General features: G+C 36.1%; 1 protein-coding gene across 1 annotated transcript; it reads right to left on the bottom strand.

Annotated features, from left to right (window-relative positions):
- Positions 1-19239: 19239 nt before the first annotated feature.
- Positions 19240-61197, bottom strand: vstm2a (V-set and transmembrane domain containing 2A). The gene is made up of 5 exons (XM_042714017.1): positions 60903-61197; positions 59661-59830; positions 24428-24478; positions 23619-23958; positions 19240-19596 (listed from the first exon to the last, which is right to left on the bottom strand). Exons 1-5 carry the CDS (start codon positions 60979-60981, stop codon positions 19520-19522), a joined length of 717 nt encoding a protein of 238 aa, XP_042569951.1. The 5' UTR covers positions 60982-61197; the 3' UTR covers positions 19240-19519.
- Positions 61198-72089: the final 10892 nt, after the last annotated feature.

Genomic DNA, 72089 nt, shown 5'->3' with positions numbered 1-72089 from the left:
GAGACAGTTCCTTTAAAAACCAGTGAGGTTAATCTGTGCATGCCAGACTTCCCGTTTCGATGCATCACCTCGCGCTAATGATCTTAAGCGTTTGGAGAGGATGTTTGCCATATGTATTGTCAAGAAGCAATTTTCGTACCTCTCTAAGGGAGATCATCTGTGCTGTAAACCAAGGTTCAATTGTATTAACTCCACTGGATAAAGGGCACAAACAACAATAGCTCAAGAAAAGGGGATTTCTGTGCCAGTTCAGAACCCCGTGAACCATGATGCTCCTGCCAGACGGATATGCTTTGTGCTTCAAGACTAAATCTAAAAGCAATATAGCTTAGCCTTGTGTTTTCTAAACTTCAAACTAATGTGCATCAGAACAGCACTTCACGAAGTTAACTGGGTGATGACATAACATTTGGTCAGGTGGTTATCGATTCAGTGACTGCAAATTGTGTTTAACTGGTGTCGTGTTTTCTCCTTTCCCCCCCAAATATCTGCAAGATGCAATCCCTTCCAGGTTCTCCATAATGCCACTAAGCTTGTATTTTATTAGCAAAATTCTGGCTCACTCATTCTAATGTAGCTATTGAAGTGAACAGCTTATTAAAACGGCATTCCAGGGCCATATTTATGGTGGGGATCCTCTCTGACTGCAACCAGAGAAAGGTTTGCTGCATTGCTACATAGAGTTGGGTATTGTTTGAATTTTAGCGATTCTGAATCCACTGATCGCTTCTGATTCTTAATGATTCCCAGTTTTGATTCCAGTAAGGTATAAAAAAATGTCAAGATATCAAACATATTTATTCAAAAAAAAAAAAAAAAAAATTCTCTTGTAGCTGAATAACAAAAAAAAAAAAAAAAAAAAAAAAAAAAACAACAAGACTAACTAATGTTTATCAAACATTACAACATGTTATACTGACAAAGGGCTTATTAATGCATTAATACATTTTTGCAATTTTATAATGCATTTTTTTCTTTGTTTAATGATTTGTTGTCAGCTTGTGTAATTCGAGGGAACATTTGTTGAAGTTACTTAAATGCCTCAATTATAGATCCCTGGTTATTGTAAACCCAAACAATTCACATAAATAGCACACCGAACATGTACAGAATACAAATGTTTCCTGATGTAAGGACTACAAAAAAAAAAAATAAAAAAGCAAAAAAAACAAAAATTTGCCAAAAATACCACAGCAAAAACAACAAGACTAACTAATGTTTATCAAACATTATTAAGGACTAGTAAACAGTCAGTAATACACCATGAAAAAGCAAAAAAAAAAAAAAAAAAAAAAAAAAAAAAACAACTGAACAAAGTTTTGTTACTGAAACTAAACTTAAATGTAATCAAATGAAAAACAACACTATAGTTTTCTTTTTACAAAAAAAAAAGAGTAGAGAATAATAAAGTTAGAAAAGTTTTTCATTCAAGATCAGTGAATGATTTTCCTATATGTTCATTGATAAACATTAATGGCACAGATGGAAGCAGGAATATCAGACTGCTGTCACTTTAAGACCTAATGCACAGATACAATGTACTGATACACATGCATTTTTATTCTCTGTTTATGTTCACTAAAGACTGACTCTGTTTACAAGGATATTTCAACATCATTTAGTGTGTTTTAATGAAAGGAAAAATCTTGACCAAGGGTGCATCGGGTACTCATTTGAGACATTTGAGAACTGTGGATACTGGTAGATCTGTTGTGCTTGTGCTCTTGGAATTAAGCACTGCATTTGACACAGTTGACCATACTGTCCTGTTGTCCCATTTAGAGAAATGCGCAGTCATCAAAGGGAACACTCTAAATTCATTTCAGTCCTGTCTTGAAAATAGAATTTTCTCAGTGAATATTGGGGGCTTTGTATCTAGCACAACTCCAGTGTTCAATTTTTAAGGAATATGACATTTCCTTTCACAGCTACACAGACAACAATGATTTATGATTTAAAAGCCTGGATGGCTGTAAATTTTCTCAGATTTATAAAAGCCTGGATGGCTGTAAATTTTCTACATTTCAATAAAAATAAGATTATAGTATTTAAAACCCAATAAAAAATCAAATAAAATACAAATAAAAAAAAAAAAAAAGTAATAGGGCACACTGAATCAAAAATCAAATAAAAGAATAAATAAATAAATAAATAATCAATCTTGGCCCTCTCTCTCCATATGTAATACCCTGTGTAAAAAACATGGGAGACTATTTGGATAGTGCTTTGAAGTTTGACATTCAGGTCAGCTCTGTGGTCAAATCTAGTTTCTTCCATCTAAGAGCACTGGCAAAGGTGAAGTCTTTTCTGTCTTTTAAGAACTTTGAGAGGGCTATTCATGCCCTCATTACTTCAAGGCTCGACTATTGTAATGCACTTTATACAGGGATAATTCAAGGCTCACTTTCTAGACTTCAAGTGGTTCGGGATGCAGTGGCCAGGCTCCTGACTGGGGTTAAAAAATATGAAGATATCACATAGCTGTTAATGTCATTACATTGGTTGCCGGTCCACTACAGAATTGATTTTAAAGCTCTTTTAATGCTTTATAAAGCTCTAAATGGCACCTTCTTACCTTACTGATCTTTTGTCGGAATATGACCCAGGGAAGTCCTTGAGATAATCAAATCAGGGAATATTAGTGGTTCCAAGAACAAAACTAAAACTCAGAGGTGATGGGGCATTCGCAGTAGCCGCGCCAAAATTGTGGAATAGCCTGCCGGCTAGTATTAGGACTGCCAGAACTGTAGGTAATTTTAAATCAAAACTTAAGTCTTATTTGTTTGAAATAGATTTTAACAAATGACATAGTGCCATGTTATGTTTATTTATTTATTTATTTTTTTAATTTTATTGTTTAATGTTTATGTACAGCACATTGGTCAACGGCTGTTATTTTAAATAGTGCTTTATAAATAAAGTGACATTGACACTCTTACCTGAGGGTTCCAATAAGCAAACATTGACATAATGACAGAGCCACCTGGAATGAAGAAAGTGATTAACATGATTCATGTTGAACAAGATAAACAAGCCCCGCCTTTTTTAGGGTTTCCACCTTTTTTTGTTTTTGTTTGTGTGTCTTCTGTTTTAAATTGTGATTGCCACTTTAGTTTACCTACCACTCAAAATGACTGAAACAACTCCTTTCAAATAATAAGGTTATGCAACAAATAATCCTTACATCTGCTCTCCCCCCTTTTTTTAATCTCCAAATCCTCATTCACATCTCTTTCTCCAGTTTATCACACTGTGCTTTAAAATGTAATTGTTTCCTTTTTCTAATCCCTATCATCAGTGTTTCATATTGGAATATTTCTAAAGCTGAGAAATGCAACATTTATCTGTTTAAACATGGGAATGCACTTTAAAATATCCAACAGTGTTCCAGTTAATGATGGAAAAGGTTTAATTAACACATCATACTGGTATGCTACATAATATAGACTTACATATTTCTACACAGTAATATTTAATGCTTTGATACTATTACTGCTGAAAGACTCCCAGCCCCCCCCCCCCCCTTCCCTTTACATTAGTGTCCATGTTGCAGTAGCATAATAATAAAACACAACAAGTGAGAAAGAATAAAATGAATTAACTACATGTACTTACTATAGGGTTAGTTGCATGTATTATGCATAATTTATTCTTATTACTATAGTAAGTATACGCAACATCTGTAAAGTGTTACCTAATGTAATATCACCAGGTTTGCATATGCATTCTTGGAGTGAAACTTTAAACAAGGTTATTGGCAATTGCAGACTGTTTACATTTTAATGGAAGTTACTTCCATAATTCTCAATGCTGGTTTCAGTTTCTCTTTTTGCATGACTAATACCTGCTGATATAGACAGTTATTTCCACTCACGGCAGTGCAGAACTTAATGTTTCTTTTACGTTTTACTTTTTTAGCCCACATGGTGATAACACTGCCAGCTTTTGTCATTGTTATATATTTGAGGTCAGTTGGTGTGCCACAGGCATCAAAGGGCAAGCAGACCCCTAATACGAAGTGCAGGAGGGACAGGACTTCACATTGGTCCCCATGCAGTTTCTGGCCTTTAGCCATCTTATAACCAATACCTAAAGTTTAGGCTGGGAGCGCCATAAAAAATCCCCAGGAAAAAAAGAAAAAGAAAGGAAACAAACATCAATCCAAATCCATTCATAACTATGCTTGGAAACCTTAAAATTGATGTAAACAACAACACATCCATTTCATACTTATTCAGAGAAATAAGCATTCTCAGTGACAGCAATTTGTAGTGCAACGTCTTATGCAGAATCAGCTCTTAACGGACAAATTAATGCATGCATGATGGCTATTCTGTGTTCAGAATATTGTCAAATGTTTCCTGATAGTTGTTTGGGAAGTGAATATAGCATAAAGTTATTAGATTTTTAGTTTTCGATTTATGCAAATGATTTCCACATGAGCCAATCACAGCACTGGAATGGAGAAGCGCCAAACTGCAATCTCTTCCTCGTCAGAAAAGGGATAAAAATACCCTTTCAACAAACACTCCTTGTTCTGAGTCTTCTAATACAGCTAGGTTATGAGTCTCAAGCCTGTAAGGTGACAAACATTACCGATACAACTAAGTTCTGAGTCTCCACCTAATGAGAAAAAGAACATGAACACTTCTGAGTCTCTGGTCCATCCAGTGAGACGGTAACAGTCAAACACATTGTTTTCTGAGCCTCCAGCTGTAAGGAAACAGACATTAACAGATATTATAAGTCCAGTGAGATATACACCATGTCACGAGTCTCCATCCCAGAGAGATGAAAGCAGATTGACCAAATTCCCAGAGATGCAGAAACACACCCAGACACATTTGCAACAAGGTTGAGCTTCTAGCGAGCAAACCTTCACTTCAAGGTGCCTTCTTCTATACGTTTCAGACTGTTGAGGACCTTCAGCCCCTACTTCAGTCCCTCATCTGCGTGTTACAGATATTAGGACTCTCTGTTGTGGATCCCACAGCTCTTTGAGTTCAAGGCTGTTGAAACAGATTCTGTTACCCAGTGGAAATAAGGAAACTCAGTTTTGCTTACACAAACCTTTTTATCAGTGTGCATTGTGTATTGTCAGTATTCAATTTTCTAATATGCATTAGATGCTGCACAGCTGATGTCTGTAAATAACAAATAATATTTTGGCTATTTATTTTCTGTGGAATAAGGTTTTACTAAACCTTTACTTACCTAACTTCAATAAAACTGCAATAAAAATCTAATTTCATTTCGTTATCATCAATGGCATTTAGTAGGATGGTTACTCTTGTTGATCTACAAATTAACAATATCTCACAAATGCATCAGATTGGTCACCTAACAAATTCCCTCCAATTTACATGTCTTTTTTTTTTCAACAATCCTTGATTGCTTCTTACCATTGAGGTGAAACTGCTTAGCTGGTCTCCCTGAAATAAAAGAAGGAAAGAGTCATCTGACACTCTCGCATTCATCTTAAGTGGCATGCAACCAAAGCCACGTGTGAGAACCATTACACTACATTCATACAATTAATGACACATGGCTTTCATTAGGCCTATATACTGGTTCAAATTGTATACTGTGCACACAGTACTGAGACATTATATTACACCATTTTGTATTTATTATATATAATTTGTAGGTATTTATTTATTTATTTTGATGATGACAGAAGTATCAGTATGCAGCAGATTCCCTTTGGACTTTCTTTACCTAATGAGTAACTTAAAGAGTAACTTTGCAGATTTTCAGCTAGCATTGCATTGTTAAAGTCTCTGTGGTAAATGTAAATGAACCATGTGTTCTCTTTCTCCCTGTTCCTGCACGAATATATCTCAGTTTATTTGTCAGCAAAACTTTTGACAGCTCCAGGGCTTTTGTGAAAACTGCAGATCGAACTTTCATGGCAATATTAAACTTAAATGGGGAAAAATTACCCGTTTAAGTTTCCCTACCTTTTTTGGAGATGCCACAGCTCTCTTTCTCTGTTTCTGTTTCTCTGTTTCTCTGTACTTTCTTCTTCTTCTTCTTCTTCTTCTTCTTCTTCTTCTTCTTCTTCTTCTTCTTCTTCTTCTTCTTCTTCTTCTTAATGTCATCTTACCAGTTTTATGAAAAGGTCATCATTCCAACAGTGAATCACCTCTTTAATCATCAAAGATTTATTGATTTGATTGATTGATATGATTAAAAAATAAATAAATAAATACAAATCTGAGGGCACATGTGCTTCTTTTCACTGAAATGACATCTCTCTCTTATGTAAGATCTGCTGGTACCTGTAAGGTCCTCACAGGGGGCCAGTCCTTCGTAATCAAGGGTCTGACTGTTCTCCAGTGTTTTTGTGTGGTTTTGTCTCTGCACTGAAAATAAAGCCCTTCATCAACAAAGAATTGTCTCAAATTAAATCAGGCTCCCAGACCAATATATTACAGTTTAAAGAGGTTTCCTGAAACAGGTTGGTCACTACTTACATGCATTTCTGAACCTCAACCAATGTACTCTACTTATTGAGTCCAGTTTACAAGATGAATACTATTTGTTCTTGTGTCAAACCATTGGAATAAACATTCTAATGGATGTTGTTTTACCCGTCCAATGAGAAGCATACAGGTGCTGCTTACACAGTTGGACATGTTTGAGTCTCATCATTGGATGATAAACCCCTGCTTAGAATTTGCATGTTTGATGTGTACTGACACAAATTATGAGAATGTTTATGCTAGAACAATGCAATTAATATACAGTTTCCAAACATGGACCGAAGAAGGAAATGGAAGAAAACAAACAAACAACCCCCCCTCCACTTTTTTTTTTAATCATGTGTAAACAAAAATGAATCATGTGTAAACAAAAAATATATATATATATTTTTTTTTTTTTTTTTTTCATCCCACTATTTCCTTTGAATGAAGTTTGGTCACTGTATCAGAAAGCTCTATGGCGTTTCATTGTCTGTGTGAGAGGCTGTTCAAACATTCATAGTCATTTGCATATGGCTTGAGAGGAAGAAAAGAAGTGGAGCAGTAAACCAAACAAACAGAAACTGGAATAATGCTAATAGGACACACAGTAGTATGTTTTTATTATTATTATTATTATTATTATTCGTTCCTCGCTTAATTTTTTTCACATCTATTTTTCAAATATATTATTATTTACACCCCCCCAACCAATATACAAATACATAATTTCCTATATAATTTCCAAAGATTTTAGGTATTATAGTATTTGTGTTAATATTTGGTGTGCACATGTGCTGTGCATGTGTGTAATACTGTGTCATAACAAAATACAGTACATTAAACAGGAAACACATTAACAACACGTTAAATGGGCACATTTAACAGGGAAATCAACCGTGTAACCAAACTCCAACTTTAGCAATGTGATTTTTAGATGATCAAATTTATATAAACTGAACATATCCTATTGCAAAGAGGCCGTGAATGTTATGGATTAGTTGAAGGTTCGATGCTGATATTAAATTCATGATTTGACGTCCCTGCACTTCTTAATGATCATGGACTGTGGAGCTGCTGAGGAACTGTTCTTCACATACTCAATCAATACTATGGACCTCCAGTGGGCAGTGAATATTTCCTTTATAGATTGATCTGCCATGTCCTCAAAACAAATAATTGCACAAACAACATCTATTTACAGCAAGGTCTTCTGAGGCGGCCTGGGGGAGTTTACCGTGTTCAGGTAACCAGAGAAGAATGATATTCTTCTCCTTGATAACAGCAGCATATATAAAGTATCCCGGAGGGTGAACGATTGCAACCTGATCTCATTAGCATTCGTAGCTGTTTGTACATGAAGTGTAGTTTTAGCACACATACATTTTCATGGAGAAACATTAATATGTACTACTATTAACACCCTCACAGCATCTAAAATTGAAGAGTTTGATATATATATATATATATATATATATATATAGTAACAAAGTGAAGTAATTTAATACATTTTAAGATTTGTTAAATGTTCAATGTTCACTCTATTTCTAAAGCACTTTTAAAACAACTTTAGTTTAAAACAACTTTAGCTGTTCTGATAGAAAATGGCAAATTGTTCCAAAGCTTGGGGCCAGCAGCAAAGGCTCTGTCACCCCTACATTTCAATCTAGATATGGGAACCAAGAGCAGATGCTTAGTCTGTGATCTGGATGGATTGTGTACAATAATCAACTCAGATAGATATGGAGGAGCGAGGTTGTTTAGAACTTTGTACACAAACAGCAGAATTTTGTATTTAAATGCGATGATAAATCGTTAGCCAGTGAAATGAGCATAAGGCGTGATGTGATTCCATCTGCGACTGCCTGTGAGCAAACGATCAGGCGCATTTTGGACCAGTTGCAGTCGATGAATAGATGAGACAGGCAGCCCATAATATAGCGAGTAACAATAGTCAAGTTGCAGAGAAATGAAAGCATGAATCACAATCTCAAAAGTCTTCCTGCTTTGGAAGGGTTTAAATTTTGCTATAGTCTTCACAGATGGTAGAAGCTGGTACTTACAGTAGAATTAATTTGTTTATTCAGCTTTAGGTTGCTGCCCAGTATAAAGCCCAGATCCTTGATCTCAGAAGATCAATATGGGGAAAGAGAGCCCAGATCAACAGTGCTCAGATTGGTTTTCTCATTTGGCCTGAACAGAACAATTTGTGTTTTATAATCACTGAAATGCAGAAAGTTACGTTAAGCCATGATTTCAATTCTTGGAGATAGACTGTTAGTTGGTTTAAAGCAGACTTGTAATTGTGCTTAAATGGTATGTAAAGCTGGGTATCATCGGCATAGCACTGATACGACACACCAAATCTCCTAAGATCGAACCAATGGGTAACACGTACAGCGAGAACAATGACGGAACCAAAGTTGATCCTTGAGGAACACCACATGAAGAATGCACTACAGAAGAGGAATATTTCCCAATACTGATTGATAATCTTCTGCTAGACAAAAAGGACTGAAACCAGTAAAGTACAGTGCCTCTAATACCAATGCAGTGCTCCAAGCGAGATAACAGAATACCATGGTCAACAAAATCAAACGCTGAACTGAGATCTAAAAGCACTAAGGCCATAATATTACCAGAGTCAGTAGTTGTTAAAATGTCATTGAAAACCTTTGGAAGGGCAGACTTTTGTAAACTTTTAAAATCAGACTGAAAATTTTTGGAGATACAGTTAGTACTCAAATAGTTTTGCAATTGCATAAGTACTATATATATTTTTTTAGAATTTTGGATAAAAACGGCAGTTTAGAAATCGGTCTAAAATTTGAGTAAACTCCAAGATCAAGCGAGGGCTTCTTACAAATCGGTGTTACAGAAGCTAATTTAAAACATTCTGGTACAGTCCCTGTCATAAGATATTTGTTAATAATAAACACTAGGTCTGAACTAATAGTATCAAAGTTTGTTTGACAAATCATGATGGAATAATATCAAAGGGGGAAAAGGTAGATTTTAATTTTAAGATGATTTCTCTAATTAAGTAAGTTCATGATATCTAATGCATTAACTACATTTATATATAATGACATTAAATGTATTTATATATTAAATGACATTGCAATTAACAGAGTTAGGAAATTTGACATTTATAATGATTTAATTTTATTTTGTGGATATTCTAAAACATTACACTCACTATTAATGCTTATTATTTTAATGTGTTTCAAAGTGCAAATAACTACTTTTATTACTTAAATCTAGATTTAATTTTAGTAATGTACCTGTAATAAAATGTATTATTGCTGTAGCCATCAATGTGAATTTATGCATCACAAAATTGGTAATGCACAATATGGAAAAATTGGTTGTTTTATTTGAATATTGAACATGTTTTGACTATTCCAGTTCCAAAGCATCATTGTAGCATTCCTCTCTAAGGTTATACATTAATGAAACTCTTCAAATTTCAGATGCTTTCAATGTGTCACTATTTTATTTTTTGGTGTCTGCTCTGACATAATACATGTAGAGTTTACATGCAAATACCTATGAATGCAAATGAGTAGTTTTAGTGTTAGAATGCAGGCGATTTTGGTTTGGTTTGAATCAGGCAATCACTATTCACTCACTGTAAGTGACTCACAATGACTCATTTGGTGCAAAGACAGATACATACAGAGGTTTTGCTGATGTTAGAAGAGGGGGTGCTATATTGGCCGGAAATGAAGAATAAAACTGACATATTCACACAATCATCTGCCAGATAAATTCATCACCCCTGCTGAGGGATACCCTTCAGATTGAAAAAGAAAATGGCTGAGAAACAAGTGTTAAATTGAGCTCTTGTGACATTTAGAGATTCATCCCTCACACTGCACTACTTCACTCAAATTCCTCTCTCACACTCTCTCTTTCACTGCACTTTCTAGGCCATGATGAGTAGGATGAACACATCTTTAATTAGCCAGTCTGAGTTGAGGCTCAGAGAATGGCCTTCAGTTAACAATATTTCCTATTAATTAAAATGTTAATTAGACAGAATCCCCGAAGCCAGAGTGTGAGTCAGAGTCCTTTTTATAGGTCATATGCGGCTTCTGCTTTGGACACTGTCAAGATTCAGACCCAAACTTTTACATCTCTGCATACAAATATATGTTGTGCCCTTAAAATGGTAAATTACTAGCCTTTCTTGCCCTCACCAGTCTGAGATTGTCAGGGTGATCTCATTCATATTCATAAATATTCATATAGACACACGAAACAACATGAAAATGTGAACAATTGTACAACGTTAGAGACATATGAATGTAAATCAGAGTCTCTAGATAGACTCTAATAGTGGAGATGGGAATAAGCCAAGCAGTTGAAGAGAGGCTGAATGAATGGGATTTCAGTAGACCGCTGTGATAAGTCCAAACTGGATTGGTGCACGTCAGGAACAGCTGATGCAAGCTTGACTGATGTGGCCTACCTGAACTAACGCAATGCTCAATATTTATTGATAAATGCAATCCAGATCCTGATTTCTACCACATTTACATTTTAGAAATACTGACTCATTTGATATGGGGCAAGTCACAAAACGCTAAGCAAGCAAGCACTGGTTATTTAACAGCAAAAACTGCTTTTGGTATGACAATTAAATGCTTAGCTCATCTAAAAGCAACACAAAACCCCCATCAAGTAGGTGTCAGTATTCTTTTTATTTGAGTTTTAGACACTGTGTACCTTTTTGCTTCATTCATCTTATCCTCAATGACCTCGTACCTCCTTCTTTTACAGAACTGACAACTATATTAATGCCACAGGTTTTAGGGGAAACATGCTGACATCAGCTTTGGTTCCTTCAAACTGCTTTTTAGAAAATTATAGGAGTGTGACTTACATAATGGATTGCTTGCTAAGTTTTGGATGTAAATTCAGTTTTCACTGGATTTCCGTTCTTGGTGACTTTAGAATTCTGCAGAAACTACTTCTTTTTTTTATGAAAGAAATCTGAATGGCTGACCCAATTATTGTACTATAAATGACTAGTTGCAGTTTTAACAGACTGATTGGCGCTGAGCAAAAGGTCAGACCTTATATTCATATGAAGTTGTTTCATCAGCTAACAGAGCTACTTTTGATGACTGTTAATGGAAAATATTTCTGTCAAAATTGTGTAGTTACAGAATCTACCTACAGAGGCTCTATATGACAGCGCTGGAGAAGAAGGGTTAAAAATAAATAAATAAATAATATAAATAAATAAATAAGTAATAAGTAAGTAAGTAAGTAAATAAATAAATAAATAAATGATCTCAGCTGAAAAAAGAAGGTTGTTTAAGAGTGGATCATATTATATTTTGCTGAAATATTTTTGAGGCCAGACATTTTTATTATTAGGAATAAGCAGTATTATTTTTTCATATTTCCTGTTTTTTTTTTCATATTTCCTGTTTTCTTTAGAATTTTGAAGTTTTTTTTCATATTTCCTGTTTTCTTTAGAATTTTGAAGTTTTAATAATTTGTTTTGTGTCTTTGTAATTTTTAGTAGTTTTTCATGTCTATATAGTTTTAAATTTACTAAAAATATAAAAAAATATAAAAAATAAATAAAACACTAAATAAACAAAAAAAAAAATAAAAATAAAATAAGGTTCATTAGTTAACATTAGTTAGTTAATTAGTTATTTAGCATGAACAATACTTTTACAGCATTTATTATTCCTGTAGTTAATGTTAACTTCCAGATTTATTAATGCATTATTAAAATCAAGTTTTGCCTGTTAACTTTAATGTGAATTCACATGAACTAACAATGAACAACTGCATTTTTCATTAACAAACATTAACAAAGATGCATAAATACTGTAATAAATGTATTGTCCATTGTTTGTTCATGTCAGACTCTGTTTCTGTCCTCTGTGTGTGTGTTTTGCTCCCCATGTGTGCTCCCCATGCCCATATTTGGTCCTTCCTGTTCCTGTCCCCATTGTTTTTGATTCCAGGTGTTCCTCACTTATTTCCATTGACCCCAGGTGTGTCTTGTCATCTCCTCACCCTGTCATGTGTTTAAATAGTATTCCCTGTCTTTAGTTCAGCGTACAGTATTGTAAATGCCATTCCTGATGTTCGGTATCCCCTTGTTCCTGAACATTCTCCAGCATCTCCTCATGCCTCGTTCCTTCCACCCCGTGAAGTGTGACAGAAGAATAATAATAATAATCATATATATATATTTGTATTATTATTAAAATACCTTTTTTTTTTTTTAGTTAACAGCTCCAATACTGCCACTTAAATCTACAATGACAGAATCCACTGTCAATTTATTAATCTAAAAATAAGTTTAATTAAATAATCACTTTATACTGAGATTTATATTTAACAATAAAATACCTTTATCTATTAATGCCAGTTTTTATTTATTATATATATATATATATATATATATATATATATATATATATATATATATATATATGAACTAAATAAACACATTTTAATGGCTATTTGTTTGTCAGTTTAGACTATGATGTATCTATTTAAGTTTGTTTGTTTGTTTGTTTGTTTGTTTGTTTGTTTGTTTGCTTGCTTTTTGTCTGTTTTCTGTGTTTGGGTTTATACATAGATCACTGACTACGGCACTCAAATTCCTCCATAGCAATAAGAGCAAGAACGTTTATTTCATCACGTGTCATTTTGATTTTAAGTTTACCAATGATAAGATGCAGGTTTTTTTTTCTTCTTCTTTAACAAAATGCCTCTGGAGACAGTCATAATGCCTGAGTTGGCAGTTTGTGCGGAGAAAACAAAGACAATTTCAGTGAATTTCCAGTGTTTACTCTCATTTTATATCTTAATTTAGTTATCAAAAATGGCTTTTGTACGCTATAGTTATTTGAATCTGTGAAATGCTGTTAGCAATGATTTGACGGCTCATAACTGGCACTTTAAGGAGTAGAGCTCATAAAATGTTATTCTGGTCTCATTTTTATTGTGCTGGCAGAGATGCTTCTCCCTAAATCCTCATGATGTTTTCATGACCTCTTTCTATTCTCTTCACAAGCACAAATATTCTCCCATTTTATCAAAACCACTTTATATCTCTGTTTCCCCCCTCGCAGAATCACACCCATTCATGACTCACAGTTCTTTACTTTCCCGGTGTTTCCAGCTTTGTGTCAGGAATGCAGAACAACAGGCTGTGCATCTGGCTTTAAGCCATGCAAAACCTACAGCAAGGCCGTTTCTGTCTCATGTAAAGTGTTTTAAACATTACATTGTTCTTTTGATGTGTTTAGCGGTGGATGCTTAGCCGACGGGGGAAGTTTGCTTTAGTTGATCCACATTGACGCAACTGTTCTTCCCCTTTCTGTGTTTTCTAGTTTCCGTGTCTGTGCACAGACGAGAGCGATCTCATCGTAGGGAGTAAAGCCACAGTTCATTAACATGAAGGATTTTTATAGGGTGCCATTAAAGCACCTTATATCAGCGTCAGCTCAAAATGATTGGCTTTAACAAGAACATATAAAAGATGCAAGTATCTCATTTGTAAGCAGGTGTAAGGAAAGAGGGTGTTTACAGCCAAATGTTTATTTATTGTGCTCATATTATTCATTCGGTGAGCATCAGTGCTGCTGATGCAGAGGTCACTGCTTCAAGTGACCCAAGGATCTGGACCGGTACTGAGATTACAATTCTGTCTCGTCATTATTACGTCCTTGCAGAAGGTCGTTAACCCCAGCTGCTCCAGGCAGACCGTCCCTTCAGTGTTTTGTGCTGCAGTACCTGCTCTCGTGGGCATAATGTGATTATGCATGTGTTTCTGCCGAAGGTGAAATGACCGCTAGACTAGCAGTGCTGAAAGTGCTGTGACTTTAATTTCCAGTGACACCAGAGCAGGTTATCAAGTACCTGTAGCTTAAATTTCCTGTTTTTTACATTTGCAATTATGCATTTAGCAGATGCAGATACAGCAATAAAGCTATTATTGTTCTTCCGCAGATGACTTGGAACATAATGCACGAGTTGTATGCTAAAGAGCAACCTGTGAGCGAGTAGATGACAGATTTTAATATTTTGCATGAACTTTCACAAAACAAATATTATTTGCATTATACAGTACAAACGTTGTTGTATATCTGAGTTTTTCTGTAGCTTTACTGATAAAGCGCTAAAAGTCCCAAGTGTGCCTTCGCTGTACTGTAAGTGCTTCAGATTTTGTAAGTGGCTTAAATGAAACCAATTTTGGTGTGGTCACTTTTTTCCCACACCTCCAAAACATCACTCATCTTTCATATTTCTCAAGTCAGACTAAACACTGAAATTAAAAATAGATAGATAGATAGATAGATAGATAGATAGATAGATAGATAGATAGATAGATAGATAGATAGATAGATAGATAGATAGATAATGCAAGTCAAAAGATTTTACTTATAGAGCTACCAATCTCTGGGAAAACAATACTTTATAATGATGCTGCAATCTTTCTGAAGTAAATCTTTTTTTTTTTTTTTTTTACTCTCAGGTGAAACTTGTGATTTTGACCCCCTCTACAAAAAAAGTGATTTATGTAGCAAATATACATCTGTGACATTTATGCATTTCTTTCACTAGGATGTTTTGGCTGAGGACCTTGAGTTGACATGAAACGTATTTGCATTATTCAATCTGCCTGTCATAAGCTCTCAGGATTTATGGCAGACTCAGATATATTTCAGGCAGGGCCTTTAGTGTACTTTCTCCACGCAGCTTCTCATCAGATACCTGACCAAATGAGTGTAATATAAAAGCTGAATTTTCAGGCTGGCTTTATAGAGGCATCCAAACAAACCACAGATATGAGTCTAATTTAAACTTTATTTAATTTTATATTTTCAGGTAGTGAGAGACATATTGACTTGCTTCCCTGGTCTATTTTTCTTTTCTGTATTTTGTATTTGTTTTTGAGGTGAATGAATAAAAATGAAGACATTTAAAGAAATGTAATTCTTTCATATTTCATAGTGTGGAAATGCCTTTGAGCGCTTTATACAGCAGCCTGTCGTATATCTTTTCTCTCATACTCAATCAATCATCTGTTATCTGATCAAACTCTTATTTAGCAGGATGTTCTTCAAGTGTCAGATCGTTTTAAGCACATCTGCAGATGATACACAAGTGGCCCCTTTCAGCAATAAAAAATAAATCGGCTACGTAAAATCGATGCACCACATTTTGTAAATCACGCTGCACGTCTCATAAAAAATCTGTCTCTTTACAGCCCGTGAAGATAGTTTATTAAAATTTGGCTCATTTTGCCTTATTTTACAAACTTCAACTTTGCTCAGTCATGACAGTTTTACATTTTTATCATGTCATGTATTAGAAAGAGTCCGGTAAACATTTAATTATGACTCCAACAAGATGGCAAAGAGGTGTTCCTTATATACACTGATCCTTTGTGTTGCCCGTGATGACGCATTTGAAGAAGATCTTACCCTGGATGACGACTTTCTGAACTACAGATCCCAGGAGTGGAAGGATTGCTCTCTGTATGCTTGTCCAGTGGATTCGTCACATGCAGAAATCAACACGTCTGACCGTAAGCATCCAAAACAATATCCAGAGATCCAAGAAGCGGCTCCATCTTCACTTATTGTTTTGAGTCTCCGTTTCATCAAACGTAATCTCTGTTCTGTCAGATTCAGCTGCTGCTGTTCAGCTTTCCAAAATCCAGCCAGTATCTCCAGAGGTTTGGCCAAAAACGACGTCTCAAAGGACGGAAAGTCTATCCCGTAGAGCTCTCCAAACAGATGGCAACACAAAAACACACATATAACACTTCTGTCCTTTCAGTTAATCTGTAAATCCGTGCACATATACAGTACAGTTTGTCCTCTCGGAGTAAAAAAAGGAAACAAACAAGAAATGGAAATAAACCATGCGGCTTGTTTTAGTTTACAGTGGCTTTTACACAGACTGTACAAGGCGTCAAATATATTCATCTGAATCCCATTCAAAATACTCATCTACATAAACTTTTGAATTAAATGAGTTTGTTTTCGAAGGATGATAACCCGACTGTATTTATACATTTAAAATGCAGCTGATGGATTTAGTTTAGGTGTTTTTTCTATTTACAGCACACACAAATGCAGATCTTCATCGGTGTTGTGTGCCTAATTTAAAGTGCCGTCTTAAAAACAAAGTTTAATGTAGATCAACCTACTTAAATCCACAAGCCTACGCCGTACATCACCACCGAAGGACTCTCGGATAGCAGCTGCTCTGAAAGTCACATGCCCATGAATCTACGGAGAATTTAGAGCCTCCAGCTGGTTTTATGATTACTCTTCCAATTATGAAGAGAACAGTTTGGCAAAAATCTTACTGAACAACCTTCTATTGCACGACCCGTCTCATTATTCAAAGAAATATCATGATGTATTATTTTTGTTTCGTTTAAGGATCAGGGAAACTACAGCCATCGAAGTACAAATAAACTTTGCTAAGTTTACATTACAGCATCCAGGCTGGAGTTACAAGCCAGAAACTTTCATAAGGAAACGTCAAAGTAACAATTTTTATCCTGCAACAGTACAGCGTAACAATTGTAACACATTGTAACATTTTGTCGCCCTTTACTCATTACTTGGGTTTTCTTCATTCTTCATCCTTTTTTTTTTTTGTCTGACAAAGTTGTTGTAGGGATTTTTATTTATTTAATTATTTTCCAGCTGTGGCTCAAAACTACCTTTCAATGTATAATAAAAGTAGCCTGTTCTATCCATGCATACGTTTTCAAATGATCTGAACCCATTTTAAAACTTATACTTATGCTGATAATCTGGCAGAACACTCTAATTTTACTCTCATTTTCACATGAGGTTAAAATTTTGAACTGTAATTTTAAACAAACGATTTTGCCTCAAGTGTCATAAATTTATAATGCAATTGGTTATTGTGTGTGCGACATGCCATGTATTTTTAAACATCTATATAAAAGTATAATGTGACTATACTAATATATGTATGATAAATAAAACATAATTAATCACACAACAGAGATAAAAATCGCTCCATAAACGTTTCCCTATAGGTGACAGCATTTTAACAGCATTTCATGCTGGTTTTGTGTTTGTTGTTGAGAGATTCTATTTATTATGTTTAAATCCAAACGTAATCCCAATACAACTGCCTTGAAAACAAAAAAATGAGGAGCAAACACTACACAACTCCACCATGAGTGAGAAAATGAGTCTTCGGAAAGCGAGCGCAGATTTGGTGTAAAACATGGGGCTCTTATGTAGTTTGTAAACAGTACTGCAACGTGCCCATCTCAGCAGTCTTTGGTTAAATGATATAAAAACACCTCAAGACATCAATACAAGAGCAGAATGTCAAGCAGAATGAATTCCATCAACCGCAGCTTGAGATTCCTTTCAAACCCTCGACATTCCTTAAAGGACGCTTTGTTCTTGTCTATAACACAGTGTTGGTTAAATGTCACCATCTTATTTTCAACCACTACCGTTGCTTTTAAAATACGGTGATAAGGGAATCATGGGGAATATGTAACTTTGATGCTTTTTTTTTTTTTCAAGCCATATCTTGGTTATTAATCTTAAAATGTTCAATCTGACCCTGATTAACCACAAGATCCGTCAGTTACTGTACTTCTTCATTTAGTCAGCAGTAGAGGATGTTTTAGTATCACATTGTGTTCAGTCACTAGTGATGTTAAATTATACGGGTCAGTTTAGGTTTGGATTAAGTGCCTTTTGCATCAAAATAAGCTAAATTGTTTTAAAACACTTCTTAAAGGTATCCTGCAATGCCGATTTGATATAAGGAAAATGTTATCCTCTTTAATAATTCATACTGCTTGAAATCTGCACTCAAAAATAAAAGGACAAATGTACTCTTACAAATATATATATAGTGTCTTTTAGTCAGAAAGCACTAAGCCATTCCACTTTTTAATTGACAAAACAAAACAAAAACAAACAAACAAAAAAAAAGACAGAAAACCAATTCACAACAACTATTGATTTTTTCAGCTTTAGTGGAAACCCATGATGCAGCATGATGTTGAAGATGGTAAACACACCGCGGAAATGACAGCGGCTTCAAGAGGTGAAAAGCAATCATCTTCAGCACTTAAATGTAGGTGAATCATACTTGAGATGTTTAGGAGGACACAATCACAGCACTCAATAGCGCTGAAGGTCATGTAACACATGAAGGTTGAAAGCTCAGGACATTTATTTCGATCGATTCGTCTGACCCTCCACTCTCCATAAAAGTAAACAAGAGCCAAACAAACAATATCTTTTCAACTACACTGAAACGATGCCCTGAAATGGAATGATTGTGTGTGAGATTCGTTTCCTGCCATAGACTGCTATGCTCACATGCTACATGCTAACTTAACGTGACTCTCACACGACGTGAGGATACAGCATTACAGGGGAGAAAAAGAACATACATTTATTATGCCACATAGTCAAGCTGAGCTCAGATATCTATCCATACAAAATACATACTAACAGAGTGGATGTTCAAGGCTGTTTTTGCATATGAATGGCATCTGTACAGAGTGGATGGAATTTGAAATCAGATACTATATATATATATATATATACATATATATATATATATATATATATATATATATATATATACTGTATATCTGTTCATATATTCATATGTTACACAAATATAGACTCTTCGGAACTTCAGAGCATGTATTAAATTCACAGCTGGAGATAAAAGGTAAACAAAAAAACAAACAAATATATATATATATATATATATATATATATGGGGTGAAAGACCCCATAAGAGTCTGTGTCCGTTCGTTCTGTCCCGAGTTTGATTTGGAGCGTGAAGCACGTGTCCATTGTGGCAGTTTCCTTCTCCTAGGCTTTAGAAACTAAGGTGCTTCTGGTGATGATCATTAGACTATGTTGGGTGCAGTGTTGAGGGACGACTGTGCTGTCCGCTCCGTCCAAATAGCAGGCAATTTTCTCTTGGCTCCGAAATAAAAGTGATTCTGGGAAAAAAGAGACATTGTCTTGAAACTATAGCCACGCTCCACTCATGAAGCCGGACGTGAGGAGCAGAATAGCGAGTCCATTACTCGTGGATATTCTCGTACCTGTGGGGAGAGATGAGAGGATATTGAATGGAAAGGAAAAACAGAAGCACTTCACTGAAAATATAAATGAAACGCACCGGTCTAGCCTTGATTATACAAGACTGAGCTAATAGCATAAGAATACTTCAAACCCACAGGCTTTTGCCGCTCATTTATGGTACATCCCTTTATATTGCAAAAGGAAGTACTTCAAAAAAAAAAAGAACGATTGATGCAGATTTCATATAGAAAATATATTGTAAAAAAAAAAAAATAAAAAAACCTTAATTACAAGCTGTTCCACTACATAATAAGTTATACATTGAAAAATGTAATTAAATAATTGCTGACTTTCCGTCTAACTGTTATCTACATTTTGTTTTCTCAGTATTCACACAAACGTTTGTGCATTTATGCATTAGTCAAATTATGTGTTGCACAAACGTTGACGTTTTTTGACCATTCAGTGTGGAAGAGGTGGAAACATTATTTATAGACAAACAAGGAGTTTCTTTGAAAGTTTTGAGCACAGCCAATTTCAGTCATGATTTACGTAAATGTGATGTACATTCGTAATACTTATTAACTGGCTTTCCATTCCCCTGTTTATATGCAAATTTTGAATTTGCATTTAAGAAATCCTGAATGTAAATGCTTTATACAGAATTCAGATTTGCATATTCCTCTATATTTGCATAAAAGAAAGTGCTAAGCTGACGTGGATTTTCTGAAGTTTTGCATGAGTCAAAAAGCACATTTGTTAGTTCTGTCAACACACCAAGCATAGACAAGGGTTATTATGGTTAAATAAAACTAAAACCAAACTAAAAAAATATATATATAAACTAAAATAAAGTAAGCATTAACTTGGAGAATGAATAAATCAATCAATCAATTAGTTTTGAACATAGTCATAATAATAATAATTCACATACATATAATGTTCTTTAGTTTTTAGTCTTTCTTTCCAGCTATTCTAATACAAATTTTGCATGCGTTTAAGAAACCCTTGATGTGAACACATGATACGTAAGTAAATTTGCATGATTTATGAATATTTGCATAAATGTTTAGTTGTTAAGCTAAAGTGGATTTTCTAGAGTCCACATTCATTTATTTTGCATAAACAATGTGTTTTGACCATTTTGGCAACACACTGAGTGTAGACCAACAAGGAGCATTATTACAGTACCATCGATGCAGGTTTGGAGCATGTTTCTAGGTACATGGATGATTTTGGGCCTCATTATGTGTGCTATTGTCTGCACAGCATTTAATAAGAGTGTGTATATTTGCTTATATCTCTCCCCAAGCAACGAGGTCATTCGGGCCCATGGAATACATATATGTGCAATATTACTAATTTATATATATATATATATATATATATATATATATATATATATATATATATATATATATATATATATTACGTAAGTGCAATCAGAACAACTCTAAACCACCCAGGTACCACAAAATAGTCCTGTTTTATTGGTCTGTGTAAATAAAGAAGACGCTATCTGCCTATTCACAGAGGCCTTGTGCTAAAACCTCCCCATATAAATCAAGTTGAAAACTGCCATTACACCATGAAAAGGGATTAATGTGGAGGCTCCTGCAGCCCAATCTGCCTTTCTAAAGGCTTTTCAAAGTATTTTTAAAACAACCTATGTGTGCTGACAGCTGTGTTATGGAGAAACACAACTACAGGTCTGTGCTGGATGCCAGTTTAGAAACAGATAAAACATAAATTTAATAAAAAAAGGTGTTTTTTTTTTTATTTTTATTTTTTTGTTTGTTTTGTTTTTTTGTTTTTTAGTGGTGCAGGGATGTATAGGAACGCTTTAATAAATGAGGAATCTCTTTCACTTTCTCCACAAAGTCAGTTTCTGGGTCCTATTGTTAGCAGATTTGATCGTGTTCTATTTTCTCTCTCAGTACAATAAATATGCCTGCTTTTTTTGAACTGCATTTCCTGATGTTTTTCTTCATATTTTTTCTAGACCTCCTTTGAACAATGAAATTAGGTGCGATACAAGGCCTGAAGACTTCAAAGCAAATGCGATCTGATTCTGCTCTGAACTTATTGCACACCTGCCTCGACTGCAGAAGAGAACAGGAGAAGCTCAAGGATGTATACTTGCCATAAAACCCGAAAACAAGGCAACAAAGAGGAAATGGGAAGTGAAATATTCAGTAAATCACGGTGACATTTACAGGGTTTTTCCGTCAGCCCGAGCGCAGCGATGGGAGGGGGTTCGGTGTCCGGGGAGCTTCGCTGGAGCTCTAAATCAGAGAGGAGAGGAGGAATCCTCCCATGACCCTCTGCTCCTCTCTGCCAGATCTCATTTGGCCCGAGGTAATCAAGCCGAACCGGAACCTTCCTGAAACAAGCAATCACATCGGCCCCGAGCTTTCCTCCCTTCTTCTACTTGCAGTAATTAATCATTCTTGCCGGCCTTTTTAACTCTGGGCCGAAATGCACTGTCGATTATGCGTTGCATCTATAGGTTCATTACCAGTCGCATCTGATTAGCTGTAAGGAAGAGTATGAGTCATGCCAGAATGTCAGCAGCTGTAATTACAGCTCCCTGATGCTGTAGTAGTGAAGGATCTCTAAGGCTAATAGAGCTCAGAGTAATTCTGTTCAAGTAAAATGACTGAGATGTAATTATAGTAAAGGTATACAGCATATACCTACAATATGACAGAATTAATCTGACCTCCGCTCATTTTACATGCTGCACAAATGATATGTTAGAAGAACCTCTGTGCAATCAAGTGTAAAAATCATCTTAATGGTTGATTTATTGATAGATCAGAGCCTTCTTTATTCTTGAGTTATGTTGTCCAGCATCTTTTCCATCTTTGTGTTTTTTTGTTCCATTTTTTTTTTTCTTTTCTCTTCAGCTCACGTGGTTTGTATGATCTCTGCTGGTTGTGGAGAGTTCAGAATGTAAGGATTGTCTCCCATTAAAATCAAAAGTTGAGAATTGAATTGAATTGAATTGGCCATGGTGTGCAGGATGTTGAATTAGAATGACAGGAAGGGGAGTTTATCGAATTGCAATTCAAAGATATTCAGCAAGGTTACTCAATCTCATTAATCCAGCATGCTTTAGGACACACCTTGAGTAATTAAATTATTAGTTTACACTAATTATGCATTAATTATTAGAGTTGGTAACCATGTAGAGTGTGTTAAATATCACCTGATTTTAAATATTTAAACCTAAAACCTGATTTCAGCGCAGACTATTAATACTTAACATGCAAATATTCAAGATCTGGTCCAAATATTCCCAGTGTTGTAACACACACACGCAATTATAATGACTCCATGCTCCATGCAAATGAAACTTATTACATATGTACAAATATGCTTTTTATATTTAAATTAGCAATATTAAGCTGTAACTAATTTAAAGAGCCATAATAACTGGTTGCATTGTTTTACCTCACGGTAAAATTCTCAAAGACATTTGATATAGCAATGAAAATGTACAAGTATTATAATTGCCATAAAAGTATGTACAGTAATTTGAAACTTTACAAAGAGGCTGCAAATTGAGTTTGAATTCCAACTGCATAAACACTGAAGTAATTAAATGTAGCTTATTATACTTGCGGGGATTGGCCATAAATATCTTACTCAAATATTCATTATTATGTACATATTTTAAATGCTAATTTAAATACTATTAAAAGTCGCTCAGTAGAAGGATGATGTTTATTTATTTATTTTTCCAGTAGTGCACAATATTTAATACAGTGGTCAGCACTAACCCTAAAAAAAATAAAAAAATAAAATAAAAAAAATATATATATTGTGAAAAAAACCACCAACAACTTTGATTTCAGTTTGAAAATTCCCTCAGCACTGCAATATCTATCATTCTATGCCATCACAGATGATTAATAATGAAATCTTGCAGATGCACATGAACCCATTTCTAATGGCAATCCGAAAGCATGTTGAAACACAATGACTGAACGCTAGTGACAGAAATCGATCCCTGAAGTGCGCGTAAAGCATCTCGTACCTGACCCTGTGCTGTGCTCCACTGTTTTGGAGTGTGACGTCTGCGAAGTAGAAGTGGACTGGGACTTCTGGTCTGAACTCATACCATTGGTGTCCTGCCCGATAGCCGAGCTGCTCTTGCGGGGTTTCTTATCGGTCAGGTGCAGCGGAGAGCTCTTCTTAATGGCCCTGTTGCGAGGGCGGATGGTGGCATTGACTTTCAGGTAGGCTTGAGCTTTGTACTCCTTCAGCTCTCCATAGTTAGCATCTGTGACACGACATTCGTACAGACCCTCGTCGTTCTTGCTCACCCGAGAGATCTGCAGATTGTGGGAGATGTCATTGCCTTGGACCTTGGCTGTCTGTGAAGGGAATGGAAGACAAATCCTTTCATGAACTTGCTGCTCTAGACCAACAGATAAAATCTTTATTTGTCAGTGTCTTTGCTTTAGAGGCCTTTCATAACAGCAGAGGTGCTGTCAAGTTATTTAAACCTATAAAACCTAACTGTATCATATTTGATGTGCAAAAGCCTCTAAACGACCAAACTTTGTTCTCACACACAATCTACTCCATGGAGATCCTGTTGTCTGATTGATAGTTTAGAGTTTTATATGCAGTCAAAGCTCTTTTAGTGTAATTGTACAATAGTGTAGCTTCACGTGTCTTTTTGCTGTCAAATCTTGACTGATTTAAACATCAGAATAACTGCAGTCATATTTCCAGAGCAACTGCATGTACCAGCTTTAATAAAGAGATTTGTTCTCCCGACAATCAAAGGTAGAAGTGCATTCTGAATACAGTATATAGCCATACAGGTCATGTACTCACACTTATTTTAGTCCCTTCTTCGTCAGGATCTGGATCTGGAATCAGCTCCATCTGCTCATAAACAACAAGAACAGGAGAGTTTAGGGGTTCTCATGTTTAAAATCAAATCTGCACTTTTTACACTGTATATGATAATGCTCTGATGACTAGTGCTGCCACATTAAACTGAAATTTGTACATTTGATACCCTGAAAAAATAGATAATTATTATCACGGGGAACAACTGGCACAAAATTAAGTGCACAAAACATGAACAATAATTAATTTACTTTTGACCATAATTAAAGTATTTCCATATCAGCTGAAACACTGTTATCTTATATCCCTGATGGGGGTGGTAATAATAATAATAATAATAATGACTATTAAAATAACTATTATTATTATTAGTATTATAAAAAAAAATAAAAAAAAATACTGTTACGTATGTAAACCTAATTCCTCAAAGGAACAAGATGCAGCATCGGAGACACTTTGGGAATGCCTCCAGCGTGACCAGCTCTGAATCATATGTGTAATCAGTCCAATGGAAGAGCATACGGCCACAGGCGGGTGATGTAACGACTGGGAAGCATAAAAGCGCATACGTTACGGCCAGCTTCAACTTCTAGGAATGAAGTAAAGCTCCGGAAGGGATGCAGGAAGTATGGCTTCACGACGCAGCTTCTCGTTCTTCGAGGAACTAGGGTTACATACGTTACATAGATGCGTTCCTCTTCAGAAACTCAAGCTGCGTCACAGACACTTTGGGAATGAGATGCCCATGCCGCCAGACTTACAAATCCCTGCCTAGTGTAGAAGAGCACAGCTATGGCAAGAGAACAGAAGAGCCTGGAGCGGCTTGAAGTTCTAGGTTGTAGATCCTGACAAACATGAGGGGCGTGGACCACCCAGCAGTGTTGCAGATGTCCTGCATAGGAACACCTGCCATAAAGGCCTTGGAGGCCGCCATACTACGTGTCAAGTGAGCCTTGACCCCCAAAGGTGAGGGGAGATCAGAGGACTCGTAAACAGTTGAGATGGCATCCACTATCCAACGATTTAAGGTCTGCTTAGTAGCAGGCAAATCTTTCTTAGGGGGTCCAAAACAAACAAATAGTTGGTCCACCCTTCTCCACTGGGCAGCTCTGTGAACATATGTGTCCAATACTTGCACTGGACACATGCAATTAAGCTTCCTCTGCTCTGGCTCCCTGAAGGGAGGAGGGCAAAAGGCTTGGAGGATGACGAGCCGTGGTGTAGAGGTGGGGACTTTAGGGACATACCCTGCTCTAGGGTAAAAAAAAGCTCTGGCCAGGCTGGGCACAAATACAAGAAGCCACCAAAAAAACCTCCAGAACACCCAAAACTCTCTATAGAAAATATATCCAAAAAAAAAGACTTAATAGTGAGATGGCGATTAGATATATCCTCAATGGGTTCGAAAGGGGGCCTGCAGAGAGCATCTAAAACCACAGCCTAGTCCCGAGACACAGCCTAGACACGAGTTCGTACCCGCGGCCTCAGCCTCAGCACAGTTAACCCAGTGGAGAATTGGGCCTGCAGAAACTCCAGCACTGTACCAATCGGGCAGTTAACCCTCTGGAGTCTAAGGGTATTTTTGGGGCCTGGAGAAGTTTTGTCATGCCCTGACATTTGTGCTTTTTTCAGTTTCTTATAAATATCTAAATGGCTAAAGTCTAATCTCACTGTAATCAGCACAAAAGGCTATAATAATATGTGACAGCATGTATGTACATGATTGTGTTTTTGAGAAAAAAAATGTTATGCGTGGTTAGTGAAAAAAGAAATCACTTGAAAAAAAGCAATAAAACACATACAGAAAATTGGTTCCCAGGAATTTTTGAGAACTGGAGCTTGTAGCTAGAATTTTTTTTTCTAAATGATGTGAAAATCATCTTGTTTACTCACTTACAGAAAACAATATATTGATTTAAATTTTCTAAGACACTTTTTGTTGGTAAAAGTCATATGCGAGTAGGCGTCAACTATCATGAATTCACACCTGAGAAGACAAAGGCCTGCATAATGAGCTGCATAATGAGCCATTCAGTCAGCTGTGTCACTGAGAGGGATGAGTTACAAGAAAGAATGTGAGGACAAAATAAATGTATATAATTTTATGTTTGTAGTTTATTTAGAATATATTTAATTATCCCACAACATAATTTAATATTCACTTGTGAGTGCAGTTAAACAGTTTATTAGGAACAATCAAAGCTGACTTTCAAACTGAATTTTTTGCATCATTACTCCAGTCACACTATCCTTCAGAAATCCTTTTAACAATCTTATTTTCTACAAAAAAAAAAAACATTTATTGTTATTATTATCATTATTATTATCACTATTATTATTATTATTATTATTAATGTTGAAAAGAGCTGAGAATATTTTTTTCAGTTTTTTTAGGGGGGATAAATTGAAAGAACAGCAATGATTGTTACAGTTGTTACAGTTACATTTATTGTTACATTTATATTATTTACATCAAGCTTTTGAATGTATAATAGTGTATATTGTTATTGAAACTTCATAATATTTCACTTGATTATACATTTAGTCAGGGATTGTAGTTTGAAAAAGTCTTTGGACAAAGTCTAACTAGTAAAATGTTTCCACGTTATGTGAAAACTATACAAAGTATATAAATAATAAAAAGAGACTTACTCATGTTTATGATCTCTGCTGAATAAAGTGCTTCATTCTTTTTTCTGAGGAAATCCAAATCTCAAATCCTCAACCACATCACATATTTTTGGGGTGAATTATCTCTTATTCCTCTCATCGCGAAAGCAAACAGTAAAAAAATAATAAAAACTTGAAGAACAGTCTCGCTGCGTTGTCTTCTGTTGTGTGGGCGTATTCAAAAGCCGCGCGCTTCAGAGAAACATTTGAATCTCAATAGCGCGTTCAGCGCGGGGGCGTGGTCGCATTAGAAGATAATGAAGGGAGACGTGAAAAACGGACATCGCGTTGTTTTCATATGGATTACTTTATCACAGAATATTTGTTTTCAGCAGCACTTGTTTAGACATGTCAGGCTTTCTATAGATATCTCTCTCATGTCTCTTCAAGAGTATTCACTGAGTTATAGTTCATTTTAATGACGCATTTGTAACTGAAGATCAGCGCAGACAAAGGCTGCAGACAGCACTCCTTGTTTGTTATCTTTATTTTATAAGTGCACAAAGTTTTGCTGTTATTATTCTGTATACAAAAAAAAGTAGACCCTTTACAAGATTCGATTGATGTATTGCTCTTATCTGTACGATGAAAAACTGAAAGTGTAATTTAAATTCTTTTCGGGGTTATCAGGAGAAAATACCCCAAAACGCGTATACGCGTTAATCGACTTCAGAGGGTTAACTGGGTCAAGCAGACGGTCTCTGCACCAAGAAGTGAAGAGCCTCCATTTCGAAGTGTATAGTTTTCATGTTGAGGGAGCTCTGGATTGGAGGATGTCTCAACAACCTCGGTTGAGAGACTGGAAACTATGAGCAGTGCCCCCTCAGGGGCCACAGCCACAGCCTCCACAGCTCTGGGCGGGGGTGAAGGATGGTGCCCCCTGCCTGCGAGAGGAGATCCCTCTTGATGGGAATCTCCCATAGAGAGCCATCGAGAAGAGATATTACATCTGAGAACCATACTCAACCTGGCCAGTATGGAGCTACTAACAGCAGACGAACCCCGTCCCGGCGTACTCTCGCCAGAACTCCCGGGAGCAGAGAGATCGGGGGAAATGCGTGCAGATGTCGCCTCGGCCACGTCTGTACCATAGTGTCCAGCCCCAGGGGAGCTGGATAAACTAAAGAGAACTAAAGGGGACATTGCATTGTCTCCTGAGTCGCAAAGAGGTTCACCTCGGCCTGACCAAACACTCTACATATCTGCTTCACCACCTCTGCCCCTGCCTCGACAGGATGTCTCCTCCCACACTGAGATGCCCAGGAATATATACTGCTTTCAGCGAAAGGAGTTTGCCCTGGGACCACACAAGGATCTGGCATGCCAGTTTGTATAAGGGGCATGACCGCAGACCTCCCTGGTGGTTGATATACGAGACCAACGATGTGTTATCGGTGGGCACCAGCACATGGTGATCTCTGAGGTCTGGGAGAAAAAAACTTCAGTGCTCAAAATACAGCCAGTTGGACGCGGCTGCCATCAGACCCAGCAGTTCCTGAAACTGTTTTACAGTGAGTGATCGGCCTTCTTTGACTCTCGCGACTGAGGTGAGGATCGACTCGATGCGAGCAGGTGACAGCATAATGGTCGAATCCCACACCATGCCCAGTGGTCCTCTGTAATGGAAAAAGTACACTTTTCTTTGCATTTAGTTTCAACTCCAACTGTTTCATATGGGCGAGGATGACAGCTAGAATCAGCCAATCGTCAATATAGTTTAGAATGCAGATTCCCTGGAGTCGAAGTGGAGCCAGCACAGCATCCACACACTTTGTAAACGTTCGGGGTGAGAGTGTTAGGCCAATGGGAGGAACCCGATATTGGTAACCTATGCCCCTGACAGCAAACCTCAGGAACTTCCTGTGAGTGGGAAGGATGGAGAGGTGGAAGTATGTGTATTTTAGATCTATCTTCACAAACCAGTTCCCGGACCTGATCTGAGACACGACTTGCTTAATGGTGAGCATCTTGAACTTCAGTCGCATGATTGAGCGGTTCAACAGATGTAGATCTAAAATAGGACACAGCCAAACTTAAAACGATAACCCTTCTCTACAGTCTGCAGGACCCAATGAGAAACATTTGGCAGTAGTTCCCACTCTGCTAAATAGTCTACTAAGGGAACCAGTCCCTCGAGACTGGCCTCTGGTGTTATTGGAGCTGCTAGTTTGGTGCCCTGAAGCGGAGGACTGGCAGGAGACAGCTAAACTAACTGCTCTTGAGGGCCCTGGAGAGAGACGGACATCATGTAATGCAGTGCTACCCGCTCTTCCCCAGCAGGGGACACCCTCAGCAGATCAAAACTGTCAGCTTTGTCACCGCTTTGTCGGGGGATTCTTCGAGTGAAGCACGACCCTTAGGTCGGGCCTCGTCTAAGAAGCCCCCGATTTAGACTCAGCATGCTTCACCCCAAAGCAAACCACGCACAGACTGTGTGTATCCCCACTCATGATGTAGTGTGGGCAGGGAGGAACACACAGCCTATAACATCATTCACTTTTAGTCTGATGCTTTGACTTTGCCTCAGCCTTAGACATATTGCTCTTTTTTGTTCTCTTAGTGTCTGAAATGAGTGCTTATGTGACTGGACGAACAACAGTAAATAAGACTCACAACACCGAGCATGAACTGACACACACACAGAGCTTCGCTGAAAAGCTGAAGCCGGCCGCAATGCATGCGCTTTCATGCTTCCCGGTTGATACGTCACCCGCCCGTGACTGTACGCTCTTCCATTGAACTGATTACACATATGATTCAGAGCCGGTCATGCTGGAGGCAATTCCGAAGTGTCTCTGACACAGCTTGAATTCCTGAAGAGGAACAATGTCATTTTTATATTGCTTCTAAGAAATATGTTACTATTGTAATATGACTGCACAAGCCTTAATTTGTTTACTTGAAAGAGTTCTGCCAGGATTCTGGACTGTTCTGTACCGTGTTTTGCCCCTGTTTCTGTTCCTGTGTTTCCTTATTTGGTCCTTCCTGTTTCCATTAGGTTTCCTGATTAGGTCATCATTTGTTTCCAGCTGTGTTTAGTTAATTATCCTCATTTCCCTGTGTACTTAAGTCCTAGTCTGTGCAGTCTGTCTCTGTTGAGTCTACTTATGTTCATGTGTTTCCTACTGCTCCCAGTGTTAGATGTACCATGGGATTTCTTGGATTAAAGACTGTTTCATTTATTCCTCATTTCCATCGTTCCTTGCCATCACAGATCTGTGACAAGTTCAAGCTTTTGATTTGGTGGGAACTGCAGGGAAGCCTTTTGAGTTGCTGTGACAACAGCTTTCCAAACATGTCTCATTATTAATCTTGTGAAATATTGCAATCATCTGTCCACAAAATTGTTGAAGATTATACAAGTGTGGAAATACATCATATCTGGTGCATGCTGTGGTCACAAATTCATGTTAAACTCACAACACATGCAGAGATGTTTGGTGCATTTACTGTAAACCAAGACATTTAAAGAGACACACACACTTGAAGTGAAGTGAAGTGACACAGCCAAGTATGGTGACCCATATTCAGAATTCGTTTTTGGATGCAATTAACCCACCCAAAGTGCACACACAGCAGTGAACACACACACACCGTGAAAACACACCCGGAGCAGTGGGCAGCCATTTATGCTGCGGTGCCCTGGGAGCAGTTGGGGGTTCGGTGCCTTGCTCAAGGGCACCTCAGTCATGATATTGCCGGCCCGGGACTCAAACCCACAACCTTAGGGTTAGGAGTCAAACTCTCTAACCACTAGGCCACGACTTCTTCACTTCATTCAAACACAAACAGTTTGCTCTCTCTCACTCTCTTTAGTCATCGGCAGTAAGTTGGCTTAAGGCTGGAATTCACAACACCAATTTTGCCCAGATTTTAGCCCCGATTTACAGTCTGGACAAGTCAGCGGTAGTTGCCGAAAGTCTGCAGATTTGAGAAATCACAGAAAATATTTCACAGAAAATCGTGCACTGTATGATGGGCACAGACTGCCATTTTTTTTTAGCTTCAGACTAATAAATCTAGTCAGTCAGAGGACCAAACGTGATTGATATTTTAAAATCTGAAGTGGCATTTAGATGTTTAATGCTCAGAAGTGGCATAAATGCATTTACACAGAAATCAGAAATCTTTATACGATACTTTGACTCTAAGGGTGGAGGTGGGTCTGAGCAGACATAATGTAGTCTGATTTTTAAGCAGCATTGCATCTTCACACTGAATTTTGAGCAGGCACAGAGCAGCCTTGACACAGCCTTGGTGTAGTGTATGATCCCCAGATTTTCCTCTGTTGGCAAGTGATGCCTAGTGTTTTTTTAAGTTGGTTCAGATTTTGAGAATTGAGTTGTACATTCCAGCCTTCACTGTTGAACAGAAGAGAGTGAGAAAGAGCAGATGGTACAGGTGCATCAATGCTATGGACAATAAATACTGAATGGTTTCAAATATTTAGAACCAATATTAATATATATATATATATATATATACTAGGGATGGGAAGATTTACAGATTCGCATCAGTGCATTAGCATAAAAGTTGATGCAATGCATTGATTTAAAAAAGTGTCCATCAGATACAAGTTGGCATTTGTATCGTGATGCATCATTTCTAACATGTTTGCATTGGTAAAAAATGATTTATTTATATATAATTACTAGTGGATGCGCTATACTTTTATTATTAAGAAAGTGACTAATATTTTATATGTAGATTGATTTCTCCTCTCAAAACTGTTTCTCAAGTGCGTTCTAGCTCTCATCACCGCTGCTGCTGTGTGAATTTGACAAATCACAACACTATGGAGACCCGAGGCCTGTTTCATAAAAGACGCTAATGCAAATGTCGATCATGGATCAAATCAATCCACCATGGCAAACAGCAAATAGATTTGTGCTGTTTAATGCATTTAAGACATTGTGTTTTCATCAGTGCATAACTGACACTCACAGGTATATTCTTCATCTGTTAATATTAGAAAGTCATGCAAATATATCCATTTTGCTGTCAGGAGTGGGCAAGGCTTATGCGAGTGAACGAGTGCTCTAAACAAACAGAGCGAAATCTCAATACATTAAAAGTGATCATATTTTTTCCATTGCATTGAATTGCATTGTGTTGGATCGAATCAAAATTGAAAATCGGATTGCACTGCACATCACATCAGTAGCTGCTTCATATGTATCTTTAATGTATCATATTGTATGCAACGAAACGAGAATCGCATCGCACCCACCACATAAATGAAAATCACAAACATAACACAAAACTGAATTCACTGCACTTTTTTTTTTTTTTTTTTTTTTTTTTTTGTTTTTTTTGTAAAGTGCATGTATGACCTAACTAACCTGTTTGCAAGTGCACACACAGCAAACTACAGTCAAAAAAATACGTAATTCTGTGTGAATGATCCATTTTTTTCATTCAGTCTGTGCATTATATATTTTAACGTTAGTCAAACATGTCAGACAGACATCTTTGGCTGTTTCTCCATGTCTCATTCTGCATTTATTAAACATCATGCTAAACATTTTTTAATTAATGACTCTTATTTTTTTGCATCAAGTGGATGGTTAATAATCAGCTAATTATCCTGCTGGTTAGAATAAAAAAGGTCAAATAATTGAGCATCAAAATGGTGAGCTGTTGATTATCGGTTATCATTATCGTCTCAGACATTCCACTTCTCTAATTTACATGGAGCGAAAAGAAACATTCAAGCTTGTGTTGCAGTGTCCTTGAATTGTTGTTCTGAAACAAATTATGGCATACAGAACTTGAGAACTTGAGAAGCGCATTTAATTGTTTGTTTAGGGATGGCACGCAGACGGTGAGAGGTGTTTCTGTCGCTAGAGCTAAACCGAACAATGATTCATTAGAAGCGGCGCAGGAACAGATGGCACGGCAGGCATCATTTTCTGCTCTTTAAGGAGTTTGAAATATTCAAAAAGCAGCACATCAAAAAACAATCAGCACAAAATCCATCAGGCTAAAGAGGAATGACACTTCCACCTGACGACACGCAGCTGAATAATGAACTTCATCTGCTTGAGGTCTGAGTCAATTGGTTTTAAATTAAGCAATAGGGAACAGATTAGATCCATGGTAAACATCTTCATCCTTAACGCCAATAATGTCTTGTTTGCTTGCGGCTCTCCGGAAGTATTATATGCTCAGGCTTCATCCCAGCTAACCTTTTGAGAGAACACCTGAAAATGCATTCAAATGAAGATACCTAATGTGCTGATGCCACACAGTTTGAACCCAGATTTAAAGGCACCTATGCTCTGTGCAATGATTTTTAGTATGCATCACTTATTTAGAAGTGAAAAAGTGCCAAATGGCATTTAAAAGAGGTAGACATCGCTGACAAGGTTCAGTGTAAGCGCAGAGGATCCTCATGCTGCCACATGATATCAACAACACCGAGATGAATGCTGCAACTTTCACTGCGTTTTTTTCTGAAGGGCAAACAAGGATAGAGAGACGCTTTCTGGAAATCACTGACAGATTGAACCGCAGAAGACACAAGCTGTAGAAGTTCATGATGAGACTTAGGAGTCTTATGAAAAAAAAGGTCACTTGAAGATAATATTAATGAAGGCAACTAAAGTGTGTTTAGAAACAGTCATGAACATAGTCTCTTATTAAGTACACTTTTAACAACTTTTTTTTTAAGATGAATAATAACAGCAGTATTATTTGACATGGCGCGGGTCGTATTATGGAAAGCATTATAATCACATGACCAACCAAATGCAACTCAATTTGTCTCAGTAATAACCTTTTATTGCACACTTTCACTTGTGGAATAACTTAATCATGTCTGAGGAGATGCCATAGAGAGAGAGAGGGGGAGAGAGAGAGATAGAGAGAGAAAACACCTTCAGAATCAACATTTTTATCTACAGGAAGTAACCTGTAGATAACCAAAACGTAGGTGACCAAACGTGCCATTTTCCCAGGACACGTCCTGGCCAGGATTTCTATATTGCCTAAAATATCCACGTTTTGGCTTTGTTTGGACTGCACAGACCAGTTGTTGTATGACAAAGTACTCTGAGAGCTCTAGAGAGCAGACGGATTCTTGTGCTTTTGAATCGCTCTCAAGGTACTTTGATGTCTTGCACCGATCGGTATTCTTAATGCTGCTTCAAGTCCAACACTAATATGTACACATATTTGCATCGCTTTGACCATTCTCTGTAGATCCCACCTTCTCACGCACTACGATTGATCGATTACGTACAATGTCTGCATGTTATTGGTCAAATGATCATTACCTTCATTAAGTATGAAAACTGGAAACCAAAGACAAAAAATATATAAATCATGCAAAGGACATGTCCTGGGAAAAACATTTCCTCAGAAAATGGCATGTTTGGTCACCCTAGGAAGCACTCTATTGTGTCCAACATGGCAAAGAACTGATGTGAATTTTCAGAGCAGGCCAAGCAGAAAATGAAAGTGGTTTACTCTTATCAAGCACATCAAACCCTCCAGCCTTAAGGCCAATTACTGTGCAAGTAAGTTTTTCTCAGAAGAACCTGGTGGGAGTCAGGATCCGACTTTACACAGTATGACATCTATTCTCTGTATTATCCATGAGTTTCATATAGTTTCATCCACTACTAAAGAAAAAGGAGATACAAAGAGGGGAAACTCTATCAAATCTTCTTTAAAAATACTTATATTATTGTTGTAACAGGACTCAAAGTTAGAGAAAATATCAATCAATCAATCAATCAATCAAACAATCAATTGTTGTTGTCTTGTGTTCCAGGAAGAATATTGAGAAAAGGTATTGTTTTTAGATAATATATATTTAATTTCTTGTCCCACTGGCATTCATTTATGTTTTAAGCATAAATCAAACTAAATTAAATTAAGTTTATGCTTAAAAAATACCAACTTGATTCAGTAACATTCTCTTTTACAATGCATTCTATATTCTCAGGATATACATCTTGTTACAGTATATTACACAAACTTCCTTCTGAAATAAATGCATCTAGTTTTAAGGACATTTAGACAGTTTTACTGGAAAACAAAAATAAAATTATGTTTTACTAAAGGGTTCGAATTAATTTCAGATGTCCTTCATAGTATCAAGTTGGTGAAAGCAAGCTTTTAGAGCAGTAGAAGGACTCATGCATCCAGATAACTCACTCAGAGCTGACGGTTGGTTAATACGGGCCGTTGATCTCCATTACGCTGAGATCTCGTATCTCTGCTATAACATACCGGCCATTCAGAGGCACCTCCAGTAGCCTCCCATTAAAATCAAATACAATTAAACTAAATGTGCTCTAATGAATTTCCAATTTCACTAGCAGTTTTGGGTGTTTAGCATTGACTTCTAAGTAGTATCTAGCCTGCACTGCAAATAGTGACTCTTTATTTCATGAACCCACTAATATGCTGATCCTGCTTCATAGTATAAGATATTATAAAAGCATTTAACGCTGCACCCTTTCCAGAGCTGTCCGTCATCTTCCACTGATGCAGTTTCTGATGAACATGATGCAGGACGACTGACTGAAAGGTGGAGTCTATTAGCATGCAGGTATATGAGTCTAAAATTCAAGATATGAGTCAAAAAATCACCTCTTGTATTTATATCATATGATAGAGTTTAGTGATATCACACCAGCAATATCTGCATGACTGCAAATGAGATACTGATTTATACAACAGGGCCCGTATTCACAAAACATTTTATCTTACCACTAAGAGTTCTCCTAAACAGCAGTACAAGTTTTTAACTAAGAGTTTTCTCTTAAAACCTATTCACAGAGCTGCTGAGACAAACTTTCACTAAGGAATAGACAGAAGTCTTAAGCTAAGAGTAAGGGTGGGGTTGACCTTGTTGCTATGGATGATGTCAGCATACTTACTATGCACACAGTGATTGGCTGATAGTCTCTGTCAGAGATTTATTCATAGAAATATTGTAGAGTGTAATATTATGTTGCCATATTCAAATAAAGGTTTTAAAATGCAGGCTAAGTGTCACTAATTAAACAAGTATGCTATGTATTCAGCTAATTGTCAGCCTCTTATATGTATGCTTCCTGTAAACAATTAGTCAATATGCATTAGGATTTTTCTGGTCGACTAGTAGTCGTTCATTTTAAGCATTAGTCAACTATTAGTTGTACTTTTATTAATAAGCCATATAAATCATAATAATGAGCCTTTAATTGCCTACATAGCCTAATAAGCGCTCAAGCACACGCAAAAAAGGCTTGCCTCAGCGCACCGGCAAATATAATAATTATGAATGTGTTAGGGAAAAACAGCACGTACACTGCATTAACGTTTTAATAATTTATCGTCACACTAGTGCTTTCTGTTTTCGGTTTAAGAGATGAAGTCACTGACTCGTCATCTCCGCAGTATGCACCTGTATGCATGTTTCATATAGATTACATAATCTAAGAATATTTGTTTTCTATTTGAATTGGTTAATTTAAAAGCTTCACTCTCTATAGATATATTTTTCATGTCTGTAATAAGGCAAGCATACACGGAGTTTCGAAGTGACGCGCTCAAGTTCACAGAGTCCGAGACGGCAGAGTGCACATGAATGAATGTAGAGTCTTTACAGATACAACAGATGCATTACTCTTATCTGTATTTTAAGAGCAAATGATTGCACCGGCGCTTCCATCGGTCCTGCAGGAGCCCAAGCGTGCTACTGTTCAGCTCCACACTCCGCACAAACACGTGAACTGCACACATTTCTCTAGGCTAACATTAGATTGAGCTGCCATGTAAAGTTGCTACTACATATATATCTCAGATGATAAGCCATATTTGAGGTCGATGAATGTTAGGTGAGCATATGGATGTCCTGCCCGATGTACTATATAGCACATAGACCAGCCGTTAACGATTTGTCCATCACGGACTGCGTGATTTCGCCACTTCATGTGGATTTATTTTATTTGTTTACTTTTTAATAAAATGTTGGTAATATGCATATAAACAGCCTTTTAAAGAGCAGAGTAGAATAATCATGGCTGATAGTAAACCATGCAAACATTAAAAAAAAAATAAATAAATAACCTCCAAACCAAAGTGGTACCTTTTAAAAAGCTCATTATCATTAAATATTTATATTCCACGGTAGATTGATGGCAACAGCTATTTTAGGACATTTCAGATTTGGTCTTAGTGACTTAGGAGTCCTCTTCACTACTTCTAACATTTCACAGATTTAGGAGCTAATTTTAGCGCTAAAAAGCTTTGTGAAATACTCTTAGAACAAAAATTTAGGAGTCCTAAATTTAGGACTGACTCGCCCATTAATTTTAAGATTTTCTCTTAAATAGGCGAGTTATGAGCTACTTTTAGCCTTAAGATGTTTTGTGAATATGTGCCCAGTTCAAAAAACAAGAAGTTCATGTTGTGTTAATGTTGTGCTTTGCTCAGTTTTGCAAACAAAAATAGGTCCAATCAAATCCATAAGTTTCATGACTGAATGAATCCAGGTTTTTTTTTTTGTTTTGTTTTTTTTTTATCAGTGAGTGAATGATTCAATGTCTCATTCATGAAGACAGTGGGTCTGTTCCAATACCCAGTCTTTGCACTTGACCACTTTTCTACTTACAGTACATGACGTATATTCCCTGTGTTTGGCCCAAGTGTTGAAGACCACAAGTGTGTGTAGAACTTTTCATTACCTGATGCAACACACTTATAGTGTTGTAAAAATGCAAGTGTTTACAGAGCTTAATTTTGGTTTTCAATACATTTTAAAATAAACATCTAAAAGTCTGTTCAGTAGTCCCTATGTCACGATCACACACTGGAGTGCCCATGATCTCTGTAACTGTAAAGGTTACCTTGAATTTTATTAATGATTCAGATCTCGACAAAAATATCTCACAATTTATTTCCAGAGCATGATGCATAATGGGATACGCTCCGAAACGGTATTCGAGATATAGTTTAAGTGTGCGTTAAGGGCACTACACTTTTGCATTTTAAGCCCTGGGACAGTTTTGTGCACTTACTTCCTGCTGCATGCACATGCTCTCAAGTGGCCAAGACCACAAGTGTGTGTATTTGTCCTGTCATTTGCTTCGTTTCTAAATAAATCAGCGGTTTGAATTAATCAGCTGAATGAATGATTCAGTGAATCACTCATTAAGACGGTGACTTTATGCCACCAGCTGGCACTTTCAGTTCAGTTTTCTCTCTCGTGGTTTTTTTTTTTTTTTTTTTTTTTTTATCTTTTCATTTAAATAATTTCATATTTCAATGTTATTTCTTAATCAGTACCTATTTATTATTATTTATGCAATGTTACATCAAACTATTTCTTTCTATGGCTACTTTCTGTAATATTGTTTCAATGCTTTTTTCATCTAACAAAATAATGATTATTTTTTGCTGTCACATCAGCTGTCATGTTAATGCATGAACATTTACATAAAGAATTATAAGTTCACAAGATGAATAATTTGACAAACAAAACAACGTATATTTTGCTTAATTTCCACGTGTGGAATTGCTCCACCACCTGCTTCACTAATACCTCAGCTAGTTTTGACTCATCATTTGTGATTCTTACGCTCTTCATCACAGCTAACTGTCGTTCTTTTCGCCCGCTGGAATTGACTTCTTGTAAAATGTGCCCCTGCAATTATTTTGCATAATGCACGAGGCTCTGAGGTCCCCGACACTAAATTAATGTCAGGGAAGAAGGATGGCATCATCTATATTAAGATATAAACATATCTCACTTGAATGGCCACAGCCGTCAAGCGTATTTCACTGCGGAGATGGAGATGAAGCCCTCGGATCTCTGCGGCTGAACCTTGAGGATATCATTATTATGAATCTGTATCTCCCTCTTTATGAGGATATTGAACAGTGTGTTTTTGTTCTCAGGGCAAATAATATGATTAGATACACACTTCTGAAACTCTCTCTCTTACACACACACACACACACACACACACACACACACACACACACACACACACACACACACACACACACCATATCAGTTCAGCACACAGTTTCTTTAAGCTGGCTGGACTTCAACAAGTTATTATATTGCTCTTGTATGCTGTGTGAATGTGGCATAAAGCAGTGATGCATTATGATGGCCTTGCTTTATGGCCATCCGAGCAGATGAAATATGGCTGAGGCAGCACATGGAGTGTGTGGAACATGTTCAACTCTTCGCTTAAAGACATCTGGGCTCTGTGCAATGAAATAAATGTGTGTGCATCTGCAGATTTCCAAACACTACAGCAGATAATGCACAGGAACACAGGGGGCTTCGCTCCTGAGACCGCGCCGGTAATGATTAATCCAGTAACTGTATTTCACACATTGAAGGCTGTTTTCCAAATAAAAGCATCCAGATTACATTTAACGGCAGTCATTAGAGGTCTTTATAACTGCCACTGAGGTTTGAGAGCATTCAATTAATGTTGCCAATAATTGTCTTTGGAAAAGGCCTGGTGATGTAACGCAAAGCAATTTAATATTTAATAAATAAAGAAATATCCAAAATGCACTGCAATGTAGGCAAGTTTAATCTGACAGCTTTATATTAAATAATCTAGGTGTTATTATAATTTATACTGAAAATATTTTTTTAGGTAAGATTTTGTAAATGTTTTTGAAAGAAGGCTCTTCTGGTCACTGAGGCTGCATTGATTTGATCAAAAATACTGTAAAAAATGTGAAATATTATTCTAATTTAAAATAACTGTTTTCTGTGTGAATACAGAGTAAACTGTAATTTATTTCTGAGATCAAAGCTGTATTTTTCAGCATCATCACTGCAGTCTTCAGTGTCACATGATCTTCAGAAATCATTCTAATATGATGATTTGCTGCTCAAGAAACATTTCTGATTATTATCAATGTTGAAAACAGTTGTGCTGCCCAATATTGTTGTGGAAATAATCATACATTTTATGTTTCAGTATTCACAGATGAATAGAAAGTTCAAAAGAAAATAATTTATTTGAAACAGAAATCTTTTGTGGCATTATAAATTCATCTTTACAATTTTTATCAAATTAATGCATCCTTGCTCAGTTAAAGTATTAATAAAAAAAAGTCATTAAAATAAAATAATATAAAATAATAAAATAAAATATTTCCAAGAGCTGCCCAGTAGCATTCAGTCACCAGTTCTTTTTATCAGAACACTGCAAAGTGAAAGTGATCTAGTGATAATAATTTCCTCTGCACAGTGGAAGAGTTCATTAGTGGAGCGATGCATCCATAACTGTACATGCAAGAGACATCATTTACTTCTTAACATCTCCTGAACCCATTGAACCCATTTTGAACTGGTTTTCTGCACACAGATCCAATGGTACACAATCAATTTTGTGTGAGTACCAACTCTACACCACTTTACTGTTTCAATTGGCTCTCTGCATTGACAGATTGTTGAAACATGTCAAATGAGGTATAGCAACATACTTGTTATGCTGAGAGAGCTTGTTAATGCCCAGAGGGATGATATCATTTACTGCTGGGCACAGACACACTGTTGTGTGAGTCATGAATTATTCAGGCCTGAGAAGAGGCGAGAGGCCTGTGAAACAACGTGTGAATATATGTATATGAAGGAAATTATTGTATTTGACAACCGCTCTCTGTGTGACTCCAGACAGATGTTGCAGATGATTGATTTTGGCTCTTGTAATGTAGTTAACAAGTGTTCTTGTCACTTGTTGACAAACCTTGAGTAAACAATGCATCGGACTATTGCTAAAGCAGTTTGTAAGGAGGATAGAAAGGTGCACACGCCGGATTGGTTTGTTTTTAATTAATATTTGTGTTATTATTGCCCCGTAAGAAAACAAACATAATCCCAAGGCAATCTAGAACTTTTACATTTTGGTGATTTGTATGAGTTCATATCAAATCATTTCATTCATATGTTTTTGTACATTCTGTCTGCTTATTTTACTTTACTTCTAAAAATCATACTTTCAAATTTATATGAAATTGGCTCCTCGTAAAATAGTTTTCCTGTAAGACTGTTTTGAAAAAAATCTGTAGAAAAATGGATAATATCATGGCCGAAAATTACCAGTGTTTTCCATCGTTTATGGACATTTCCATCAACCCGCAAACAAAACATAATGCAATGCAAAATTCATACAAAAAAGTTCCTTCAAATTAACACGGAATGTTGTCGTATTATTACTGGCAATTTTTTTTTTTTTTTTTTTTTGCTAAAAATAAATACATACATACATACATAAACATATTTTTGGTATGGGGGCATAAATTACATACATAAAATTAATAGGTTGCAGCTCATGGTTCTTTCTGACTACTGGATCTTAATCAGAACACTTTAAAGTGTTTGTAATAACCTCCATTTGGGATATAATATGGATTTCAGTCACTTATATATTTATATAAACTTATATAAGAAGCTAATCACTGCACCTGCTTAGCATTTCTCATGTAAACATTCTTTATTGTTATGAAAATACTTCAAATCTCATGAAAATCACATACAAAGCATGTACTATCATAACGGTGTGTTTATTAGCATATGCTTCGTGAGTGGAGATGTTTCTCTGTTTATCATGGACAGAATATAACACGGAAGAGCAGGAGAAGTGCATCACAGGAAGAGACAGGGTTATGAATGGACCACTGGTGAAAATGAACGGGCAAAACACATAAAAAGTTTTCAGTTTTTAGCTGAAACAGTGTCGTTAAAGGCCCCTGAGTTTACATATCTCACAAAACTGACTTCTTCTCTCAAAGTTGTGAGAAACAAAGTCTGAATTGAGAGACATACAGTAAACTTAGAATCGCGCGGGGACAAAAGTCAGATTGTGAAAGAGAAGTTGTTTATTTTCTATTCCATGGTGGAAATGGGCTTCCATAGACACCAGCAGATCTACAGTCACATAAAGTGTTCATAAATACATTCAATAGATAATTCAAGATTTCTGAGGGCTGCGGGGTCTAAAGCAGTGCCTTCGCCCATCTCTCTGTGCTTTAATATTCCAAGGGATGAGTATATGTTGCATTATTAAAAGGCCTGTTTTCGTCTGCATTCAGTACATCCACTCACTCCGGTATTATTTGCTAATGGAAAAAAAAATAGTAATATGATCTGCTGCTGTTCTAATGGACGGAAATCTCTTGCAGTAGGTGAATGACAGAATAAGTACATTTAGTGCTGCTCCTGATGAGAAATGAAACCCGCGGCACTGATATAGTCTGTTATTCACCACGTTCAACTGATTCAGGCTTTTAGTGAAAATTAATGCAAATAAAATCATCCAGAATGCGCTATGATGCCTTCAAGTATGTGCTAGCTCAGAATTTAAAATTAAGATGTGTAGTCAAGTTATTTTTTGGGGAAAAAGTTATGGACAAACACATGAAGCTTTAGAAGGTGTGTCTGATGCTTTATGTATTTTTGCATTTCCGCACCGCCACAGAGAATGATGGGAATTTTGTCACTCAAGACTTTTAATTCATAAACGGCTTAAATGAGAAGTATTTGCTCAAGCTTTATAGCTGTTCATCAACACCAAATGTGTCAACTAAATCTTCCAGTCAACATTACAAAGAACTTACTGTCATCGGTACCAGTGTGCTTTCTCCATAAACATGGTGTCCCAAACAAAACCAAAGTAAAGAACATCACTGAATCCAAATATTTGCCACAGTACTCTGTAGTCTGGAAACCTGTCAATCAATCAATCAATCAATCAATCAATCAATCAATCAGAAAGACAGATAATACTATCTCTCTCTCCATGTGCTATTTTTCAGCAGTATTCAGTTATCAGATTTTACATTGATTTATATATTAAGTCTATTTCAAATAGATTGCAGATACAGACTTTTTTTTTTTTTTTTTTTTTTTACTGAATTCTGGGGCTTGTTAGACTAATCGGTTCTAAAATTTCTGTTAAAATGTTAATGAAATTAGGCCTAAACTCCACATAAACTGTGGTACATAAAATAAGTATTTATTTATATATTTGTTTGTTTTTAAGGAGGTCAGTGGTAACCAAAACAGTTTGGTTTTGGTAAAAGAATGAAAGTCATACAGGTTTGAAACAACGTGAGGAGGAGTAAATGATGATAGAATTTTTGGGTGAACTTTCCCTAATTTTTTTACATTGAAAAATGTATTTATTATTATTATTATTTATTTATTAATGAAATGATACAAATGATAAATAAGAAAGAAAAACTGTAAATGTCTTAATAAGTAATTTATTAATAAATTCATTAATTCAGACGGTTGATTCAAATGAAGTAAATTGAGTTGTTGGTACACCCGATTCATTCAAAACGCAGATTCATTCAGACATCGTGTGTTGCTCAGAGATGCACAACAGTTCTGCTGTGGCTTTAATAGGTAATATTTGTGTAAACTGAGCAAAAGCAGAAAAAAAAAAAAAATAAATAATTATAATAATAATAACAACACAAAATTAAGTTCTTATTTATTGAACTGTTGTATAAAATCAATATCACATTTGCAATTGTGCGAATATTGGGGAGAAACAGCACTGGTGTGATATTGCTTTACTATATCATATGATAATAAATATAACACATACTGTAAACTCATACAGGGCCATTTTTGCCCCAATTTCTTGAATTTTAGGGGCATATAACTGCATTCTATAGACACCATCACACAGTGAGTTGTTGCCCTGCATCATGTTTGTCATCAATCAACTGTAATGAAATTTAAAATGACCTGTATACATTGTAACACGTTCATTTTTCATAACTAATTAAGCTGACAGGTGAAATCGGCAGTCCTATATATAATATTATATTACTGTGGATTATTGCCCCTATAAAAATCGCTCACATAGTGAGATACTCCCCCCTACATAAAGTATCATAAAAATCCTCCTCCTCCACACTTTCTCTCTCAGCTCTACACACCGGAGGTGGTTTTTTTTACACTGAAATTCATTTGAACTCAAATACTGTTCAAGATACATTTTAAAGTTCAAATTTATGTATAAGGTCGATTTTTGCAGACCAACAAAGGAATATACTGTAAAGTTCATGAAGTTTTTATTTAGGATGCATTTTCTTAGAACTTATTCCATGCTAATATATATATAAATATATATATATATATATATATATATATATATATATATATATATATATAATATATGTATATATATATATATAATTTATTTATTTATTTTTTATTTTTTATTTTTTTATAAATATAGGCACATTAAGCACATTAAAAGAATATAAGCACATTAGTCATGCTTTATTCCTGCACTCCTTTTACTCTCACAGCACCTTGTTGAGATCTCAGCATCGCTTGCTTTGCTATCATAGCAGTGTTTTAACCCAGCCCGAGGTCATTTAGTATCCGCAGAAGTGGTTAGCAGTGCTGACAGCTGTGTTATTGATGGTTTAAGCCTTTAACCAGAAGTCCTGTTTCCCCTGTGAGTGACAGACTGAAAGCCATTCTTTCACTCACAAGAAATGGCGCTGGTCTTCCTGCATCCCTGAGCACGGCTGGCTTTGTTTCTTCACTCTCAGCTGCCTCTCTGTCTTCTCCAGTCGAGCTGATACAGATCCACCTCACTTTGAGATGAGCGTAACTTCACGCTTTGAAAGGTTCACATGGCACAATGAAACAACAGGCAGGCGTTTGCTTCCAAAAACGAGATTTCCACAAGGAAACAAGCAAGACGCGTCGTGTCAACACAGTCTCATAAGGAAACGTCACTCTCGCGACTTTTATCCTGTGCTACCGAACCCTCAGTCTCGCTCTGAATACAGTGCAAATGAGATTCAGACGTCGCTCTGGTGTCATTCAGATTGTTTGGAGGAGTCCATTTCCTTCATTACATTCCCAAATCCTGCATGATTTTCAGTCTTCATAAAACACAGATAGAGTTTTTTGTTTGTTTGTTTGCTTTTGCAGATTGTCCAAGTTATTGTTATGCATTCATTGAAAATGGACAATTTTGATTTGCAGCCTCCAATATTACAAAATAACTAAAAAAGTTCTCTATTCTGCTCTGATTCAGTAGCATATAAACAAATCCATATATCCAAATAATTAAAATAATGTGTTTTCATAATTTTTTACTACAAATAAACTAAATGAAAATAAGAAATGTTGATTATTATTATTATTTATTTATTTTTTTTCAGATTTTATTACAATTTTATTTCAGTTCTTTTATTTTATTTGAAGTAATGACTTTTTTTCGTTGCTCTGCCAACATACTTATACTGAAGAAGAAAAAAAAAAGACACTTGTGATATAATTTTTGATAGGGAAAACTGGTCTATAAATGGTTTGGCATTTTTGTTTGGGATATAGTATTATTATTATCAAGTTTTTATAACACTTTTATGTTCCAGGTTGTTGTTGTTGTTGTTGTTGTTGTTGTTGTTTTTTACCGATTTCCATGTTTTAGTTATTTTATTGTTTTACCCTTCACCCAGACCCAGACTTTCAATCTGAAACTATGAATATTTTCATAAAAATAATAATTATAATAGTATAAATACCACAGTCTAATCTCTTTATGAAGTTAGTGCACAGTAACCAAGGAGACGACACTGAAGTGCTTGAGACTGAGACATGATATGAGGAAAACAAGAAAATTCAAGGTTCATTTCACTTGTTGTGAGCAAATATATATATATATATATATATGCATGCTGTGAAATTAGCTTTAGAGTTTTATTTAAAATTAAAAATGTAATTAAATTAGCTTTAGAGTTTTATTTAAAATTAAAAATGTAATTAAATGCAATACATGACTGAAGAAAGAAAGAAAGAAAGAAAGAAAGAAAGAAAGAAAGAAAAAAAGAAAGAAAGAAAAAAAGAAAGTCTCTAGTTTTTATTATTCATTTCTAGGCTGATTCACAAGCCAGATCGACCTTCAGGGTCTATTTCTTTTTTCTCTTGCCAGAGTTGAGCTGTAATAATTACTCAACGTGCTTAAACTAAACTGCGGTGTTATGAATATCAAATAGCTTGGCATATCGGATGATTATCAGCAACACCAATGCATCTGAAATACACCAACAACCCAAAACATGATTTAACATGGCTTTCTAGTTCCCTGCAAGGTGTATTTTTATTATTTGAGGAGATCAGGTCTCGTCTGACCCACACCTTCAGTCTCATTCCATTGATTGCAGCACCTGACTTCCATTGGCCTTTGGAAAAGGCATTAGCCCAGGGCTTCACATACATTCTGCAGCCTGATTTGTGAATGTTTAAACAATGTTTTCAGCACTGACCAAAAGTTTAGTTCAGCTATTAAATTAAACAGTTTGTTGTTAACATGTCAAAGTTGAACAGAATTCATGTAAATACAAGTTTCCAAAATGCTTTTCTGTAGAATAAGTGAGAGTCTTCTTGATGAAGCTTTTAGCATGTGACACAGGCTGGTTGTTGATCCATCAGGCGTGTTTCACGAAATCACGAAAGACTAAGCCATTGTCATTCGTATGTATGTAACAGCTGCTCACACAGCCTTATTTTATTTTGTATTACAGACGATGCCAGACGTCCTTGAGTCAGAATGTATAGTTTTCTATCTGCACACACTGATATCTGTGGCACTGACCAGAATTAGAGTAAATCATCTTTCAAAACTAATTTCAGGCTGGCTGTTTTGATGCTCCAATGATTTATTCACAACGAACACAGATTGCTTTAGATGCTGCAGGGCACTCAGGCTTTTGCCATTTCACTGTCAGTCATTTTCATGTTTGTATAGACAATGAGTGGATGGGTTAGTTAGTGAGAAATGTCATAGCTCTGACAGACTCCCATAATGCATTGCATTGTAAACATCATCTTATTGATGATAAATCAGATAAGATATTTGGTGACTCTTTTACTATTCACCAAGAGTTTTCCTACAGTAAACTCCCAATTACTGCTTATTAATAGTTTAGATATTGGGTAGGAGTAAGGGAAGCAGAATATGGTCACAAGTACTAATAAACAGACCCCACTTCACTACGTAATTAAAGCTGTGACAGTTGAGTGCATGACGTGTTCAACATTCCACTCTTTGTCAGTTATTTAATTGCGTCATCCGTGTATTTAAAACGCACTTTTCTTTTTGGAAGTTTCAGTGTGAATGCACTACTCACACTATTTATACTAAAAACGTCATAGAATAGTGCATAAGTATGCAATTTGGGATGCACCTAGAATAAATATGTTTGACTTAATAATTATTTTTTAATGGATTTTATTTATTTATTTATTTATTTTACATTATTGGAACCAAAACTAGGAATCAATAAGAACCTGAATCAAAAAGCAGTATCAGAATCAATTAAATTCAAATGATATCCAAACTTCCTCTCACTCATGAGTACATTTCATTTAGAGGTTTGAAAATTGTAAAGGAGACCTGATGATGCCGCTTCAGACAAATATTAATTAAAAGGACTTATTAGATTATTCTGATCTGCCACTTTAATGTAAAGAAACTCATCTCCTTTATGGTCCTTCACAGACGTTCATGAGCCTCATCTCCTTTGGGTCACAATTGGCTTTAATTTCTCCTGGTTCACCTGAGAGCCAGAGCTTCTCATCTCTCAGCGGCTCTAGAAGAGACTCTCGTGAGCGAGAATGGAAATTGCGGCAGAGGAGAGCTCTGTCGTGAATAGGCTGGGGATTTGTAGGATTTGTAACGTTGTAGGAGTGATATTAGGGGTAAGTCAGCCCCATATGTTGAATAAATCATTCACTGATGTTTAATTAAAGTCCTGAGAGATAAATTAGGCTGACTTAGTTTAATAAAGTTTTGATGAATACCTGTGTTGAAAAAATTCACACCTCATGAAGTGCTCCATTTTAATATAAATCACCGTGAGGATGAGGAGGGAGAATTATCAAGACAAAGCACTTCATCACCACGTCAGACGGAGGCGGCTTTGAAAATCGCCTCCAGACTCAAAGTAAATAAGAAAGATTGAGAGAAAACTTTTCAGCATTTCTGGCCAACACAAAAAGACAACAGGATAAAGATAAAAGTGCTTGCAAGGAAGCAAATGTTTGCATTTCAGTTGATTAACCCTTGTAGTCATACTCAACATCAGCCTCGATGGGAGATTTCTCAGGAAAATCCCAAATTCAGGATCTCAGAAAATTAGAATATTGTGAAAAGGTTCAATATTGAAGACACCTGGTGCCACACTCTAATCAGCTAATTAAACTCAAAACACCTGAAAAGGCCTTTAAATGGTCTCTCAGTCTAGTTATGTAGGCTACACAATCACGGGGAAGACTGCTGAATTGACAGTTGTCCAAAGACGACGACCATTGACACCTTGCACAAGGAGGGCAAGACACAAAAGGTCATTGCAAAAGAGGCTGGCTGTTCACAGAGCTCTGTGTCCAAGCCATTAATAGAGAGGTGAAGGAAGGAAAAGATGTGGTAGAAAAAAGTGTACAAGCAATAGGGATAACCACCACCCTGGAGAGGATTGTGAAACAAAACCCATTCAAAAATGTGTGGGGAGATTCACAAAGAGTGGACTGCAGCTGGAGTCAGTGCTTCAAGAACCACTACGCACAGACGTATGCAAGACATGAGTTTCAGCTGTCGCATTCCTTGTGTCAAGCCACTCTTGAACAACAGACAGCGTCAGAAGCGTCTCGCTGGACTGCTGCTGAGTGGTCCAAAGTTATGTTCTCTGATGAAAGTAAATTTTGCATTTCCTTTGGATATCAGGGTCCCAGAGTCTGCAGGAAGAGAGGAGAGACACACAATCCACGTTGCTTGAGGTCCAGTGTAAAGTTTCCACAGTCAGTGATGGTTTGAGGTGCCATGTCATCTGCTGGTGTTGTTCCACTGTGTTTTCTGAGGTCCAAGGTCAACGCTGCCGTATACCAGGAATTTTTAGAGCACTTCCTGCTTTCTGCTGCTGACCAACTTTATGGAGATGCAGATTTCATTTTCCAACAGGACTTGGCCCCAGCACACAGTGCCAAAGCTACCAGTACCTGGTTTAAGGACCACGGTATCCCTGTTCTTAATTGGCCAGCAAACTCACCCTGACCTTAACCCCATAGATAATCTATGGGGTATTGTGAAGAGGAAGGATGCGATATGCCAGACCCAAGAATGCAGAAGAGCTGAAGGCCACTATCAGAGCAACCTGGGCTCTCATAACACCTGAGCAGTGCCCACAGACTGATCGACTCCATGCCACGCTGCATTGCTGCAGTAATTCAGGCAAAAGGAGCCCCAACTAAGTATTGAGTGCTGTACATGCTCATACTTTTCATGTTCATACTTTTCAGTTGGCCACGATTTCTAAAAATCCTTTCTTTGTATTGGTCTTAAAGGGATAGTTCACCCAAAAATCAAAATTATGTCATTAATGACTCACCCTCATGTCGTTCCAAACCCGTGAGACCTCCGTTCATCTTCGGAACACAGTATAAGATATTTTAGATTTAGCCCGAGAGCTTTCTGTCCCTCCATTGAGAATGTATGTACGGTATACTGTCCGCGTCCAGAAAGGTAATAAAAACATCTTCAAAGTAGTCCATGTGACATCAGAGGGTCCGTTAGAATTTTTTGAAGCATCGAAAATACATTTTCGTCCAAAAAATATCAAAAACTACGACTTTATTCAGCATTGACTTCTCTCCCCGGGTCTGTTATTAGCGCGTTCACAGCACATCCGGTTCGAGAACGAATCACTCGATGTAACCGGATCTTCTTGAACCAGTTCACCAAATCGAACTGAATCGTTTGAAACGGTTCGCTCCAATCAACAATAAACCTAATTAATCACAAATGACTTAAGCTGTTAACTTTTTTTTACATGGCTGACACTCCCTCTGAGTTCAAATAAACCAATATCCCGGAGTAATTCATTTACTCAAACAGTACACTGACTGAACCGAGCAAGATAACGAACGAAACATTGACTCGTTCTCGAGTCAAGAAACCGTTTCTGTCGGAACGCGTTCGATTCGAGAACCGAGGAGCTGATGATACTGCGCATGAGTGATTCAGCGTGAAGCAGACTGACACACAGCGCGTCTGAATTGAACTGGTTCTTTTGGTGATGATTCTGAAACTGATTCTGTGCTAATGTTATGAGCGCGGGTAAACCGAAGGCTTGAATCAAGGGCAATCATCGCCAATGAAGTCATTACGTCGAGCGCAAAAGAACTGGTGAACCGTTTTCGGCAAACCGGTTTATTGAATCAAACTGTCCCGAAAGAACCGGTTCGCGGAGAAGAACAGAACTTCCATCACTACCGGTGATCCGAAAACCGATGCAACCGGTTCTTGACTCGAGAACGAGTCAATGTTTCGTTCGTTATCTGGCTCGGTCATCAGTTCAGTCAGTGTACTGTTTGAGTAAATGAATTACTCCGGGATATTGATTTATTTGAACTCAGAGGGAGTGTCAGCCATGTTAAAAAAGTTAACAGCTTAAGTCATTTGTGGATTAATGCTTATTGTTGACGCGAACCGTTTCAAACGATTCAGTTCGATTTGGTGAACTGCTTCAAGAAGATCCGGTTACATCGAGTGATTCGTTCGCGAACCGGATGTGCTGTGAACTATCTAATAACCAAAACGGAGAGAAGTCAATGCTGAATAAAGTCGTAGTTTTTGATATTTTTGGACCAAAATGTATTTTCGATGCTTCAAAAAATTCTAACGGACCCTCTGATGTCACATGGACTACTTTGAAGATGTTTTTATTACCTTTCTGGACGTGGACAATATACCCGTACATACATTCTCAATGGAGGGACAGAAAGCTCTCGGACTAAATCTAAAATATCTTATACTGTGTTCCGAAGATGAACGGAGGTCTTACGGGTTTGGAACGACATGAGGGTGAGTCATTAATGACATAATTTTGATTTTTGGGTGAACTATCCCTTTAAGTAATATTCAAATTTTCTGAGATACTGAATTTGGGATTTTCCTTAGTTGTCAGTTATAATCATCAAAATTAAAAGAAATAAACATTTGAAATATATCAGTATGTGTGTAATGAATGAATATAATATACAAGTTTCACTTTTTGAATGAAATTAGTGAAATAAATCAACTTTTTGATGATATTCTAATTATATTACCAGCACCTGTAAGTCAGAACAGCCGGCATTGTAGTCTTCTCTCCCAGGATCAGGAAATGGTCCTCATCCTCCATAAAATGTGCTGCACACATCTGAATATTTGGGTTGAACTGTTCTGGAACAGTGTTGTAAATACAACTTAACCACTGATTTAGTTGTGTCCTCTTTTGGAAGGCCAAACAAAGTATTTTCGCTTTCACAACGAAACAGCGTCTCCACGACATGGCGCCAGCAGCAACAGCGAGAATCAAAGTTACACCTTGTTTCTTTGCGTGAACATTTGGGGGGCGTTATGCAAATCTTCCCACATCGTGATGTAGACATGTGGGGACATGTTAGAACAAGCTGTTTTAGGAGGGTGTGGACAAGTCTTAACTTTTATAAAGAATATCTCTTTGGATTTGAGACTCCAAAGAGAAAGGGAAACTTGCAATCGCATCATATGACCCCTTTAAAACCAAAAATATAACACACACAACTGGAATGAGGTTTGAATGGATTTTGTGTCTTCTGTGTGTGTTTCAAGCTGAATTAATTTAATACTTGGGGTTTGAGGTTTAGAACAAACTCTAAAGTGAACGTTTGAGGAATATCAATACAGCATGTCCTCGAAAGAGCTGTAAAAAGAAATGAAAGAAAGCTTTCTATACACAGAAGTTCAGGTGCCATTCAATACTTCCAATATACTGCCTTCATGTAATCCTGCAGTGAAATCAAACGCCGGCCGTCCTGAGATTTCAGTCAGAATCCATTAGTGATTTCCTGCTGAGGTGAGATTCTGGGAATCTGGGAATCGGATTCCAGTTCCACAACAAATGAGATAAGAGCAGCAAGAAAACAGACATGTTCTGCTCCAACTATTGGAAGAGCTGAACAAATCTTTTCAACAACCATCTCTACATATGCTGTAATTTCAACGGAAATAATGCAGCTTCAGATTTATGTACAGGATTGTTATTTATTGTGAAATGATTTTGCACATGAATTACCATGTACTTTTCATTGAAAATCTATATTTACACTAAAATATTGTACTGTTATTTTTTACACCTTGGGTATGCATTTTATTTACATAATTTAACAGACTGGAGAAAGAAAGAAAGAAAGAAAGAAAGAAAGAAAGAAAGAAAGAAAGAAAGAAAGAAAGAAAGAAAGAAAGAAAGAAAAGTAAAGTCAATGTTTAGGGTGAAAAAACTGTATGTTTTCTATTGGTTTAATTATATGTTATGTACACATGTTTTATGCTAGTATTTTATGCCATACAGTGAAAACTGTATGTTTTCTATTGGTTTAATTATATGTTATGTACACATGATTCAATACTATTATTTTAATCCAAATTGTACATCATTTAAGTCTTGATGGCATACATATATATATTACTGCTCATGATTCATTAAAAAGCTGACATTTCAAACATAAATTCATGTTTAAACTTCAAATCAAACATATAAATCGCTATATATTACACATGGTTAATAAATATAAAAAATACAAAAAAATTCTACACACTTCAAACATATCAGTGTGTGTGATGGCATTGTGTACAGATGCTACACATTTCAACCATATGTGTGTGTGTGTATGTTTGTGTGTGTGTGTGTGTATATATATATATATATATATATATATATATATATATATATATATATAGGATATATATATATATATAATTCATTATTTATTGTTTTTGTTTGTTTGTTTCCTTAGTAAATTTCTGATGATAATTTTGTTTACCACATTTTTACCATGATGTTCGTTCTCTCTCTCTCTCTCTCTCTCTCTCTAAACAGTACTTTTACAAAGCAACATTTCAGTTTTGACGTTACACTAGAGTCACACAGGAACGCACATGCACATGCACGAAAACAGTTCTAGAGATAGATGAGACAGATCAAATGCGAGTCATTCACTAATTGGACCCCACAGTGCCCCATGTCTTCAAAGGGAACTACTTTTGTTTTGATCCACTAAATTGAATTGGACTGTGCTGCTGGCATCTCTTCTGCACATTACACGGCTGCTGATTGGCCCTCCCCGAACACGATCCTCTGTCCAGTCACACCTCTTCCTCTCTTTGGGAAGCTGGTGGCAGCCTCTTTTATCACACGGTTGTGGCAGTTGTGGAAAGAATCCATTATGCTGGGATCTCCAAATCCTCAACGGCCCAGAGTCAAGATTAAAAGAGTGACTGCCCACACACATTTATTCTCATCATCCCACTGAAGCTTCACTTTACATCGTCATGCAGGCCACTAAGAGTTGGCTTTTTGTTGTTTTCCAGTGGGCCGATGAATATCACTTCTTTGCCAGATTATTTCAGTTTTGTTTGTTTTTTTGAGCTGACTGAATGCATTCAACGGTGCCAGTTTATTCCTCAGAGGGGCTTTCCATGATTTTGTGCCTTTGCCATCAGAGTCTTTGTTCTGTTATCACAGCTTGTCAATGACAATAAGGTTCATATGTCACTGTGAATTAAGATATGAGAACAAACACCGCGACACCACAACGTGGGTCATTATGCTTTGAGTTCAGAAGTCATGCCATTTAGAAATCTGGTGAAAATGGCTTTGTGACCTGCATTCCGCCATCTTTGCAATTCAATGCTTATCAACACTACTAATTTAACTCCAGCAGTTCAGCTGTTTGCAACATTTGAGCTGAGGGAATGATTAAACACCTCTCTCTCTCTCTCTCTCTCTCTCTCTCTCTCTCTCTCTCTCTCTCTCTCTCTCTCTCTCAGATGTTGTGTTAGAAATTAGTACAGTCTGTTCAACTGGTTAATTGTGCACAGGTTAAAAATAACTGATTCAATAATAAGCTTGTGCAATCATTAGTTTTGTATGAGCAAACATACTGCTCTAATTAAATAATTGCTATTTATTTATTTATTTATTTATTTATTTATTTATTTATTTATTTTTATATACACTAACATTCAAAAGTTTGGTGTTGGTAAGTCTGTTCTTCTCACCCAAGGCATTTATTTGAATAAAACAAAATCATGAAAATCAGTAATATTGTGAAATATTATTACAGTTTAAAACAGCTGTTTTCAACATGAATCTCTGTTAAAGTGTAATTTATTTCTGTGATGCACAGCTGAATTTTCAGCATCATTACAGTCTTCAGTGTCACATGATCTTCAGAAATAATTCTAATTTACTGATTTGCTGCTCAAGAAACATTTCTGATTATTATTAATGTTGAAAACAGTTGTGCTGCATAATAATTTTGTAGAAACTTTGATATATGTTTCAGGTTTCACGGATGAATCAAAATAACAGAATGTATTTGAAATTATTTGTAACATTATAAATGTCTTTACTTGCACACTTTAGATTGATGTAATGCATACTTGATGAATTAAAGCATACATTTCTTTAAAAAGGTCTTACTGACCCCAAACTTTGAATGGTAGAAACATAATAATCAGAAACATTTCTGATTATTGTCAGTGTTGAAACCTGTGATATTTTTTTTTTCTCAGGATGAACAGAAAGAACACCATTTATTTCATCCATACTGTCCCCAAATTTTTTGAACAGTAGTGCAAACATTTTTATTTCTAAAAATATGTAACTGCATAATTTTCTTTCTTAAGTGCAATGATTGCCTTACAGTCATATCCTTTAAGTTGATGGCTGTTGAGTCTGAGTAGTTATACCGATAATCATACTCTCTGTAAAAGGGGTGAAAATCCACTCTATCTCAAAACAGCCCAATCTCCTATCTCAAAACATCAAAATAGCACTCTCTCGAAACACCCCCGTCTCAACTCAGAGTCTATTAGCAGCCATTTTCAGTGCTAAAGCCCAACGGGACTGAGAAACTCTGAGCAAGTACTGCTAATGAAAAATTGTGGTTGAAACCATACATACATACTACTGCCTTAAACTCCCTGCTGGTGTGTTCTGTAGTCTGTACATTATGTTAGTGAGATTTCTTAGGAGTGCTAGCAGACTCACAATGCCATTTTCATATTAAAGTTTGAGACCTGTCAACACATTTATGACTTCTGAGATTTCAATGCAATTTTACAAGCATTAATTGCATTGCTCAGTTGTAAGAGTCGCAATCATAATAAGCTTTTCATTAAAGTCCACCGCGTGTTAGCAGTCCAGTCCGTGCTGTAAATGAACTCTGTCTAATAACTGACAAGCAGTTCTTACAATTAAACCAATATCAATGTCATTATTGACACTCAGTAATAACCTCAGAGTGTAAATGTTACACTAGAGAAGATGTACGGTTCTGTTTTCTGAACATTTGTAGTTTCTTTATGCACTGTCCGGTCTTGACTCTGCTCGAGGCTACAGGTCAGAAATCAGGGAAAAAGTACATGGTCGGTTCAGACTCAGTGGCATCCACAGATGGAGAGCTTAATCAGAGCAGCAGTACATTGATTATGAATGTGTCTGGCCTAACAATAGGCCGAGCTGATGGATGCGGCCATCGGAGCCGCGCGCTTTCATTGACCTTCAGAGCTTATTGTCTTTAAAAGTCTGGCGGAGGGACTTAGATAGAGAGAGGCAGACCGGATGGTATGGATTTTGCATTAGTTTGTACTGGTAGGGAGTGTGCTGTCGAGATCGGCCAGGCGTTTGCATTGGGAAAAGCAGACATTTGTGTGAAAAAAACTTTGTCTCCTTGTACGGTGGCAGTATCAGTGGTAGCTGTCAATTAAGCTTTAAATGACTGAAAATGCCTTCAGTCATGCCACGAGCAGCAGCGCTGGTCAGGATTTAAGGAGAAACTGGATAATGTCTGTCCAACAAATTTCTAGTCAACTCGGATCAATATGGACACTAGAACTCTGTTCCAAAACCTAGTGTGCTGCCTTCATAGACAGCATCCTAACCTTATGAATGAGTGGATTGGGATGATCAATACACACTATAAAAAAATATATTTTTTTCAAACAAAATAAAACAAAAATTAATTAATTATTAAAAAAAAAAACATTTTCATACATACATTGTACTTCAAAATATGTTCAATTCAATGAAAAACAACTCAGCTGTGAAATTTGCTGGTGATTTCTAAGTGAAAACAGTTTCAACCCCAAAGGCAACAAGTCTTGCACCCAATCACATTCATTGAAAGAAACATAAAGGAACTGCAATAAGTAAGTAGTATATATATATATAAACTGCATAATTGCAACTTTTTCAACAGTAATAAAAAAAAAAAAATTTGTATTTTAGAATTGTTCTAGACATACACTAGCATTTAAAATGGTCTCTTATTTTCTATTTGACCAAATATACATGATAAAAAAAAAAACAGAAAAAAAAAAAAATACAATAATAATATGAAAAAAAAATATAATATAAAACAGCTGTTTTCTGTGTGAATATCTGTTAAAGTGTAATTTATTTCTGTGATGCGCAGCTGTATTTTCAGCATCATTACTCCAGTCTTCAGTGTCACATGATCTTCAGAAATCATTCTAATTTGCTGCTCAAGAAACATTTCTGATCATTATCAATGTTGAACACAGTTGTGCTACACAATATTTCTGTGGAAACTCATACATTTTATTTTTCAGGATTCACAGATGGATAGAAAGTTAAAAAGAACAGCATTTATTTGAGATATAAATCTTTTGTCACATTATAAATGTCTTTACTGTAACTTTTGGTCAATTTAATGTGTTCTTGATGAATAAAAGTTTTTATTTCTTCAAAGAAAAAAAAAAAAGAAGAAAAAAATCTTACTGACCCCAAACTTTTGAATGGTATAGTGTATGAAAGTAGCATAACTTTATTGAATATTAATATGCAATAATACTTCCCATATTCTCTTTGAACTGTTTTATATCTAGACTACATTTGGCAAGTGTGTATAATCTTAGATGAAGCGTTGGAATAGCCCTTCAGGAGCTGCATACATATGATATATAATGTGAACTTCTGCTGTATAATTCTGGCCTGTGAGTCATGAAGAAGAAGCATGTTCCTTTAATGTTCTGCTGCTGCTGTGCTTGACTGGCCATGATCCTGTCTTGCATCCAACCTACGTGCATATAATGATTACACTGATGGATCTAGTCTCTTACAGCTGGAAGGACTGCTATTTTCTTGTCTCAGATGCCAAAGGTAATTCATCCCTTAAAAAAATAAGTCAAAGAAAGATCAAGAAAGGTAAGGCAACACATGCTATTAAGCCTTTTGTTCAGTTCAATTTAGCAAAGATTCTTTTGTGTATACACAGTTGAAATTAATTATTTTGCACAATTCTGATCCTTCTTATTACCATAATTTCATTCGAAAAATGTGAAGGTTAATAACTGAGGCCAAACTAAAAACATAAACTCTATATCACACAGCCAGTCTTGACATTTCAATTGTTTTAGACTCGCAGTGCCTTTTCTATTTAATAACCCCCACCCCCCACCCCAGCCGTAATTGCATGATTCGAGGTATTGCCATGACTAGTCATCGTAGCACAAAAGCACAGTGATGATAAGAATATGTTGTTGGATGATTCACATTTGACAGTCTCTAATTTTCTCTGCATTCCCATTCATCCGTCAGCAGCGCCAAGGTATGCAGCATTCTGTTAAAAATGTCAGTCTCTACCCAAGTCTTGATCTCTTTCTGAATAATATTTGGATTAATAAACTTCTCTGACAAATGGAAGCAAGTCGCAGCAAAGTTCACAAAAGAACACGGAGGGCTGGAATAAATCCAGCTAATTCACCGGAGAGCATCAGCGAATGAACTTCAGCCCATAAGGCTCCTATAAGTATGCAAATAAAGTAGATCTTTGCATTTGAAATTGCATTATCATTTGCATTTATGTGGGCCGTAGCTCTTTTGATAAATGACCTCTTGTCTTGCTACGGGACATCAGAAATGCGCATCCCCTACCGACGGCACCGATTTATCCAATTCAAGTGAGCACGTGGAGAGACTTTCAATGACCAGTATGCAATTGGTTGCAGATTACAGCGAAGTGCTCCAGCCTAACCAGAGGTGAGTCCTTATGTATCATTACAGAGCAGAATCTGTACTATCCCTCATTCACGACTATTAATAGCACCGGGAAGCTCTTTGCATTTCACTGTCAGCAATAGCAGTATCTATGGCTGCAGATTTAGGATCATATCCATTATAGATGATACAGTGACACAGCGACGGCACCGCTGCAGTCCTTCACTGTGCTGCGATATTACTCCTAATGGCTGCTCTTCAGAGGTGAATGCTTCGATATTGTACATCAGAAGCCATTGGCTCGTGTCACCCTTCTTATTATTGCTAGATGTCTTTTTGTAGGACGTCTCTTCGAAGCTCATTTTTGCCAGATTTCGCCTCGTCGGGGACCCAGCTGCATGTCATTCGATGCACAATGCTCAGAAAATAATGAGATTCAATCAGTGATGGCACGTTCAGCGTTTCAGCTTCTCCCATTCCAAATTGATACATCCCATGGATCCAAGCGTTGTCCATATGTGTATGATGAGAGACAGCAATAGCTTATTAATTGCAGTATTAAATCTGAGCAGGAACAAAAATGGATGTTCTTCTTCCCATGCATTTATCAAACAAAAAATAGCTCAGTTGATGTTAGTGATCACAAACTGCCAATTGCAAAGAGAGACTAGATCTCAAACTACACTGTAACCCCACTAACAAGAGCTTTTCATTTTCTAAAGACATCTCTCAACTTGCCAGAAATGACTAGGGTGATGGCATGTACATAAAAACAATGCACTGACTACATAAAAACATTAAACATTGACTCACATCTCCAAACAAAGACACACACACACACACACACACACACACACACACACTTGTTGACATTCAGCCAGTGGTGTCTCTAACACACACGTTGCACCCTTGATGTCAGGCCTTGCTTCTTTGTTTTGTCCTTCAAAAGACCAAATGAACGTGTCACAGCAATTTTTATTGCGGATCTCAAAGCCTTTAGGAGTCTTCCATCCGGCATGAATCACGAAGAATGAATCAGGCAAGACAACATCCTTGAGCAAAACAGCTGATTCGTCTGACATGTATTGTGTGCTGTGTAAGTGTGTGTTTTGACGTGGAGGGTTAGGGGCTCTAATTATGTGACATGAGTGGGAAAATAGGAATATTTTGCACGCTCTGCCTTTTAGAAGGACACGAGTGAAACTAATTGCTGAGGTGGCTTTGCAGCAGAAGGGAAATAGTACCAATGCAAACACAACAAGTAAGAAGCAGTTCATCGACGGTGAGCAAAACTGTTCATCCAGGCAATTAAAAGTGCAAAGAGTGGGTGGATAAAATGGATGCTTATCCATTAGGTTTGTGAAAAAAATAGGAAATTCATGCAACATGCCAATGATGCGTAATGCTGCTTAGGAGGCTTCTCCTGTAGGCTGGGTAGTTACAGAATGACGTTATGAAGAATTAACCCTTCCTCAACCTGTGCATAAAATGTTATTACCTCAGTATCATCCTCATCCTCCTCGCTCGTAATCAGTTCCTCCGGAGCTCGAGTAAACCACCACTGGATCTCTAAGTAAACCGAGGACATCCCACTTTGAAAGGCACATGCCATTTCAATGTTCTGCCCTTCCTTTGCAGTGATGTTAGTAGGGAAATCGGTAAACATTCCTGAAAGAGAGACGTAACAATTGAACATACCAGTGCTTATATTTAAGAATTTAATTTGTATATAATATTTTAACCATTTCAATAATAATAATAATAATAATAATAATAATAATAATAATAATAATAATAATAATAATAATAATACAATTGTTATAGTAAAATAAAATAAATTAATAAATTTAAATAAATTTCCCTTTTGTTTTTCATTAAACATCACAAATAATAATAATAATAATAGTAGTAGTAGTAGTAAAATTTATTTAAATGTTTCTCTTCTGTTTTTCATAAAATATGTGAAATAAATAATTTAAATAAAAATAAATAAAATATGTAGAATAACAGCCACAATAATAATAATAATAATAATAATAATAATAATAATAATAATAATAATAAATCAGTAAAATAAAATGTGCATTAAAACGTGTCTTTGTTATATATATGTTTTTTTTTATCTCTCTATCTATCTTCTACCAGTCACATCTTTTCCCCCCCTTTTTTATTTTTGCAACGAGTCAAATGTTCAAGTTGGGTGAAATTTATTTAATACTTCAGACTGGAATCGACGTGCTCGTGCGGCAGTGCCCGTGTTTTGTGCAATGGAATGAAATGAAGGACTTTGCTCCGCTGCGTTTATCAGGGCTTTTATGAGCGCTGTCCGTGGTGCTGAAAAACAACCGCAGTCCGTTTAACGAAAGCCCAATTCTGAGCATCCGCCACTTGAGATGCAAGTCGCGCGTGCTGTTCCTTCAAAATTACCCTTTACTACCTATAATGCTGGCAAAGACTCATGGCATGAGTTCATGTGGAGAGGATGGACAGATACGAGACGATACGCAGACGTTTAACGAGTTTTCCGAAATCAACAGTTGATTTGTCTATTGCTCCTCTCGTCACGGACAACAGGCTGGCGTATTTATAACTTTTGTCACTTATTGTTTAAAGAGTGCTAGAGAAATGCATGCGGCAGTAGTTTGTAACTGTAAAATAGCCACTGAGAGCATCTTCGGAGTTAATAACGGCGTACTATATTGCGTTCTGATGTAATGCACTGAAAAGTAAATGTTCTTACCATCAAGAGAAAATCCAACTTGAATGGACAAACAGGAAAAGAGCACAAATCCAATACTGTCATGTAAGGTCCCCATCATTCCAGAGAGAGGTGAGATCTCACATGAGCTGGAAAAGAAATGTCCTCCAGAAATGTTCAGCGCATTAAGCGAAAGCCACGTGAAGAAGATGCGAAGCGGGAAACATGCTGCAACTCTGGCGCACACAGGTGCTCACGGCTCTCCACTGTCTCTGCGAGGTGTTGATGGAGTAATGATGCTTTGGGTTCCTCTCTCTCTCTCTCTCTCTCTCGATGCTCATGAACGTCAGTGTGTGTCTCTCACGCGCTCCCTATTGCTCGCTCAAAAAGAGTGGCGAGAGACGCAGCACTCAGAATATAACAAACCAATCACTCAGCGCTGTTCTCAAGAAAGCATGAAGGTTATGCGCAAAACTAAGGGTTTTCGCATACTTAGTGATTGCAACTTATTGTTTACGAGTGCAAAATCAAATATACAACTGAATTAATATATTGGACTTTATTGATTTAAAAAAAATAACAATAATAAAATAAAAACATAAATTAAAAAAATGGTATTTTGAACAAGAAAAATGTGAACTCTCTCTCTCTCTCTCTCTCTCTCTCTCTCTCTATATATATATATATATTTGATGTGTATATGTATATGATGTGTGTGTGTATGTAGATACACACACACACACACACACACATACAGTGTGTGTGTATGTGTATATATATATATATATATATATATATATATATATATATATATATATATATATATATATATATAATATATGTGTGGTGATTCCTTCCAAGCAAATGCTAGTACTAGTACATAAAAATGTATTTTTCCTTTCGAAGCTTTTACATGTTCATGGGAAAATACAATTCCTGCTAGATATTGTGTCTACAAATGTACAGATGAAACTAAACTTATTTTGCATAGCTGTGGTTCACTCTCAAACCTTGTAAAGACTAACTTGAGCTGGATTTGTGACGGTTTGATGGACAGCAAATCATCGCTTGTCTGCTCTACAAATAATTACCAGCAGAGCTTCTCAAAACCAGCGATCTGACTCACTGTCTACATAAATAGAATCAAACCCTGGCCATTCATTGCACTTATAAGTATACAGGTCCTACCGAAGATAGGGCGTGTGCTTGAGCCCCACTTAAGTAAAAGCATAAATCAGCATTTTAAGGTTAGCTAGCAGGAAGAACAGCACAGGTACTTTAGAGCAGAGCTGGTGTATGGAAAAATAATTACACTTTTTTTTTCTAGACTGATGATGGTGGCAGAAATGTAAATTGTGTTCAACATCTGTGATATTTATTATAGTGCTCTCGGTATTAATATTTTATACCTGGTCGGATCACCCGCTCTGTGATGCACATCATGCATATAAGACAAGGCTTGTAGACTACTGATGCCCTTCACAGTCACTTCTACAGGCCACAGATTGAGAAATATTTAAATGCATTACACTGGCTAAAAGCTTTATTCATTGCAAACACTTTGTGTGAAAGAGACATGGACCGCAATGAGGCCAAGAACACTGTTGCACAGACCGAGCTTTAGCAGGTACAGCACTGCGGAAACTCTCTATATGTAACATGGACTCTGTAACACATATAGAGTAAGATAAGGTAAGAAGATATAGATGTCATTAAATCTCATATCAACATATTTTATTGACTTGTAATCTGAACTTCAGCATCTGTGCCCATTTTATATCTGTTTATTAATGGTTGATTTGAAACACAGGCATTGATTGATTGATTGATTGACTGATTGATTGATTGATTGATTGATTTTATTTTGAAAAAGTAAAAAGCTAAAACTAGACCCTGGGGTACAATGACAGAATTAAGACCGAAATCTTCCAGTGGCATGTTGCTGCTGGTGTTTTATTATTTATTTAAATAATTATTATGAAAGTACCAGTATTGTTGTTAACTAAAACTAAGACTAAAACTGTTCAAAATATATATTCCTTAATTGAAATAAAGCTGAAGTAAACTAAAAAATAAATATTAGATCAAATACATTCATATAATTAATAAAATAAACTTATTTTATGCCACTTCACTTAAAGTTGAACTACTAAAGCTATTTAAACTGAAATAAAAATATATTAAAATAAAATATACATATGTAAAAAACAATAAAAATGACAATAGCAAATAACAAAATCACCAAAAAACTTAAACTAAAAGAAAAATGAAAATATAAAATAGAAGCTTTTTCAACGTATTAAATACTATAATATGTTTACCAATAATATTTAAAGAATATTTTATATCAATGACTTCTAATTATGATATTTATATTCAGAATTAAACTGGCAATTTTAAGAAAAGTCTGAATTGTGAGAGAACTTGCAACTGAAAGAAAAAAATATAATAATTGGGAGAAAAATACATAATCTGATATATTTAACCTACATGTATTTAGTATGTTGTGTTATGCATGATAATGTTTTTGTTTGTTTGTTTGTTTGTTTTTTTCACTGCCTAGAATGCATCTGAATGCTTAATTCATCATTTTACAGACTAAAATAGTTCAGACTGTGTGAATGTATATGTCTGGATGACGTTAGTATGAGAAAGGGCATTTACTTTTTAATGGTGTGGAGGAAGAAGAAGGGAAATGTAATCAGGAAAGGTAGATTACATCATCACTATTAATAGAATACAAAAGTCTGCAAATATTGTGCCTTCATATCTTCTTTGTGAATCAGACTCACATCTGCAATTCTGGACAATGTGGGCACTTCTCCAATACATTTAAAGACACTTCCAAGGACACTTCTGATGCAGGACATCTGTGAATCGAGAGAAAAAAAAAATAAGAATGTCATGACCAGATTTAGTGGCAGGAAAAACTGAAGAGGAACCGCTATCATCTAATATCATATCAATATCATGTAATTAGTATTAGCATTAGCATAGATATTGCAGCCTGTTGGCTTCCTCATTGTTTGCATACGGCTCTGACCTCCTCGGCTTTACTTGCACATCACACAGCCACATTCTCATTGGCTTGTAAATATAGATTTGCCTACTTAGTCATTGCTAATAGCATATGCATTAGACAAATGAGAGGTACAAGCCCAAGGGGGTTTACTGAATACAGCGTACCTTGGAAAATTAATTATAGCCCATGGTGTTGTATTAAATGTCAGCTGGGTGCTGCTCAAGAGGAACAGGAAGGATCAGGGGTCAAGCCATTTTGCATGTTGAAAAATTATTGTGGTTGAAAAAAAAAAAATCAAATAGTATAGATACAGTGTGCATCCCATCAATGTCAATATTTATCGATTTTACACTTAATTAATTTTAAAACTGTGAGGTTCTGTCCATTGCATATCCACATGGTGGTTTAAGGTATTAAGATTCACAGACTATCTGGAGCCTGTCAGCATTACACTTGGCAAGAAAGCCATAAAGCAGCATTGTTTGTCACACAGTCCAGAATGGTAGACAGAGGCTTTGCCTGGCCTATGAATACTGGCTCAACTCAAAGCTAAATATTTGGCAGGGAAACACCAGACTCAGAACTGCAGTGAAGTCATGTGGATTTCATAGACTTGGCAGGGCAGGGTAATTCTAAAAGTGGGATTGAACAAAACAGAAAGGATCTGGATGTTGTTATGAAAGAGGGATCAAATAGGCCTGAGTCAATTAAAATGATATCCCCATTTCACTTTAATTAGCAGTACAAAACTGCCAGAGTTTAATAATTATTCTTTATCGTGGTAACTGGTTACAATGAAATGAAATAACAGAATGTGAATAAAAATATTTTTTTGAAAAAGAAGTACAGTTAAACATATACTTAATATGGAAATAAGATACTTTAAAGGGATCATATGATGCGATTTCAAATTTTCCTCTCTTTGGAGTGTTACAAGCTCATGGTGCATAAAGAAGATCTGTGAAGTTGCAAAGACTAAAGTCTCAAATCCAAAGAGATATTCTTTATAAAAGTTAAGACCATGCCCTCCTAAAACGCCTCGTTTAAACATGCCTCCACATATCTATGTCACTATGTGGGAAGATTTGCATAACACCGCCCAAATGTTCACGCAAAGAAAGAAGTTGTACCTTTGATTCTCGTTGTAGTGTTGTTGTTGCCGCCGCCATGTTGTATAGACGCTGTGTGTTTCAATGTGAAAGCGAAACTACTTTGTTTGTCCTTCCAAAAGAGGACGATATCCGCTTCGTCATGCCTGGAGCTGATCCGTGCTGGTCGCTGAGGAAATACATCAACTTTGCACTGTGGATCGCTGAATCGACTTTCACCAGCCCTTCCTCACTCAAGCCTGCAGTGTGTGACGCATTTTATGGAGGACTGTTTCCTGAACCTGCAGAGTACCCAACAATGGGTCTGTGATCAAAAGCTGTTTCTATAAAGTTCCAACTTTGCAAGGACAGTCTGGCGCTTCTGACTCACAGCCTGTAAGTACATTTTCATATTTAAAGAATTTGCCACTGCTCAAACTCGCATTTGAATCATCAGTGTAGAGTAGTGCTTGTTGTTTGTCATTTTTCCAATCATAAATGCAGACATGGTTTTATGTTTACGCGGCGTGATATGCAACACAACGTGTAAAAACACAATATAAGTCATTATAATCAGTAATTATGTCCCCACTGGATGCAACAAATGTCTCATTTGTAATGGGTTTTATTAGTTTTGTCTGGTCTTGCTGGGAGACAGCATCACAGTATAGTAAGGGGCGTAACATTTCCGTCACAAGCTTGAGGCATTCGGCCAATCAGAATGCACTGGATAGCTGGCCAATCAGAGCACACCTGCAAATCGAGAATGATGAGCTTTGTAAAAATTGACGCATTTCAGAAAAGCGGGACATAGAGGAGCAACAATAATGTACAGTATGTGGAAAGTAAGGTTTTTTATTTATTTTTATTTTTTTTAACCTTAAACACACAACATAATGTTCTTTTTAGCAATGTCATATGACCCCTTTAATTTACTTAAGTACAAAAAAAAACAAATTAAATCAAACACTTTAATACAATTAAATGAACATAATAACAGTATAAAATGAAAAAAAAAAAATAAAAAAAGTGTAGTTTCAATTTATATTAACTGCAATTAGCTGAATGTACTTAAGTCCTCAATTAAATGGTATATATATATATATATATATAGACCATTTAAGTAAGGACTTAAGTACATCTTTATGAGTAATTTCAGAATTCTATTATCTTTGAAATATGGTTTCTGCTGAATGTACTGAAAATAATTTATGGTGAACTAAAATACACTTTAATGTAAATTCTATTGTGTCATGTAAATATGCTTGTAACGATGAAGTTTCAGTTTAGAATATTTAAAATATATGAACTTTAAATATTCTATTATATAAACACGTTTTTTTTTTTTTTTTTTTTTTTTTTGTGGACAAATGTAGCCATGAAAGTATCTCTCTTGAGTGGCCTAATACAGTATATATATATATATATATATATATATATTATATATATATATATATATATTATATATATATATAATCTATAAAGTATGCACTACTGGAGAGGAAGTCCCAGAAGGCCTTTGAATTCAAGGGCCTTTTCATCTTGTCTGATATTAACCTGCAGTCGTGTCGCTGCTGAATGTGTGTGTTCCATCAGCATGAGCACTTCCATTCTGCCACAAATTATGCACTGCCTCATATTATGTATTTATTTACTTTTTTGTCTCTCAGAATCAAAATGAATGCAGAGCTGAGACCACGAAAATTGCAACATGGACAGTCAGGATGCAAATATCTATCTATCTATCTATTGTTCTATCGTTCTATCGTTCTATCTATCGTTCTATCTATTGTTTTATTGTTCTATCATTTTATCTGTCATTCATCATTCCATCAATCCATCATTTTATTTGTCATTCTGTCATTTTATCTATTTATCAATCTATCTATCGTTCAGTCTGTCTGCATTATTGTGATGTTGAACAATAGAAAGAATATAAACAGAAATGTCATATTTGTTTATTAAATAAAGTTTCATTAAATTGCTCCAGCTCAGGCGTGACTTTGGCTCTCCTTGGAGCCGTGTTTGTTGAGCTGTAAATATTTGGAGGTTTTAATTAGAGCCTTGGAGACCACAGGACTGACAACAGGTCACACTGGTCAGTTCACAGTGCATTTTTAAAGAAGTATAACTTAAGCCATTTCCGTCCTTTCGACCGAATACCCTCTCAGCTGACAGACGTGCCAGTGAATGTTTCTAACATTGGCAGACATGTCATGCAGAGCCATACATTTTTGAAAGACATAGAAAGTGAGGGAGAGAGATAAAGAGAAGGTGGTGAAAGGAATGACCACAACTAACAATCAAGTCAGCAGGGTCTATGAGCGGCTCTGACATCTCTCTCAAACATTTCAAGGAAGCATTTTTCACAGCTGAATCAATGAAAGAATCCATGGAAGGTTTACAGCTTGATTAAAGTCGAGCGGCTGTCTGAAAGGAACTTACCAATAGTTATATTAAGGCTGAAAAGAGCTATTTATCATAATAATGAACATGTGTTTCTATACAGTGCTTCAGTCAGGATTCTCTTTGGCATTAGTCTGCATTCATGAAAGACATTCAGTCAAACCTGAAATTTTCACCACTTTATGAAAATACCCGACAGCAGAGCATGATTATTAAGCATGAAATAAAACATAAAATCTGTGCATCTGTGCAATGGCCCAAAGCGTATTTAAACACTTCAAAATGTATATTTATTAAATATCAAATATCAAACTTGGAAATCAAAGTGGAATCTATCTTACTGTTAAGAAGAAAGACAGCTAAAGCACATATTTCAACCTTAAATACAAATAAACACAAAATAAATACATAAATTAGTGCTGCCAAACTGATTAATTGCCATTAATCGAATCCAAAATAAAAGTTTATGTTTACATAATATTTGTGTGTGTTCTTTATATATTTATTATGCATATCTAAATACACACACATGCATGTGTATATTTAAGAAAAAAAAAGTTTTATATATTTTATAAATAAATAAATATATATATATAAATCCAATATATACATTATATGACTTCAAATATATATTCAAATAATATTTTCAAAATATATAGTGTTTATGTGTGTGTATTTATATATACATAATAAATATACACAGTACACACACAAATATTATGTAAACACAAACTTTTATTTTGGATGCGATTTAATCACGACAGCACTAAAATAAATAAATACATTTATGTAATACTTAAATATATTTTAATTTTAAATGAATGCTAAATAATATGTAAATAATACGTTTTAAATTATTATATAAAATAGAGTTTAATATATTTTAAAACTATTTATTTTCATTTGTATATATATATATATATATACATACACACACACACATACACATACACATACATAGAGTAAAATGGAGCATGTTCATTTAGGTACTCACTGTGGTACATACTTTGACTGATGAACAATGCTGGGTAATATTCTCAAATGTATCCACCATATAGTGCTTTTTTAGCTACATTTTACCATTGAACATGCAGAACAGCCCTTCCAAAGTGTGTAAGAACAAAACACATCAAACGAGAGGACAATATGCAATCATATTCAGTATAAGATTAGATTGACATAGTCCTCTATTTTAAGCTGACATTGTCTTTTTTTGCCGTTTTTTGTATCCTCTTCCAGGTTTTTTCTTCTTCCACCTAACAGGCTCCTACAGCACATTCACTCATTCCCCAGCCTCTCAGTAAGCCGATATCATGGTGGAATTAGATTAATGAAGTATAGGACCCCATCGTGAGAGACAGAAATGCCACAAATGAAATATTTTGTCAGTACTGCCCTAAACAAACAGTGGAGCTGTATTAGCTGGAGAATATTTTGTGGGCAATGTTACCAACGCTGCATATGATATGTGACTGCATAAATAGTAATATGCTGAGATTGTATCATGTGTCTTTCAAACCATATGAATAAGATATGAGGGTTCACAGAAAATCAAGTTAAAACTTATTTCATATTATCATATGCTAATACAGAGCACCTGATGGCAATTCTGACTTCTATCCATTATCCGGGTTTTGTTTTGCTGTTATTTATGTCCTTTCCACAGTCGCATTCACCAGCATCATGTACACATTTACCCTCGGTGGGTAAAACAGCGAAACGTCAGTAAACAGAACAAAGACGACAGACTTGCCACTTCATATTGGATTCAGAGTTTGTATTTATAGAGGAATTACATGTGCTTTGAAGTCACGGCTGTTGAGTAAACTAATCCCAAGCTGTCTGTGGAGAATCTGATTATTATCGTCGCCGGAGAGCAGCTGTCTGCGACTCCAGAGCAGCTTTATGCCGCATTGGGCCACTAGCTCTGTGCAGCGAGAAATAAATGCCATTTCTCATTAGCTGACTAGGATAATTAGTATTTAATAAGCATGTTTATGTTGGTGCTAAAGCATATCCTTTTGGATTGAAATGTGGTTTTCTCTTTGCTGTGCTGTTTTATTGCCAATAAAAGACCAGTGTTCCAGTGCCACCATTATAGGATCTCATCAGTATTCATGTGCAATGATAATAAATAAGATTTGTATGTTTGGATGTACTGTATGCTAAAATATATGGACAGATTGGCAGCATCAAAAATGAACAATGAAAGGCACCTTTATTTATTTATGTAGCGCTTTATACAGTACAATGCAGATTGTTTCAAAGCAGCTTTATAGTGTTAAAAGTCATTATCAGAAATGATGATGATGATGACTTCAGTCCCAAACAAGTCAATTATTTTCTCTTGAAGGTTCAGGTCAATGGCAAATGCTTGCTTATGGGTAATATTTTGTGTCTGAAGTCATTATCAGAGCAACGCTCTTCACTTCCAGTCTCCCGCACACGCTCATACAGTATATCCAAGCATCTTTGTTTCTCCAGCTTTGCTCAGATGGGGTTCCTGTAAACTAAATACCATACCTGTCAATGTCCAGCTGTATTTGCAAAAGCTTTTTCATTTGTGACCTTTCTTTTATTAGATTTGTGTCCCATGCCGGAATGGTTTTCTCTCCGAGTGCTCTTCATTTTAAGTAAAGAGGATAAATCCATTCCACTAGAGAAGTCAGAGAAATAGACATAAGAGAACATTGCATTGCCCATAAGAGTATTCCAGACAATTTTTTTTTAGGTTTTTCATAATTTGACAATTCGGTGAAGGTCATACCTGGAGCTTTTCGAAGCTGCAAATGAAATCTTGACTTTTGTCCCTTGTCAGTTACAGTTATTGTGAAGGCAGTTTCTCAGTTTGGAAACTCCAATAAAGCCTGTCAAACCAACTTTTCTATTGCATAGATTTGTAGAATCTTACAGACATTGGTTTTCTTGGTAAGTGTAGATGCGTGACTTGTGTAGCAGCCCCTTTTCACTTTGTCAATGAAAAAAAAAAAAAAAAAAAAAAAAAAAAAACACCACAAGAAGGGATTTTGCTTGACTGGACGATTTGAGAATACAATCCATAAAGCAAAAATTTAACAGATTTGTGCCTGTAGAGTCATAAGAAATGCAAAGCATCAACAAATTTACTTCTGTGATGAAATATTACAAATTGAATGATATGCAAAATATACACACATTAAGATTTTTTTTTAAGTCTCTTCTGCTCACCAAGGCAAAACATTCACTAAAAACAGTAATATTGTGAAATATAATTACAATTCCGAACAGCTGTTCTTTGTGAATGTATTGTAAACTGTAATTTATTTCTGTGATGTGCAGCTGTATTTTCAGCATCATTACTCCAGTCTTCAGTGTCACATGATCTTCAGAAATCATTCTAATATGATGATTTGCTGCTCAAGAAACATTTCTGATTATTATCAATGTTGAACACAGTTGTGCTGCACAATATTTGAGTGGAAATAGGTGATACTGTAAATTTATTTTCAAGGATTCACAGACGAATGGAAAGTTAAAAAGCACATCATTTAGTTTAAACAGTAACATTATAAATGTTTTTACTGTCAATTTTGATCAGTTTAATGCATCCTTGATGAATAAAAGTATTTCTTTCTTTCAATAAATACATAAATAATTACTGACCCCACATTTTTGAATACAAAAAGAATACATAAAGCACAGTATGTATCTAACTGTAAAACAAGTAAATAAATATGTATAAATGTTTTTGCACACCTATAAACACTAATGAGATCAGGCTGCAGATTTGTGAAATTACAAATCTTTTTTTTTTTTTTTGGGATATTTTCTATTATTCCAGGAACATGTATTAAGAAAGTATATTTTGTATTTTGACCACAGCCATCTACTGTAAATGACATTCAGTTTTGAGAACATCAAAATCAGCAGAAAAGTCAATTTCTTTATCCTTTGTGTCAAATCTGTCCTCCCATGGCATCTTACATTTGCATCTTGGTCTAAATTTCTCCCACCAGTTCTTATGGCAGATACTCTATGCTCTTTTTAACCAAACAAGACATTTTTTATTTATTTTATTTCCCCTAAAGGTCACAATTTCCCTTTAAAGTTTGCAGACTGCATGTACAAGGTAAAACAAGTCAGAGTGCAAAATAAGAAAAGCCTTTCAAGTCATAACCCATACCGGGAACAATGTACTTTCCTAGACAAACAAGATGAACAGTACATTATGCATTCAAAGATCTATTCATCTGACTCTGCATGCTTCTCCTTATCTTTTTTTTCCGGACTGCACTTTCTCCAACATCATAGCTGGTGTACAAACAGTAACCTCTTCCTTTTGTAGATCATTTTCCTTATCTAGCAATGCATAAAGCGAGTTGGACCGCAGGTACTACAGTGTCAATTGGGCAAATGGCCTTTCAAACAGAAAGAAAAACAGTGGTACAGTAGAGCGCAGTGTGAGAGGAGCGGCGTATGAATCAGACTCACCGCGTGAGAACTTACTTCCCTAATACATATTCTAGCAAGCAGAGCAGCTGGGGGGAAAGGAGCAAAAAGACAGAATTGGGACACACAAATCGCAGGCCCCTGGCGTCTGACTTCTTGAACAGGTAAAGTGCACACACACACACACACACACACACACACACACACAGGACTGTAGGCCTTCAGGCGGAGCTGCCATGTGGAATCTCAGTGAGTGTGTGGCACATTACGCAGAAAACTTTGGCT

The sequence above is a fragment of the Cyprinus carpio genome, chromosome A24 (assembly GCF_018340385.1).
Source record: "Cyprinus carpio isolate SPL01 chromosome A24, ASM1834038v1, whole genome shotgun sequence".
In the NCBI taxonomy this organism is placed as follows: Eukaryota; Metazoa; Chordata; class Actinopteri; order Cypriniformes; family Cyprinidae; genus Cyprinus; species Cyprinus carpio.
This window is presented reverse-complemented; position numbering and strand designations above follow the sequence as displayed.

Coding starts and splice junctions, on each gene's coding strand:
- vstm2a (XM_042714017.1), bottom strand. CDS start 60,981: ATGATGGGGACCTTACATGACAGTATTGGATTTGTGCTCTTTTCCTGT. Junction 59,831..60,902: donor AGTTGGATTTTCTCTTGATG/GTAAGAACATTT, acceptor TCTCTCTTTCAG/GAATGTTTACCGATTTCCCT. Junction 24,479..59,660: donor AGGATGAGGATGATACTGAG/GTAATAACATTT, acceptor GTTTATGAGCAG/ATGGAGCTGATTCCAGATCC.